Below are 72,089 nucleotides of genomic sequence, written 5' to 3'. Positions count from 1 at the left end.
CATATATCATCTGTATATAAAAATCTTGAATGGTGAGTACAGTTCATGGATGTTATATAGAAAGTGGAAGGATGAGGATATGGATGTGATGGCTTATATAATCTCTTCAGTCTTACATTATACTTAGTTTTGTACATCTGGACAATTTTATTCTGCAGTAGGGAGGTGTATGGCACTGGACAAGTAAAATATAGATGTCGTTAATTCCTTTGGTATGAAATAACTTTTCCTAGGCTAATAATCTGGAAATGGCAATAATTAAAAGAAAAATTGCATCATTGAACTGAAAGTGTTTACATGTTCATTCCAAGGCTGTTCTTGATGTCCAAAACTCCTGCATTTTTTTTTTTTTTTTTTTCCCCCAGGCTGTATCGCTTGTACTGTACGTGGCTTAACCTATTAAATTGTAGGTTTTCGATATGAAAGTGTTTCTTGAAATGTATTTCAAAGATTTATTTAGCTTGCAATACTTCACCTCAATATGTGACCCCACGTACCATCGATAAAAAAAAAGAAAAAAGCATCGGCACCCTGTCAGTGTGAGACATTATCAAACACGGACTATGATTTACGGGAAATGACACGGTTATCTCGTTTTGTATTTCTCATCTGTGTTGTTATTATATATTTTATAGATACGCCCTGTATAGCTGGATTAGTCGGAGAAACATTGTACTATATGGTAACTCAGCCATTTTTGTGAATTTAGCAGGCATGCCAACACTACCGACTGAATCAGAGACGAAGTATTTCACATCTTATCCGACCCCAGGGTGCCGATACTTGTTTGATTGAGGGTACAATCAACAACAAAAGTCCTGCACAGCTCACAAATGCAGTTAAACCTTTAAGCATCTGTGGTTCGAGCACTAGTACAACTGCTACCATCACCTACTTCATTCCTCGAACCTCAGATGCCTCAGGGTTTAACTATGATTGTGAGCTGCGTTGGACTTTTGTTGTTGGGTACATGGCCTTTACTTAATATTTAAATATTGCAACCGCCAGGTTATTAGGTTCAGCTTGGGAGACACTCAAACTGAAGGGGGTTACAGTTAACGCAGCCTTCAGTTACCCTTTCAGTGCACGAGGTAATTTCTAAGCTGAAGAAAATTGTTATGAAACAGGAAGATAAAAGTAAAGGAGCCACTGTGGGAAGGCGAGTAAATAATATATTGTGTGGCCTGTTGCACTGTTCACTGTACATGGTAACTGAGTATGTGAGAAAGCATGGTATGGACGATGATGAGACTAGAGAACTGATAATGTATTGAGCTGGTTGGAAGAATTTTATACAGAAGAGTATATGACATTTCACTCCCCAGTGAGGTGATAGTCATTTGATTGACTCCGATAGGTGGCACGAAGGATGCAAATGTGAATATTTGTGCCTAAGGGATGAAGCAAGTATACCTGGCACTTGAATGATGAGTGAATGAGAATGTGGCCTGTTTAACTTGCCCCACTCTTGGTTAGTTTCTCGTTTTATTTATTTGTTCATTTTTATTATTATTTTTTATTCATTTTTCTCCTAGACCCTACCTTACCCCATCCTGAGATGGGAAAAGAGGTTTAGTTGATGATGATATACATTAAAATATATACTGCTGGTGGCTGTTGCAAAATAGTTGTCGGAGAGCCGTCGGCAGCGCACCCACGGCTTCTCAACCTTCTTTTATGAGAGCCTCACCACCAAGCCTAACAAGCAGAGACTCAACGCACCCAAAGATGATCCAATATTGGCTGATGCTGAGAAGAGACATGCCAGAGTTATAGCTTGGACCCAAAAGGTAGACATATTCTCAATGGACTTCATTATTATTCCCATCAGCCAACAGTGAGTTGACTTTTGGGTTTGTTAATTTGATGATACTGCTTTTCTTCTCCATTTCCCCCTGACTTCAGTGTGTCGTAGCATCAACCACTTGACTATGATCGTCAGACAATAATTCAGAATGGAGAGACAGAATTCAGTGTGTTGTAAATAGCCTTCCTTGCTCTACAAATGTTTCCCCTAAGTTATTCAAAGCCTTATGGAAGTAGCAAGAATAAAGATTTGGGCTGAATTATTTTAAACTTCCTGCTTGAGACATCAGCCATGTCTTGCGTTCCGTTCACTCCAGAAGACCATATGTGTTTCTGCCATTGAAATTTTTTTTTTTTTCGTAGCCCCTATTTTTGGACACATTATGTAGATTTATGCAAAAGGATTCTGGGGGCTTGAGTTGTGAGTGAATGAGAGTGTGGTCCTTTTAATTGGGCAGACTTGTTTAGTTTCTCCTATAAACTTTCTTCTTGTCTGGATCCTGTCACCCCCATCCTTGGGGGTGAAAAAAGATGTTGATGATGATATGCTAAGGGACCCATTCTTGTATAGGCCTAATTATTATTTTTTTTTTTTTTTGAATAAAGTATTCTGGGCCTTGAATTATATGTACAGTAAATAATAATGTTGTCTACTTTCACTGTGCATTCTGTAAACAATTCTCCCACTTCAAAAATTTGTCTACGCTTGTTTCTTGATCGTACCTAATCCCATCCTTTGGTGAGACATAGGGAGAGGATGGTGATGATAATTGAGTACTTTTTTTTTTTTGGCAAAATTAGATATGCATGTCGTGGAGTGGTTGATTTATGATTATTAAAACGCAGTATAGTCCCCCCAAGAACACCCAGACACCACCACAAGGAGCCCACAGAGGAGCAGCAACAGTGCCCTGGGACTCGGTGCGACAACGGCCTAAGTCAGCCTGGGCTGCGCGCCCCTATAACCCTAAGCTCACCCGCCGTCACCATAGCAGGAATACTGCACTACCTTCCGGGCGAGCCTTCACCAACCAGCTAAGGGGTGGAGCTGCCTATCCAGCTCCTGCCAGCACCCCAAAGGAGACAGCCAGTAGCCGCTCCCGCCTTCGTCAGGAGGCGGCCGGTAGCATCTCTGAAGGCTTCTTCCTCTTTGAGACGGCTGGTAGCTGCTCACTCCTCGCTAAGGAGATAGCCTGTAGCCGCTCTAAGGGTAATCAGGGGTCGGCCAGTAGCCACTCCCGCCTTTGTCAGGAGACGACCTTTAGTCGCTCTGAAGGTGTTCTTCCCGAGATGGCCAGTAGCCGTTCCAAACCCCTCCTGAAGGAGATGGCCTGTAGCCACTCCCACCTTCGCCAGACGGCCTGTAGCCACTCCAAAGGTGTTCCCCCTGAGACGGCCGGTAGCCGCTCCACACCCCTCCTTAAGGAGACGGCCTGTAGCCGCTCCCGCCTTCGTCAGACGGCAAGTAGCCTCTCCGAAAGTGTTCCCCCTGAGACAGCCGGTAGCCGCTCATCCCACCCGAAGGAGATTGCCTGTAGCCGCTCTGAGGGTAACGAGGAGACGGCCTGTAGCCGCTCCCGCCTTCGTCAGATGGCCAGTAGCACTCCGAAGGTGTCCCCCCTGAGTTGGCCTGTAGCCGCTCAACACCCCTCCTGCAGGAGACAGCCTGTTGCCGCTCCCGTCTTCGTCAGACAGCCTGTAGCTGCTACGAAGGTGCCCCTGGGTTTGCTGGCAGCCACCCACTCTCTCAGGCCATGGCCAGTAGCTGGGCCTTGGTGGCGGCTTGTAGCCTCGCCCCCCAGAAGCCATGGCCAGTAGCCGGGCCCTACAGCAGGAAGTGGCTGATAGCCGCCCCGCCGCCTAAACTTGACGCCTGTTCCTCGACCCCTGACACAGAGAGCGTAGAGGAGTATTGGAGAGGCCCTGTAGTCTCACCCGGCCTCTGCTCCCTATGACTGGCTCTGGAGGAGACCCACCTGATGGACCCTGATGCAGACCGGTGCTGCAGCCCCTTCCTGTTGGCGCTGCCCAACCCTGGGGACCGCAACCCTCAGGAACCCCAGACCATCCCCAGAACGCCCCAGCGGGAACTCTCCACACCTCGATGGTGGAGGTCCTCATCCTCCATCAGGAGCCTGAACAACTGGTTCAGACAATTGTTCGGCTCTAACGCTGAGGGCCACACACCTGTCCCCAGCCCTGAGAGCGCGAGACCCTTTGCCACCCACAGCCCCGGACGAGAACGGATACCCCTGCGTGTGATCCCATGCCCCCTGAGCATGAAGTATCCAGTTGGTGCTCAGCCCCGTCAGTAGCGGAGCTGCGTCGCCCCTCCGCCGCGCCCCTGGTGCCAGATTCAACCATAGTGACTGTAACTGTGCAATGATAGTGGTCGAGCAGTGACAAGGCGGAATAGTGAATTGACAGTGATAGTACCAAAGTATTGGAAAGAAGAATAGACACAGTGAACAGATACAGAACCATACAGTAATAAGATAAATGCTAAAGCATTGGAGTAAGTGATGATAATTGATCAAAAGCAACATACGAGTAGAGAATAACAAAGTGAATACGCTACCATCAGACACTACCTCGTACCACCATAATCATAATCAAACCCCAGTGCCTTACACCACCCCCTCCCCAGTGAGAAATAACTCTAGCATCTCCACTCGCATAGAGACCCTGGACTACACTGATTTAAAATATTCCACCTCAAGTGTTATATTCACTGTATCCCCAAACAGTATCCTGCGAGATACTATTAACCCTATCTAGTTATAAGACATTATAATCGCCCAGTATACTGTGTTTGTAACATCTACTGATTCCCCTGTCTAACTAAGTAATATACGTGTAAGGTTGTTGCCTGGAGTTTTTGTGTCCTGCCTCCCTCTTATTTACCTAAGCCCCGGTCTCGAAAGAGAGCCCTGCTATATGTTAGGCGTTTAAGGAACGGGAAGCCGAGCCTAAAGCACCTAGCATTACAATTATAGTCAAGCAAGGACTCTTTACCCCATTCTGAAACCTTCTACAGACAGTCCTTGTGATAAGTTAGGTAGTTGGTGTAATGCTAGGTGTTTTGGGTTCGGCTTCCCGTTCTGTAAACGCCTAGCGTATAGCAGGGCTCTCTTTCAAGACCGGGGCTTAGACAAATAAGCGAGAGGCAGGACACAAAAACTCCAGGCAACAACCTAACACATGTATTGCTTAGTTGGACAGGGGAATAAGTAGATGTACCAGGCACAAGTATACTGGGTGATTATAAACTCTTATGGCTAGATATGGTTAGTAGTATCTCGCAGGATACTGTTTTGAGTCACAATGAATAGCACTTGAGGCAGAGCGTTCTTAATCAGGGAAGTCCAGGGTCACTATGTGTGTGGAGTTGTTAAGGTTATTTCTCACTGGGGAGGGTTGTGTAAGGCACTAGGTTCTGATTATGGTTTTAGTATTACGAGATAATTTCTGATGGTAGCGTATGTACTTTGTTAACCTCAACTCGTATTTTGCTCTTAAACAATTATTATCACTTACTCCACTACTTTGATATTATTACTGAATGATTCCGTACACTGTTCACTGTATCTATTCTTTTCTCCAACACTTTGATATTGTCACTGACTTCCATTAGAGGGTCAATTTACTGTTCTGCCTAGACACTGCTTGATCACTGACATTGCACAATTATGGTCACTCCAGTGGTATCTGGCACGGCACGGACGGAGGGGCGGCACAGCTCCACTACTGCCAGGGCTGGGCACCACTAGGGGCCTCCGTACTCAGAGGGCAAGGGATAACATGCAGGGGCATCCTTTCTCGTCCAGGGCTGTGGGTGGCGAAGGGTCCCACGCTCCCAGGGCTGGGGACAGGAGTGCGGCCCTCAGAACTGGGGCCGAACAATTGCTTGAACTGGTCATTCAGGTTCCTGACGGAGGATGAGGACCTCTGCCGTCGAGGTGTGGGGGGTTTCTGCCAGGGAGTTCTGGGGTTCCCGAGGGCTGCGGTCCCCAGGGCTTGGCGGCACCGACAGAAAGGGGCTGTGGCACCAGACTACGTCAGGGTCTGTCAGGTGGGCCTCCTCCAGAGCCAGTTGTAGTGAGCAGAGGCCGGGTGAGACTACAGGGCCTCTCCAATACTCCTCTATGACTGGGACTCCCTCTGTGTCAGGGGTCGGGGAACAGGCATCAGTTCCAGGCGGCGGGGTGGCTACAGGCTGTCTCCTGCCGAAGGGCCCGGCTACTGGCCGTGGCCTCCTGGGGGGTGCGGCTACTGGCCCTCCTTCAGGAGAGGTGAGCAGCTACAGGCCATCTCAGGGGGATCACCTTCAGTCAGCTACAGGCCGTCTGATGAAGGCGGGAGTGGCTACAGGCCGTCTTCTTCAGGAGGAGGTTTGAGCGGCTACAGGCCTTCTCAGGAAGAACACCTTCAGAGCAGCTACAGGCCATCTCCTGATTACCCTCAGAGCGGCTACAGGCTGTCTCCTTAGCAAGGGGCGAGCAGCTACAGGCCGTCTCAAGGAAGATACCTTCAGAGTGGCTACAGGCCGTCTCCTGATGAAGGCGTGATTGGCTACAGGCCGTCTCCTTGGAACCCTCAGAGCGGCTAGAGGCCATCTCTGGGGTGTTGGTAGGAGCTGGATAGGTAGCTCCACCCCTTAGCTGGTTGGTGAAGTCTCGCCTGGAAGGTAGTCTGGTATTCCTGCTTTGGTGATGGCGGGTGAGCTCCGGGTCATAGGGGCATGCAGCCCGGGCTGACTTATGCCATTGTCACTCCGAATCCTGGCGCGCTGTCGTTGCTCCTCTGTGGGCTCCTTGTGGGGGTGTCTGGGTATTCTCAGGGGAACTATATTGCATTTTACCACCGTCTGCTGGGAAAAAGTCACATCCCCGTGACTGGAGGTGGTAGACTTGCGTATCATAGGCGGTGTAGACTGGCTGCAGGTGTCAAAGGAGGGCGTGCCAGGCTGTGGTGGCAGTGTTCTTGTCTTGTTCCTCATCGCAGGTGAGGAAGAGGGTGGATGTGGTGGTGGTAGAGGAGCAGAAGAGTTGGAGGAGGTGGTGTGGTCCTCGGACTCGCTGGTTGCGTCCAAGTGACGGTGCCCATGCAGCTCGCCATATTTTCATGGTGGTAGTTGTTGCCCGTGGTGTGGTGTGGTGTTGAATGTTTGAGATAGATGGTGAGTGTCGGGTTTTATGCTGGGGTGATGCGGCGTAGCGTCTCAGGGGAGTGTAGGTGGCGGGGATTTGTGCTTGGTGTATTGTGAGTGTGAGATGATTTAGGGCAGGGGTAGGGGTTTGAATTTGCTGCTAGTTGGGTGGGGTGGGAGAGTGGATGTATCAGGTGGGTGGGCGGGAGAGGCACCCGGAGCATGTGATGGTTGTTTTGAGGGTGGGTGTGGGTGGTGATGTGGGTGTGCGGGGTTGGCGTGTGTGTGAGGTGCGTTGGGCATGCAAGGGCGGCCGTGGGGTGGCAGGGGTGTGGGCGGCACAGCGTGGGGGGCGGGATGGGGGTGAGTGAGTAGTGGTGTTGTGGGGGCAGTGCAGGTGGAGGTGGGGGTGTGTGCGGGCGGTGGGCTGGGGGTGGCAGTGGCGGTGGTGGGTGACGGCTGGGGTGAGGGTGTGGTGGGTGGATGAGGTGTGGGGGTGTGGGCAGGACACGCGGCGCTCGGCGTGGGAGAGGAGGTGGCGGGTGGTGAGGTGGGGGAGCGGCGGGGACCTGGTGGCATTGGTGAGTTGTCAGATGAGGTGTGAGGCGGCGTGATGGGAGGTGAGGTGGAGGCGGCGGGGAAGGGGGAGGGAGAGAGAGGTGGCGGGGGGATGTAGCAATCATGGGAGTAAGGGTGGGCTTTGGCGGTCGTGGTTGGCGGTGGGGAAGGCGGAGTTGGGATTGAGGAGGGGGTGGTGTTCTTTGCGGGCGGGGGTGGAAGGGGGCCAGAGCGAGTGAGGGCAGGATTTGGGGTGGGAGTGAGTGGTGAGGTGAGTGCGCGGCCCTTTGGTGCTGTGGCTGCGTGTGGTGTAGCGGTGGAAGTGATGCGCCAGGGTGGGGTAGTTTCAGGTGGTGCTCCAGTGGTGGGCGTGGGCGAGGCAGTGGGGCTTGAGGTGGGTGGTGTGAGGCATTGGAGATCGGTAGCGGTGGTGAGATGGCAGGTGAGGTGGCTTGAGGTGTGGATGGTGAGGAGGGAGTGTGGGCAGTTGTAGGGTTGTGTGCTCACCGTGTGGGGTGGGCAATGGGTGCGAAGCCAGGGGATGGTGCTGGTGTGGGGGTGGTGGTGGGCGGTGCACAGTGCTGGAACCGTGGTGGGTTGTTTGGAGTTGGTTGTATTGGCGGCAGTGGTGGGGTGGCAGGGGCTGAGGAGTGGGGTGTGGCGGGTGGTGTGCATCGTCAGAGATGAGGACAGGCAGGGTGAGGTGTGGGTGGTGAAGGTGAAGGAGCCGGAGATGGTGGGGAGGTGTGGCCTTGTGGTGTTGTCTGGATGTTTGGTGATGGGGCAGTGTAGGTGGTAGATGGAGTGGTGGCTGGTGATGTGTGGGGTGTGGTGGGCGGCGATGCATCTGAAGAGGTTATTGGGGACTAGCTGGGGGTCCGTGGGGATGCTGAGGTTGGGAGTGGGGTAGGGGGGGTGAACGTAAAAGATGAGGTGGGTGAGGGTGGATCAGAGGAAGAGGAGGGTAAAAGAGAAGAGATAGAAGGAGGAGAGTAAAAGGAAAAGTGCCGTTTCCCCCTGTCATAGACTGGGGGGGGATGTGAGGTGGCCCCTGCTAGGATAGGGGGGTGTGGGGGTGGTGGTGGGTGCCTTCTGTGCTTTTTAGTCCGTTTTTTTCCGTTTCCCCTAAGCTCGGGGCAATCGGTGTGTGGTGGGGCGGCTTGTCGGCGTCCTCTGGTGGTTCTGCTGCACCAGGCAGCTTTGAGCTGCTTGCAGATGTCGTGAATGGGGCATTAATGGCTGAAAACAGAAAATTCCCATGGGTCAATTGTGATGATGCCCATGGGAAACTGATCGATTGCGCTGATGTGTTGAGGGGTGGAGTGGATGGCTAGAAGGCCAGGTCGCTCGTAGGGTCATGTATGATAAAATGTTCTTTGATGAAACTGAGGAGGATCCTGGTAATTGTGTGAAATATGAGTTGTTCTTGGATTTCATCATTTGCCTCCGGGTAGGGAGCAGTGATCAGGCATCTCGCCTGGATTAAAGTATCGTCTAAGTTTCCATCGAAAGTTAGACTATCCAGTTGGGATAGTGCCACCACTTTCCCTAGTGATGGGATGATGGCTTGGATCACGAGTCTCATGAAATTCTGCCAGGGGAGCCCTGGGACGATTTTGGGTGCTAAATTAGCTGCTGCTTTGGCCAGCAGTGGAAGCGTAACTGCAATTTTTTGTTGGTCACTTTCAAAACTGATATCTACCAAAGGTTTAATAATCGCCAGATATGTGTGAACATCGTACTCTTCGGGGTCGAACTTAGACAATTGCACACGTGGTTTGGTTGCCATTTTTCCGGTATGTCCTGATTACCTCTCTTGTATGCCCCGGTCAAGAACCACCGCCGTCCACCAGTGTAATACTAGGTGTTTTGGGTTCGGCTTCCCATTCCGTAAACGCCTAGCATATAGCGGGGCTCTCTTTCGAGACCGGGGCTTAGACAAATAAGTGAGAGGCAGGACACAAAAACTCCAGGCAACAACATTACACGTGTATTGTTTAGTTGGACAGGGGAATAAGTAGATGTACCAGGCACAAGTGTACTGGGCGGTTATAAACTCTTATGTCTAGATATGGTTAGTAGTATCTCGCAGGATACTGTTTTGAGTCACAGTGAATAGCACTTGAGGCAGAGCGTTCTTAATCAGGGAAGTCCAGGGTCACTATGCGTGTGGAGTTAAGGTTATTTCTCACTGGGGAGGGTTGTGTAAGGCACTGGGTTCTGATTATGGTTTTAGTATTACGAGATAATTTCTGATGGTAGCATATGTACTTTGTTAACCTCAACTCGTATTTTGCTCTTAAATAATTATTATCACTTACTCCACTACTTTGATATTATTACTGAATGATTCCGTACACTGTTCACTGTATCTATTCTTTTCTCCAACACTTTGGTATTATCAATGACTTCCACTAGACAATGCACAATTATGTAACTCCGGTGGTATCTGGCGCCAGGGGCGCAGGCGGAGGGGTGGCACAGCTCCGCTACTGACGGGGCTGGGCACCACCAGGGGCCTCCGTACTCAGAGGGCACAGGATCACACGCTGGGGCGTCCGTTCTCGTCCAGGGCTGTGGGTGGCGAAGGGTCCCACGCTCCCAGGGCTGGAGACAGGAGTGTGGCCCTCAGGACTGGGGCCGAACAATTGCCTGAACCGGTCATTCAGGCTTCTGATGGAGGATGAAGACCTCTGCCGTCAAGGTGTGGGGAGTTCCCGCCCGGGAGTTCTGGGGGCGGTCTGGGGTTCCCGAGGGCCGCGGTCCCCAGAGCTGAGCGGCGCTGACAGGAAGGGGCTGCCGCACCGGTCTGCGTCAGGGTCCTTCAGGTGGGTCTCCTCCAGACCCAGTTGTAGAGAGCAGAGGCCGGGTGAGACTACAGGGCTTCTCCAATACTCCTCTATGCCCAGGACTCCCTCTGTGTCAGGGGTCGGGGAACAGGCGTCAGTTCCAGGTGGCGGGGTGGCTACAGGCTGTCTCCTGCCATAGGGCCTGGCTACTGGTCGTGGCTTCCTGGGGGTGCGGCTACAAGCCGTCACCAAGGCCTGGCTACTGGCCATTGCCTGAGAGAGTGGGTGACTGCCAGCAAACCCAGGGGCACCTTTGGAGCGGCTACAGGCCGTCTGACGAAGGCGGGAGCAGCTACAGACTGTCTCCTTCAGGAGGGGTGTTGAGCGGCTACAGACCGTCTCCTTCAGGAGGGGTGTTGAGCGGCTACAGGCCGTCTCAGGGGGAACACCTTCAGAGCGGCTACAGGCCGTCTCCTGACAAAGGCGGGAGTGGCTACAGGCCGTCTCCTTCAGAAGGGGTCAACGACTACAGGCCGTCTCAGGGGGAACACCTTCGGAGTGGCTTCCGGCCATCTGACTAAGGCGGGAGCAGCTACAGGCTGTCTCCTTCAGGAGGGGGTTTGAGTGGCTACAGGCCGTCTCAGGAAGAACACCTTCAGAGCGGCTACAGGCCGTCTCAGGAAGAACACCTTCAGAGCGGCTACAGGCCGTCTCCTGACGAAGGTGGGAGCGGCTACCCGCTGTCTCTTGATTACCCTTAGAGCAGCTACAGGCCGTCTCCTTAGCGAGGGGCAAGCAGCTACAGGCCGTCTCAAGGAAGACACCTTCAGAGTGGCTACAGGCCGTCTCCTGATGAAGGCGGGATTGGCTACAGGCCGTCTCCTTGGAACCCTCAGAGCGGCTACAAGCTGTCTCCTTGAAGAGAGGTGAGCGGCTACAGGCCGTCTCTGGGGTGCTGGCAGGAGCTGGATAGGCAGCTCCACCCCTTAGCTGGTTGGTGAAGACTCGCCCGGAAGGTAGTCTTGTATTCCTGCTATGGTGACAGTGGGCAAGCTCTGGGTCATAGGGGCACGCAGCCCGGGCTGACTAATGCCGTTGTCGCTCCAAGTCCTGGGGCACTGTCGTTGCTCCTCTGTGGGCTCTTTGTGGGGGTGTCTGGGTATAGTTGGTCTAAGGTACCACATCCATTTCCATACAACTGGATGTAATGCGGCCCTAAGATGACTCTACACTTAGTGACAACCCATTTGATTGTCTAGTGAGTGAACATGCTCCAACCTGATGGGGCCCATAAGGGTTTAAGTCCAAGGAATGGTTGGGATTAGTTGAATACATAGTCCACTCAAAAACTGTTCCTGACGTGGCAAAAAAAAAATAAAAGTTGGATGATGGATGGATGGACTTTGAGCAAAAAATCAATCAATCAATCAATCAATCAAATAGGAAAAGGCAGCTAATAACAAGGACACACTGTATATACTGGCATTGTTAGCACAGTAAGAACTTTACCAGCACAAAAATAAATATCTATACTCCAGCGCCAATTGGTTCCTTGCTATTTTATGCTTCCCTGGGCCGGATGGACCAGTGCCGTTATCAGATGGCAAGCCAGTCCCACGACTCACTCGTGATAAAACCAAGAGACGCAGATCTTTCAGGCCCTCAAACAGACCCAAAGTGAGGAACTTCAGCTTATCTGTTATGGTGGCAGGTTTAGGAATTCACTCTTGCCGCCCCAGACAGTTTAATACATTCGGAGTAGGAAGGCTTTTGCATGGAAGGGCCAGTGTTCTTAATAAAATGTGCGCTCCCGCAGCCAGACCCCCCACCCCGTCACGGAGCCGCATCCCCACCCCCAACCCAGGAGGACACCACGGTGGGCCGGATGACAGTTGCCCGGCCCGAGAGCGAAACGGGCCCAGGTACACCCCGGCCATATGTCCGTCTTCCCCTCAAGCTGCTCAAATCCAACATCACAGGAAACAAGACTACTCCCCTGCCAGAGCAGCCCTTGCCAGGATCGGGATGGGACTGCTCCAGATACAGTACCAAGCAGCACTGCGGCAATGGCCACTGTACGTCCCTCAATTGTTTCCCCCTGTAGCCCCGCGATGACGGCCACTGTATGCATTGGGGAAGGAACAGCCACTGTACGTCCTTCTGCTGCAGCCACATCTGGAGACCACCTCGGTGTGCTAGCTATTGAGCACACACCGACAGGCAAAGGCAAGAGGAGTGGAACTGTGATGACAGCCACTGTACACGTCAGGGAGGGAACGGCCACAGTACGTCCCTCATCCACTTCCTTCTCCTCCTATGGTAGTAGCCCCGCGGTAATGGCCACTGTACGTACCGGGGAGGGAACGGCCACTGTACGTCCCTCACCTACTTTCCATTGGGCAGTCAGACCTGCGGCAACGGCCACTGTACGTACCAGGGAGGGAACGGCCACTGTACGTCCCTCATCTGCCTCTTCCTCCTTTGGGAGCAGCGTCACAGTAACGGCCACTGTACGTACCAGGGAAGGAACGGCCACTGTACATCCTTCTGCTGCTACCCCAAGGGGCTGTGGAACTACAAAGATGGCCACTGTACGTGTTGGGGAAGGGACGGCCACTGTACACCCTTCATCCACAGTCTCGAGCATTCTCCCAGAGGAGAAGGTCCCTCGTGCGGCTGGCTCACTACCCCTAGGCTGCATGGGACGCCCTTCTCTCTCTCCCTCCAGGTGTGGTTCTCCGGAGGTGCTGCCATTCCATGAGTGGTGGCGAGGTACTGTTGCTGAAGGATTGGTTCATGCCCTACAGTCTGCCCCTGGACGATGCTGGATCCTGACGGATGCCCCACGAGAAAGGTGTCGCAGTCACCCCCTGATGGCACCCCAACCTAGAGGCGACTGCAGCTCCAGGCCTCCCAGGGCCAGCCCACGGACCCCAAGGTGGGACCGCTCCAGCCCCACTCTCTGTCAGCCCTCCACCAGGAGTAAGAAGCGGCAGGCCCGACTCCTGACACTGTTTGGCCTCAGTCCCGAGGGCCCCTTACCAGGTCGAGGCCCACACGGGAAAGGGCCTCCTCGCACTCCAGATACACGTGCCCAGACCGTGACGCCCCCAAGAGCTGTCCCATGCCTTCTACAGGAGGGCTCCCCAGAAAGGCCCTCCTCCCACTCCCGGATGCCACCTCAGTTAAACCCAGGCCTCAGTAGCCCAGTGACGCCACCTCCAACTCCTAGAGTCGTGCTAAAGACTTAAACAGTGAAAGTGACTATAAGTGATATGAGCAGTGAGACAGAAACAATACACAAAGGTCTCTACTCTAGTTTATTCAAGGTACTGTGTTTATGCCTAAGCTCTCCAGAACCAGGGTAATGTACTAGTGTGCGACCAAGAGACTAACCTACCAAGTGCAGTCCAAAAGACAGAGTGTGTGAACAGTGTCGCCACGGCTATGTGATATTCTCTCGTGCATTGACTCAGGCATAAATAAATGCCCATGTGATATGTTATGCTAGTATTAATTAACTTGTCACTTTACCCTATTCGTGTTCAGTATATCTTGATATGTGTTTTGAAAGGAAATTGTGCACTGACTCAGGCATCAATACCGTGCCCACATGACATGTTATATAAAACGCAGTATAGTGCCTCCGAGAATGCTCAGACACCCCCACAAGGAGCCCACAGAGGAGCAATGACAGCATGCAGGGAGTCAGAGTGACAACGGCACAAGTCAGCCCGGGCTGCACACCCCTACGACCCAGAGCTCGCCCGCCACCACAATAGCAGAAATACCAGACTACCTTCCGGGCGAGCCTTCACCAACCAGTTAAGGGGTGGAGCTGCCTATCCAGCTCCTGCCAGCACCCCAGAGACGGTCCTTAGCCGCTCACATCTCGCTAAGGAGACGGCCTGTAGCCGCTCTGAGGGTTTCAAAGAGATGGCCTGTAGCCACTCTGAAGGTGTCTTCCTCAAGACAGCCTGTAGCCGCTCGCCCCTCGCTAAGGAGACAGCCTGTAGCCACTCTGAGGGTAATTAGGAGACGGCCTGTAACCGCTCGCCCCTTGCTAAGGAGATGGCCTGTAGCCACTCCCGCCTTCGTCAGGAGACGGCCTGTAGCTGCTCCGAAAGTGTTCTTCCTGAGACGGCCTGTAGCCACTCAAACCCCCTCCTGAAGGAGACGGCCTGTAGCCGCTCACGCCTTCATCAGGAGACGGCCTGTAGCCGCTCCGAAGGTGTTCCCCTTGAGACGACCTGTAGCTGCTCACCCCTCCTGAAGGAGACGGCCTGTAGCCACTCTGAGGGTAACGAGGAGACGGCCTGTAGCCGCTCCTGCCTTCATCAGGAGACGGCCTGTAGCCACTCTGAGGGTAACGAGGAGACGGCCTGTAGCCGCTCCCGCCTTCATCAGGAGACGGCCTGTAGCCACTCTGAAGATGTTCCCCCTGAGACGGCCTGTAGCCACTCAAACCCCCTCTTGAAGGAGACGACCTGTAGCTGCTCCCTCCTTCATCAGGAGATGGCCTGTAGCCGCTCCCACCTTCATCAGGAGACGGCCTGTAGCCGCTCCGAAGGTGTTCCCCCTTAGAAGACCTGTAGCTGCTCACCCCTCCTGAAGGAGACGGCCTGTAGCCGCTCTGAGGGTAACGAGGAGACAGCCTGTAGCCGCTCCCGCCTTCATCAGGAGACGGCCTGTAGCCACTCTGAAGATGTTCCTCCTGAGACGGCCTGTAGCCACTCAAACCCCCTCTTGAAGGAGACGGCCTGTAGCTGCACCCTCCTTCATCAGGAGATGGCCTGTAGCCGCTCCCACCTTCATCAGGAGACGGCCTGTAGCCGCTCCGAAGGTGTTCCCCCTGAGAAGACCTGTAGCTGCTCACCCCTCCTGAAGGAGACGGCCTGTAGCCGCTCTGAGGGTAACGAGGAGACGGCCTGTAGCTGCTCCCGCATTCATCAGGAGATGGCCTGTAGCCACTCTGAAGGTGTTCCCCTGAGATGGCCTGTAGCCACTCAACACCCCTCCTGAAGGAGATGGCCTGTAGCCGCTCCCGCCTTCATCAGGAGATGGCCAGTAGCCGGTCACCCCTCCTGAAGGAGACGGACTATAGCCACTCGACCCTCCTGAAGGAGATGGACTGTAGCCGCTCTCGCCTTCGTCAGGAGACGGTCTGTAGCAACTCCGTAGGTGCCTTTGGGTCTCCTGGCAGCCACCCACTCTCCCAAGCCACGACCAGTAGCCGGGCCTTGATGACGGCCTGTAGCCGCTCCCCCAGGAAGCCACGACCAGCAGCCGGGCCTTATGGCAGGAGACAGCCTGTAGCCGCTCCTCTGCCTGGAACTGACGCCTGTTCCCCGACCCCCGACACAGAGGAAGTCTTGGGCCTAGAGGAGTATTGGAGAGGCCCTGTAGTCTCCCCCGGCCTCTGCTTCCTATAACTGGCTCTGGAGGAGACCCACCTGACAGGCCCCAGTGCAGACCAGTGCCGCAGCCCCTTCCTCTCAGCGCCGCCAAGCCCCTGGGACCGCAGCCCTCAGGAACCCCAGATCACCCCCAGAACTCCCGGGGAGAACTCCCCACACCTCAATGGCGGAGGTCCTCATCCTCTGGCAGGAGCTGAACAACCGATTCAGGCAATGGTTTGGCCTCAGCCCTGAGGGCCGCACTCCTGTCCCCAGCCCTGAGAACACAGGACCCTTCGCCACCCACAGCCCTGGACGAGAACGGGCGCCCCTGCATGTGATCCCATGGCCTCTAGGTACAGAGGCCCCTGGTTGGGCCCAGTCCCGTCAATAGCGGAGCTGTGCCGCCCCTTCGCCCGTGCACCTGACCGCCACGGTGCCAGATTCAACCTGAGTGGCAATAATTGTGCAGTGTCAGTGATCAAATGATCCAAAGGCAGAATAGTGAACTAACCCTCTAATGGAAGTCGGTAATAATACCAAAGTGGTGGAGTGAACAAAAACTACAGTGAACAGTGTATGTGACCAAGGGGTATAAGAGACGGAGCAGTGAGCTACCCCTCCGATAAGAGTCAATGATAATACCAAAGTGGTGGAGCGAGTGACAGTAACAGTTTAAACCCAAATACGGTCACCCAGTACGAGTCGAGTCTAACGAGGTAAATACGCTACCATCAGAAAATATCTCATAATACTAAGACCATAATCAGACCCCAGTGCTATAAGTAACACTTCCCAGTGAGGAATAACCCTAATAACTTCACAAGCATAGAAAAGCTGGACTTCCCCTAATTAAGGACACTCTGCCTCAAGTGCTATTCACTGTGACCCAAAACAGTATCCTACGTGATACTGCTAATCATATTAAGACATAAGAGTTTGTAATTGCCCAGTGTACCTGTGCCTGTAACGTCTACTCGTTCCCCTGTCCAACTAAGTAATACACGTGTAAGGTTGTCGCTTGGAGTTTTTGTGTCCTGCCTCTCTCTTATTTGTCTAAGCTCCGGTCTCGAAAGAGAGCCCCACTATATGCTAGACGTTTACAGGACGGGAAGCCGAACTTAAAACACCTAGCATTACAATATGTGTATTGAAAGAAAATTGTACACTGACTCAGACATCAATACTGTGCCCATGTGATATGTTATGCTAGCATTAGTCACCCTGTCACTTTACCTCATCCATATTCAGTGTATCTTTGTATGTATTTTGAAAGGGAATTGAACTGAGACAATAGATGTGTTAAGGTATCATGCCGAGTTTTTATGCCCTGCTCCTTTGTAAATGTTCTACTTCCGGTCTAGAAAGAGGACCCCGCTCAGTCGTTGGTGTCTTTAGAGCGAGAAGATGGTCTAAAAACATCCAGCATAACACTGGTGGCAAGCGGTAATTCTGGATCCGATTAGAACACGGAGGAACAAATAGGGAAATCTTGCACAATGGCAGCCAAACCTCATATTCAGTTGCCAAAGTTCAACCCCAAACAATACGATATCGATGTGTACTTGGATATGGTAAAACCCTTATTAGACATAGAGTTTGAAAACGACAGGCAGAAAATTGCCATCACACTGCCACACCTGGGCAAAGTAGTGACAAGCATAGCTCTGAAAATCGTCCCGGGACTAAAATGGGACCAATTCACACAAATTGTGAAACAGGCAGTTACGCCATTCCTGGGCACAGTTGTAGCCTTATCGCACTCAACGCCTTCACATATGACGGAAGCCTCGATGACACATTCATCCAGGCTAGGCAGCTCATCACTGCCACGTACCCGGAAACAGATGCAAAATCCCGGGAACAGCTTATATTCCACAAACTCCTCAGGATCCTCCCCGGTTTCATTAACCCGTCACGTCCCGAGGTTTTCCGCACCTCCGACATCCCCCAATCCCAAGGTATTTTCGAAAAAATTTTTTTTGGCTAAAACCTTCGCTTTTGGTGAGAAACATCAAAAATTCATAGAGAAATAGTTCACCTGAAGTTTAAAATACTCAATCCAGGTAGGAGTTCCTCCTTACCTGACTGGGTTTTCTAACATGCTGGGACCAAAGAAAACGAGTTCTATGGGAAGGTAACTATTTTATCCACTCATAAACGGTACTTATTTATTTACTTGGTACGAATTTATATGTAGTATGAGAGTATATTGGTTTTCAAGCAGTAATAAAGGCATTATAAGCATTGTTTCACTCACTAACCAATCACCATACCTGACCTTTTTTTGCCACATTACATGATCATTATTTCTGACTGTTTCTTCTTCTAATGCTATGTAAACATTGTCCTCCACATTGTCATCGATTGGGGAATCACTCTGGCCCTGAATATCTTTACTGGCCAGGTCACTGGTAACAGGTGAATTGCCGAGACAATGGCATGAGGGGGGAAGGTGGGAGGTTATGCGGTGTAAGGCATTGTCCCTGCTTGGCATCTTGTAGAGGAATAGAGGAAGGTGTCCCGTGTATACATACGAAAAATCACGCACAAAAATTGAAAATTGTGCAAATTAGGAACCTTGCAATTGCACGATGTACCGGTACATCGCCGGGACTGGCAAATGCAAATCGTTGCAACGTACCCATATGTCGACGGGACGGGGCGGGTTAAAGAACATTTTATAATACATGAACCGACAGGAGACCTGGATAAAGAAATCAATTTAATGAGGCGCCTTCTAGCCATCCACGCCACCCCTTAAAGCATCGGCGAAATCAATCAATTTCCCACGAATCTCATCGCCATCAACCCGTGGGAATTTTCTCCTTGCTGCCACGGATGCCCAGTCCACGACATCCGTGAGCAGCTAAATGCTGCTCGGCACAGCAAAACAACACAAGGGCGCCTTGAAGCCTCCCCACCATACGCCGATTGCCCCGAGCCTCAGGGAAAGAAAAGATGGCAGAAATGGCACAGAAGACGCCCCCCACCACCCCACACCCCACCGTAATGATGGGGGCCACCCCACATACCCCCCCAGTTTCCAACAGGGGGAAACATCATGTTTCCTTTCACTCTCCTCCTACTATCTCTTCTCTTTTACCTTCCCCTATTCCTACCCCTATTCCTAACCTTCCCACCTGACACACCACTTTTTCCAGTATTATCACCTCTCCCCTTCCTATCCCCCCTCAACACAAAGCCTGCCTCCCCCTTCACTGGCCTCCTAGAACCCTTACCTCGTCGTCCCCTAACCTACTTCCTAAAACCACCTCCTCCCCTCCTCCTGTCTACTGCCTTCCACATACCACCCCGCACCACCCACCACCATCACTTCACCACCACTCGCCTTCCCCGCCAACATGGGCAACTCATTCACCTTCCCTATCACACCCTCCTCCTCCTCACCCTCACCCACCTCTCTTTCCTCGCTCACCTCTCCCACCCCACCCTCAACCTCACCATCCCCAAGGACCCCCTCCCCCACTTCACCCTCACCTGACCCCCCGCCAGCCTCCTCCGATACGGGTACATCACCATCCTCTCCACCCGACACACCCCACACTGCAGCCTCACCTTCTCCCCCTCCTCCACCCCATAACTCTTCGCTACCAGCCCCGCACCTAGCACCACCACTGGAGATGAGGGTCCAATGTATTGTATAGCATCCCCCACATGGACCGGGACAAAGAGTACAGGGGACACACCAGCTCCTCTGCAGCCTCCGCCACACTCCACACACTTCCACACTCCACATCACCCCAAACCCCCGCAAGGAACCAAACCACATAACCCAACACTGGACTGCCCTCCTCCAACACATCACACCTGCACACCAGACCTTCACTACAAGTACATACCACCTCCAGTCACGGGGCAGTGACTTCTTTACCACGGACAGTGGTAAAATGCACGCTCCTGCAGCAACCCTGTCACGGAGCTGCATCCCCACCCCCACCCCAGGAGGACACCACGGTGGGCCGAATGACAGTTGTCCGGCCCGAGAGCAAAACAGGCCCAGGTACACCCCAGCCATATGTCCGTCTTCCCCTCAACCTGCTCAACTACAACATCGCAGGGAAACAAGACTACTCCCCTGCCGGAGCAGCCCTCACCAGGATTGGGGTGGGACTGCTCCAGATACAGCCCCAGGCAGCACTGCAGTAACGGCCACTGTACGTACTGGGGAGGGAACAGCCACTATACATCCCTCAGCTGTTTCCCCTATGCAGCCCCGCGACGACAGCCACTGTACGTCTTTCTGCTGCAGCCACATCTGGAGACCACCTCGGTGTGCCAGCTACTGAGCACACACTGACAGGCAAAGGCAGGAGGAGTGGAACCGCGACAATGGCCACTGTATGCGTCGGGGAGGGAATGGCCACTGTACGTCCCTCATCCACTTCCTCCTCCTCCTACGGGAGTAGCCCCGCGGTAACAGCCACTGTACGTACTGGGGAGGGAACAGCCACTGTACGTCCCTCAGCTAGTTCCTGTTGGGCAGGCAGACCCGTGGCAACAGCCACTGTATGTGCCAGGGAGGGAACGACCACTGTACGTCCATTATCTGCCTCTTCCTCCTTCGGAAGCAGCGCCGCAGTAATGGCCACTGTACGTACTGGGGAAGGAACGGCCACTGTACGTCTGTCTGCTGCTACCCCAATGGGCTGTGGAACCGCGACGACGGCCACTGTATGCGTCAGAGAAGGGACGACCACTGTACGCCCTTCATCCACAGTCTCAAGGGTTCTTCCAGAGGGGAAGGTCCCTTGCGTGGCTGGCTCACTACCCCTCGGCTGCGTGGGACGTCCTTCTCTCTCTCCCTCCAGGTGTGGTTCCCCAGAGGTGCTGCCATTCCAGGAGTGGTGGCGAGGTCCTGTCACTGAAGGCCGGGTTCACGTCCTACAGTCTACCCCTGGATGACACTGGATCTTGACGGACGCCCTGCGGGAGAGGTGCTGCAGTCAACCCCTGACGGCGCCCCAATCCAGAGGCGACCGCAGCTCCAGGCCTCCCAGGGCCAGCCTGCGGACCCCAAGGCACGACCGCTCCGGCCCCATTCTCCATCATTCCTCTGCCAGGAGTATGAAGTGGCAGACCCGGCTCCTGACACTGTTTGGCCTCAGTCCCGAGGGCCCCTTACCAAGTCGAGGCCTGCACAGGAAAGGGCCTCCCTGCACCCCAGACCAGACATACGCCCGGGCAGCGACGCCCCCAAGAGCCGTCCCGTGCCTTCTACAGGAGGGCTCCCGAGAAGGATCCCCTCCCACTCCCAGGTGCCACCTCGGTTAAGCCCAGGCCTCAGTAGCCCAGTGACGCCACCTTCAACTCCCAGAGTCGTGCTAAAGACTTAATCAGTGAAAGTGACTATAAGTGATACAAGCAGTGAGACAGAAACAATACACAAAGGTCTCTACTCTAGTTTATTTAAAGTACTGTGTTTATGCCTAAACTCTCCGGAACCAGGGTAATGTACTAGTGTGCAGCCAAGAGACTAACCTACCAAGTGCAGTCCAAAAGACAGAGTGTGTGAACAGTGTCGCCACAGCTATGTGATATTTAAAATACGTGCCTCCACCACCGGGCCCCTCACCTCGCCACCCCCCACCCCACTGCGGAGCTGCAGCCCTACCCCCAGCCCAGGAGGACACCACGGCGGGCCAGGTCAGCGTGAGACTGGCCCAGACCAGGAAGGGCGCCGGGGCACCCCTAACTTGAGTCCCTCTTCTCCTCAACCTACCCAACTGTGACAACACAGGAATGAAAGACAACTTCATGGACGGAGCAGCCCTCACCAGGATCGGGGTGGGACTGCTCCAGATACAGTCCCAAGCAACACTGCGGTAATGGCCACCGTACGTACCGGGAAGGGAGTGGCCACAGTACGCCCCTCAGTTGCTTCCCCCTGTAGCTGTGCAGTAATGGACACCATACTACCGGGGAGGGAGCGGCCACCGTACACCCCTCAGCTACAGCCACATCTGGAGACCGCCTCGGTGTGCTAGCTATTGAGCACACACCGACTGGCAAAGGCAGGAGGAGTGGAACCGCGACAACGGCCACCATACGTCCCTCATCCACCTCCTCCTACGGGAGTAGCTCTGCGGTAACAGCCACCATACGTACCGGGGAGGGAGCGGCCACCGTACGCCCCTCAGCTACTTCCTGTTGAGCAGGCAGAGCCGCGACAATGGCCACCGTATGTGTCGAGGAGGGAACGGCCACCGTACGTCCTTCATCTGCCTCTTCCTCCTTCGGAAGCAGCACCGCAGTAACGGCCACTGTACGTCCCTCATCTGTCTCTTCCTCCTTTGGGAGCAGCACCGCATTAATGGCCACCGTATGTAAAGGGGAAGGAACGGCCACCGTACGTCCTTCTGCTGCTGCCCTTAGAGACTGTGGAACCACAACAACAGCCACCGTACGTGCTGGGGAAGGAGCGGCCACTGAACGCCCTTTGTCTGCAGTCTCAAGGGTTCTCCCGGAGGGGAAGGTCCCTTGCACGGCCAGCTCACTACCTCTCGGCTGCCTGGGACGCCCTTTGTTCTCTCCCTCCAGGTGTGGTTCCCCGGAGGTGCTGCCATTCCATGAGTGGTGGTGAGGTCCTGTTCCTGCCTTGCAGCCACCCCCTAGACGACGCCAGCCCCTGACAGACGCCCCACAGAAGAGGTGCCGCAGTCTGTTCCTGACGGCGCCCCGCTCGGTAGGCGACTGCAGCATCAGGCCTCCCAGGGCCAGCCAGCGGACCCCAAGGCGGAACCGCTCTGGTCCCACTCCCCGTCGGCCCTCCACCTGGAGTAAGAGGTGGCAGGCCCGACTCCTGAAGCTGTTTGGCCCCAGTCCCGAGGGCCATATCAGGTCGAGGCCCCCAGACGGATGGGCCTCCCTGCATCCCAGCTACGAAACACGCCCGGGCAGTGATGCCCCCGAGAGCTGTGCATTGTCTCCTGCAGGAGAGCTCTCCCGAGGGGCCACCTCCGCTAACCCCAGGAATAAGTGGCATAGTGATGACGTCTCCCACCTTTCAAGTCATGTCAGAAACTAAGTGAATGTGACAGTAGTGAATATGACAGCAAGCCAGTAACAAGATACTAGAAAGTGACGATCAGTACATATAAAAACAAGGGCAGTAACCTATGGTCAGTGAACACGATCAGCAAGGCGAATGTGACATACCAAAGTACTGTGCCTGTACCCAAGCCCTACGGAACCAGGGAGATGTATCAGTGGTGCCCCGAGATTAACTAGAACCAGCCAGTAAAGACAGAACCAGTGAACAGTGTGCCATGGCTAAGTGACATTCTCGTCTGCCGCGACTCAGGTATAGACAGAGCGCCCATGTAATGTGTAGAGTAATACTGACCAACCTGGCACTTCACTCCACCCACGTATAGTATATCCTGTCGAGCATATTAAATGACAATTGTGCCTTAGCTCCAACACCTACATTGTGCCCTAGTGACTTGTAATATCTATGTATGTTGATGTGATTGTATTTTGCCTCCGACATCATTACTGTGCTCGTGGGCACATTATGCCTGTAATAACAGCTCTGTCACCCTGTCCATTCTATATCCAGTGTATCTTTGTTCTTGTATTGTAAGGAGTTCGAATTAAGGCAATAGATGTGCTATGGTATACTGCCGAGTTTTTATGCCGTGTTCCTTTGTGAGTGCTTTACTTCCGGTCTAGAAAGAGGACCCCGCTCAGTCGCGGGCGTTTTTAGGACGAGAGGTAGGGCTAAAAACACCCAGCATACCAATGTTCTCTCGTGCATTGACTCAGGCGTAAATACCTTGCCCATGTGATATGTTATGCTAGTATTAATTAACTTGTCACTACGCTATTCGTGTTCAGTTTATCTTGATATGTGTATTGAAAGGAAATTGTGCATTGACTCAGGCATCAATACCGTGCCCACGCGACATGTTATATATGTGTATTGAAAGGAAATTGTACACTGACTCAGGCATCAATACTGTGCCCATGTGATACGTTATGCTAGCATTAGTCATCCTGTCACTTTACCCCATCCATATTCAGTGTATCTTTGTATGTATATTCAAAGGGAATTGAACTGAGACAATAGATGTATTAAGGCATACTGCCTAGTTTTTATGCCCTGTTCCTTTGTAAGTGTTCTACTTCCGGTCTACAAAGAGGACCCCGCTCAGTCGCTGGTGTCTTTAGAGCGAGAAGTCGGTCTAAAAACATCCACCATAACACTTAAACCAACATGACCTCAGTATATCACCTTTTTCTTTTTACTGTGGAGTAAGGAGGTTTGTGGGAAAGTTGAAGAGAATGTTCATAGACTGTATGGTCACAAGGAGGGAATGGATATAAACAGGGATATGAAAAATGGTTGATGTGTTAATTTAAAGGTTGAAGTAGATGCTGTAAGACAAAAAGAAGGTGGATATATATATGGAAAATGAGTGTGTGAGAAAGCGAGGTAAGATCGTTGAAGAGACTGGGAAACTGACAAGGGGTCAAGCTGGATGGATGTTTTTTGTATGAAAGAGTGTATGGCAGGTTTAACACCCCCTTTTTAACTTGACAGCCATCGGTTTAACTCTGATAGATAATGAAAAATGCAAATGTGTGGATGGTTATTCCTGTGATTTGGAGTGCTTTTGGGGGACTGGAATATTGAGTTAATTGCTGTGTGGACGATGTCATTGAACATGTTGATAAATGTTCCCTCTCATGTTTTTCTTGTTTATTGCTCTTTAAACCATACTTCATCCCATCTTGGTGTGGGAAAAATAGATGAGGATAACGAGGGACTTCAGAGAGCTGAGCCATTCCGAACTCGGTCCTACGCCAGTCTTTTGCTGGTTACCATGCTTGTAATAGCCGTGGAATATTTTTGCTCCAATGTCGAACTGTGAGACGCAGCAATGGCATATGCCACTGAAATTACCAAAATATTTGTTATGCTGGGTGTTTGTAGTCCTACCTCTCGTCCTAAAAACACCAGCGACTGAGAGGAGTCCTCTTTCCGGACCGGAAGTAAAGCACCCACAAAGGAACAGGACATAAAAACCAAGCAGTACACCTTAACACATCTATTGTCTTAATTCCTACACCGTTACAATATAGAACAGAGAGGCACTGGATATGCTTTTGACAGGGACACAGAGTTAGCCTTTAATACAAATGTTCACAGTTACACTCAGGACATAGTATTCCTCACTCACATATGGATAATGAATTATAATATCGTGATACCCGTATTCTGTTTATTGGCAGAACTAATCTTTTATATATCAAGTCTGATGCACTAGGGGTAGACAGGGCCAAGAGTTAAGGGAGTGAATATTACTATAAATGTACAGGGTGCGGGTCGCAACACTCGATGAAGTCACTTAGTCGCGGTAGCACTTATTCACAGGCTTTTGATTCTCCCGCGCACCACTGGTCTTGGCCCACGATTTCTATAAGTTCCCTTGTCTATAGTTCTTGATATTTTCTGTTCTGCCGGGTATCGGGCCTTAGTGTGTTAGTGGTAACTTAGTCACTTATATTATTCTGGCCTTCACTTTGTCACTTGTCACGATATATTCCCATCTCGACTGTTCACGACACAAGAGGCGTTAATGTCACTGTATACCCGTGTTTCCTGGGTATAATCTGCTGCAGTGCCCGGGCGTGAGGGGGAGGCTCTACGGGGAGCCTTCCTGCAGGGGGCAATGCACTGCCCCCAGGGGCGTCACGGCCTGGGTCTTAGCTATCGGCGGTGTGCAGGGAGGCCCTCCGGTCTGGGGGCCTCGACCTGGGAGGAGACCCTCGTACTGGAGCCTCGTCGGTGGGGTGCAGGGAGGCCCTCCAGTCTGGGGGCCTCGACCTGAGTGGTGGCCCTCGGGACTAGAGCCGAACAGCTGCAGGAGGCGGGCCTGTTGCCTCTGGCTCCGGGGGAAGAGAGAGCCTGGGTTGCCCGGATCTGGGGGCTGCTGGACAGGCCTGGGGATCTGGGGGCTGCGGCTGCCTGCAGGGGGAAGCGCCGTCAGAGGTGAACTGCAGCACTGTCTCCGTGGGGCGTCCGGCAGGGGTAGGGACCTCCCAGGGGTAGGTGGTAGGGCCTGGATCGGGCCACGCCACCACTCTGGCAGCACCTCCTGAGAACCATTCCTGTAGGGAGACAAAGGGCGTCCCACGCAGCCGAGAGGAAACGGGTCGGCCGTGCAAGGGACCTCCTGCTCCAGGAGGACCTTCAGAGTCACGAACGAAGGGCGTACAGTGGCCGCCTCTTCCCCGTCACATACAGTGGCTGTGAGCGCTGTTTCGTGATTCCTAGGGCCGGCAGCTGAAGGGCGCACAGTGGCCACTCCTTCCCCCGCACGTACAGTGGCCGTGCTGGCGGTGCTGCTCCCAAAGGAGGAAAAGGCAGGAGAGGGGTGCACGGAGGCTGCGCCCTCTCCAGTACGTGCAGAGGCCGCAGCTGTGGGTCTGTCTATCCTGGCACATACAGTAGCCATAGCCGTGGGCCTCCTTGCCCTTTGGGAAGTAACTGAGGGGCATACAGTGGCCGCCTCCTCCCTGTCACGTACAGTTGCTGTGAGCGCGGTGTTACTCCCAGAGGAGGAAAATGCAGGAGAGGGGTGCACTGAGGCCGTGCCCTCTCCGGTACTTACAGAGGCCATAGCCATGGGTCTGTCTACCCTAGTACGTACAGTGGCCGCACCCGTGGGCCTGCCTGCCCTTCGGGAAGTAACTGAGGGGCGTACAGTGGCTGCCTCCTCCCCTTCACATACAGTGGCCATGAGCGCGGTGTTACTCCCGTAGGAGAAAAAGACAGGAGAGGGGTGCACTAAGGCCACGCCCTCTCCGGTACGTACAGAGGCCACAGCCGTGGGTCTGTCTACCCTGGTACGTACAGTGGCCGTAGCCGTGGGCCTGCCTGCCCTGTGGGAAGTAACTGAAGGGCGTACAGTGGCCACCTCTTCCCCGTCACGTACAGTGGCCGTGAGCGCGGTGTTACTCCCGTAGTAGGAGGAGGTAGTGGACGAGGGACGTACAGTGGCTGCCTCCTCCTCGTCACATACAGTGGCCATGAGCGCGGCTCCATTACTCCTGCCTCTGCCAGTCGGGGCGCGTTCATTAACTAATGCCCCGAGGCCATCCCCAGAGGTGGCTGTGACCGAAGGGCGTACAGTGGCCGCCTCTTCCCCCTCACGTACAGTGGCCGTGATGGCAGAGTCACAGGGGGCTAACAACTGAAGGGCGTACAGTGGCCACCTCTTCCCTGGCACATACAGTGGCCGTACCGCGGTGTTGCCTGGGACTGACTCTGGATCAGTCCCACCCCGAACCTGGTGAAGGCTGCCCTGCTCGCAGGGTCGTTGTCTCTTCCCGCTTACTTGGTGTTGGGACAGTTGCGGGGAAGAGGGACTTAGGACAGGAGTGTCCCGTTGACCCTCTTGTTCCGGCTCAATAGCCCCGCCATGGTGTCCTCCTGGGGTGGTGGTGTGGTAGTGGCTTGGTGGGGGGGTGGGGGTGGCGGGAGGGGGGTCCGGCGGCGGCGAGTATTTTAATATTTGTAAGAAAAATCATAACTAATAGAAATTATTTTTATTTTCATTATTTTAGAATTTATGATCGTAGACATGTTTGGAAACTCCCTGTACTGTTGTTTGCAGATGATACTGTGTTGTTGAGTGAAGACGAAGGGGAGCTGCAAGGCTTGGTGGATGAGTTTGAGAGAGTGTGTAAGAAACGGAACCTAAAGGTGAATGTAGGGAAGAGTAAAGTGATGGTCTTTGAGAGAGGTGAAGTTAGTGAATGTACAGCGAGGTTAGATGGTGAGGAATTGGAAAATGCCAGTACGTTTAAGTATTTGGGTAGTGTGATGAGTAAGGATGGAGGTTTGGAGGGGGAAGTGCTTGAAAGGGTACAGCAGGGAAGAAAGGTTGCTGGTTCCTTGAAAGCAGTGATAAGAAACAGGGAAGTGAGCATGGAAGTGAAAAAGTTACTACATGACAGTATTGTGATACCAACTCTAACGTACGGAAGTGAAGCTTGGACATTGTTGGAAGGACACAAGTCAAGAGTGAGAGCAGTGGAAATGAGTTATTTAAGAGGAGCCTGTGGAGTCACGTGGAGAGACAGGCTGACGAATGAGGATATAAAGGAGCGTTGTGGTGTGGATGTGGATGTGATAGGAAGCGTTATGAGGAACACACTGAGGTGGTTTGGCCATGTGGAGAGGATGGAGGGTGAAAGACTGACGAAGAGAGTGTATGTGAGTGAGGTGGAGGGGGGAAGAGGGAGGGGGAGGCCGAGGATGAGATGGAGGGATGGGGTGGAGAGGTATATGAGAGAGGGGGGTGTGAGTTGGGAGCAGGGCAGTGAAATGGCGGGGGACAGGGCGACTTGGAGGCGATTTGTTTGTGGCCACCCCAAACGGGATTGAGGCGTCTGGCAATAGATAGATAGATAGACAGATAGACATGATACCGAAGTGGCAGGCCTTCACAACTACTTGCATAAATTCTATTTGGTTTATTGGATTTTGTGACCGATCTCTTACAGGGAATTGAATTGAACTGAAATATTTATTGTTGTAAAAGGTACAGAGCGCTAATACAACAAAAGAAGGTGGTGGGTTTCGCCAAACACCTTCTTCAGCCAATACAGTTACATACTGTACAGTCAGTAATTGGACATTCGTCAGTGTGGCCACACCGTGGATTTGGGGCGTGGCCACATGCCCTTTGAAAAAATAAGTTACACGCTATGTTATAAAATACAGAGGTATTCGTATCATGCATTACATACAGGAGTAAGGGTAGTACTAGAGTAGTACGGGAATACAGTGAACATAACAGTACCAGCCCTGGCCGAAGGCGATGACATAGCATCCCCTTATCAGCAGGTCAATGAGTGATGGCTACAACACCCTCCACCATCATCACACCTACTGTACTACACTCTCCAGCCACTACACTCTTCGTTTCAGATCCTCACTTCATTTAGTTGTACATATATTTTATACATATTCATCATTGGTACACAGTAGGCCTACTGTAACGTTTTTCTTATACTGGCAGTACATTTTGTTTTGCTAGGTGTTTTAGGCTCGGCTTCCCGTTCCTTAAACGCCTAACGTGTAGCGGGACTCTCTTTCGAGACCGGGGCTTAGACAAATAGGAGAGAGGCAGGACACAAAAACTCCAGGCAATAACTGAAATACAGCATAGTGTCCCTTGGAACGTCCAACCACCTCCACCAGGAATTCAGCATAGTGCCCCCGTGAACTCCCAGACACCCCGCAAGGACCCCAAGGAGGAGCAGCAGCAGCGCACAGAGACTCGGTGCGACAACGGCCCAAGTCAACCCGGGCCGTCCACCCCTATGACTCGGAACCCGCCCGCCGGCGCCATAGCAGGAATCCTTCACTACCTTCCGGGCGAACTTCCACCAACCAACCTCGGGGTGGAGCTCTCTGTCCAGCTCCTGCCTGCGCCCCTAAGGAGTCGACCTGTAGCCACTCCCGCCTTCTTGAGGAGACAGCCAGTAGCCACTTTGAAGGTGTCTTCCCTCTTGGGACAGCCGGCAGCCGCCCGGCCCTCGCTAAGAAATCGGCCAGTAGCCGACCTGAGGGTAACCAGGAGATGGCCGGTAGCCACTCCTGCCTTTGTCAGAAGGTGTCCTTTTGGAGACGGCCGGTAGTCACTCCACACCCTCTCCTGAAGGAGTCGGCCTGTAGCCTCTCCCACCTTCGTCAGACGGCCGGAAGTCACTCCAAAGGCATTGCCCCTGAGGCGCCTGTAACCACTCCACACCCCTCCTGCAGGAGTTGGCCTGTAGCCGCTCCCACCTTCGTCAGACGGCCGGTAGCCGCTCCGATGGCGTTGCCCGAGTCGGCTTGTAGCCGCTCCTCATTCCTGCTGAAGGAGTCGGCTTGTAGCCGCTCCTCATTCCTGCTGAAGGAGTCGGCCTGCAGCCACTCCCGCCTTCATCAGACAGCCGGTAGCTGCTCCGAAGGTGTTGTTCCCGAGATGGCCTGTAGCTGCTCTCCACCCCTCCCACAGGAGTTGGCCTGTAGCCGCTCCTGCCTTCGTCAGACGGCCGGTAGCCGCTCCAAAGGTGTCCCTGGGTTTGCTGGCAGTTATTCACCCTCTCAGGCCATGGCCAGTAGCTGGGCCTTGGCACCTTGTGGTCGCGCCCCCGGGAAGCCACGGCCATTAGCCAGGCCTCACGGCCAGAAGTGGCAGAGAGCAGCCATGTCACCCCAGCGTGAGACGAGTTCCCTGACCCCCGATGCAGAGGAAGTAGAGGAGTACTGGAGAGGCCCTATAGCTTCCCCCGGCCTCTGCTCCCTATGACTGGCCCTGGAGAAAACCCACCTGACGGACCCCGATGCAGACCGGTGCTGCAGCCCCTCCCTGATGGCCCTGCCTAGCTCTGGGGGCCGCAGCCCTCAGGAACCCCAGGCCCTCCCCAGAATGCCTGGGCGGGACCTCCCTATGCCTCGACTGCAGAGGGCCTCTACCTCCGGCAGGAACCTGGGCAAGAGATTCAGCCAATTGTTCGGCCCCAGTCTTGAGGGCCACACTCCTGTCCCCAGCCCGGAAAGTATGGGCCCCTTCGCCAACTGCAGCCCCAGACGAGAGAAGATGCCCCTGCGTGTGATCCCGTGCCCTCTCGGCACGGCCTTCCCTGGCGGTGCCCCTGCTCCGGCAGAAGTAGAGCCAGCTTGTCTTCCTGCCGCCCCCGCCACCCAGTGACCCTGGAGACAGTGACTGCCCCCCTATACCTCATACCAATTAATCTGGAAAGGCATGTATGGCAACACTGTTCCTGCCGAGATTCTGATTGGCTGCAGATGTTTGTTCGATTTCGTTGTTGCTGAAACTGATACTCTTTTTATTATCAGATATGATACTGAGTTTATCGAAAATACAATCGTCAAAAGCAATAAGAAATCCGTCATATACTTAACAATAATGAAATTTTCGTAGGAAGATAGAAATGTGAGTCAACAAAGTATTATAACAGTCCAAGTCAAGGTCAGCATTCGAACAATTCTTTTAAATCTCCGACACTCGATAATATAACAGAAAATTAAGGAAACCTGTTTAATATATGCGTTGGTGTAACACACATTTAAATTTTAAGATCAGTCCGTACTGTGATAATAGAGGAGATATAATGAAATAGTTTTCCTTTAGCCTACTTTGATTTTCGCAATTTTTTCAAACCTCCCTTCCCGCACAACTCGTCTTTTCATTAGAATTTTTAATTATTCAGAGTTGTGGCACGATTTAAGGGTACGGACTGATCTTAAAATTTAAATGTGTGTAACACCAACGCTTAGATTAACCCTATTCGGTGCAACCCTTGGCGATTTCCCACACTTACGACCCTAGTATCGAGAAAAGAATCTTGAGTAATATTATTGGTTTGACGAAGTGAAAGGAACGCATTCGGACACGTCGGCGCCGTTGCAAGGCAAGCGCCGCCAAACATATCGTACCGCACCCGCGCGCACTGAAACACACACACACACACACACACACACACATACACACGTTTAACTATTATCAAATTTAAAATTAATGTAAATATCAAATGATAAAATATTTTACCATTCACCAACGCTTATCATGTTTGCCATATATCAAAGCCGTAGGCTATATTTTCAGTCTGAGGGCTGCAGTATCAATAAACCGTTTACTGTTGTCTCACACACACCGTCCATAACATGGAAGTTGATAGCTTACACATCTTCCTCATCATCATCACCACCCTTCCTCCCTCACACTCACCACCTTCCATCTTCCTCACCACCACCTTCCCTCCCTCCATCACCCTCACACTCACCACTATATTCCCTTCTACCATACTCTCCGTCTCACTACCACCGCTTTTTTCTCACCACCATCTCTCTCACTCACTCGCCACCGCTAATACTCTCTCTTTCTTCCTCACCTTCATAACTCCTAAACCCACTTTCAGTGGATTTACTACTAGGTAGACTAGTTGATGGAGAGGTAGCTATTAGTCAAGGAAATTTAATAATGTAAGCATGTAAATAATACCTGGTTATACATGCGAGTATTTTTTTTTTATGCAAGAAAGAAGGACCCAAAGGGCAGGACCTGCAAATTGCTCCCTCCAAGAAAAAAACGACAGCAGAGCCAAATTCAAGATCAGTTCATTTCGAGATGCCTGGACACACTGTGTATGAAAGACTGTAGACCGTAGGCAGTAAAAAAAAAAACAGATGGAGACAATTCCAGAGTTGACCTGTTGCATACATGAATGACTGGAGCAACGGTTAACTCTTGCATTAAAGAGTTGGACAGAAAAGGGCTGAGTTTGTTGCTAAGACGGGTGCTGCGTGCCTGCTGTGGTGGTGGAGGGATGCAATCAGACAGTTCAGAGGAGCAGTGACCATTGAAGTGGCGATAGAAAAGAGACTGATGCAACAGTGCCGCGAAGAGACAGAGGTTGAAGGGAGCCAGTAAGAGGAAAGTTAATGAGACGAAAAGTCTCCGACTCCATCCTGTTGAGAAGATCTGTGTGGGGAGCCTCCCCACACATGACAGCTCTGCTCTAAACAGGGGCGAATAAAACCCGTGTATAAAGTCAACAACTGTGCAGGGCCGTGGGTTAGGTCTTCCTGACTAAAACCTAAGTGAAGAGTCCAGTCCTGCTGTGGACTAAAAATGGAAAGTACATAATGATGATGATGAGAATACTACTATATATTTCTTTCTAATGACTGAATATAATATTTAGCTACGCGAGTTTCAGCCACACTCAAAAAGTGTGTAACCTGGATGGGACGAGGACCCAACTCGCCATGTATCCCACCAACCACTTTCCCCAACCTCCTCCCTTTAGAAAGTAGTTATTTATTTTTCAAATGTCATTACAACTATATAATAATGAATTTATAGAAGTAAAAGATTATTCTTATTAATTTTACACGTGTGGGGTGAGGACTGAGTTGGTGCGTGAGGACTGTGTTGGTGTGTGAGGACTGTGTTGGTGTGTGAGGACTGTGGTGGTGTGTGAGGATTGTGTTGATGAGTGAGGACAGTGGTGGTGTGAGGACTGGTGGTGTGTGAGGACTGTGTTGGTGTGTGACGATTGCGTTGGTGTGTGAGGACTGGGTTGGTGAGTGAGGACTGTGGTGGTGTGTGAGGACTGTAGTGGTGTGTGAGGACTGTGCTCGTGTGTGAGGTCTGTGGTGGTTTGTGAGGATTGTGTTGGTGTGTGAAATATAATCTATTCGTGAGAACAAAACAGACTCGACCTTCTCATGGACCCACTTCACGTATAACTAAGGAGTGAGAAACAGGTAGACCTTTATCATACAAATGGATGGCGAGTGAGAAAGGGCCAGGGAGTACAGGAGGTAGATAAGGCAGAAGGCGGTAGATGTACGGGAGATAAATGCTTGAAAAGGCATACATATTGCATAATAAATGCAAAATTCCACATCAACAGCCTTGTGCCTTACCTACCTCCTATTCTGCCTGCCCCTCTGTTGTATGATAAAGGTCTACCTGCTTCTCACTCCTTACAGCTGAAGGAGGTCCTTGAGAAGGCTGAATCTGTTGTCACTAATATATTATATAGGTATTTCTAAATCTGAGTACTGCAAATTAAAATTGAAGGGCACAGAGAAATATTTAGTTATAACCAATTATTCAAAGGGCACGGTAGCTCTATCTGCTCATGCTACGCCCCAAGGAGTATTCAGAGCAATGCAATAACAAATATTCAATTATGAATAGTTATACCCAAAACATCATCAGTATACAGTATAAATCAATGGTTAATCAGTGGGGCAGTCAATCCCAAAATACCGACAAATTAGTCAGTAGACTGTCCTTCTGATGTCAGTTTATTAGTGATTTCCCACTGGTCAATCACTAGCCTATCACTGAGACCTTTGTCGATCAGCCAGTCACTCTCTCCAGAAGTCAGTCCCTTGATCCTCTGTTAGTAGTCACCACGAGAAAATGCAGCTGCCAGCCAAAGCTCCGTACATGCGGGATCACCATTAAATTCTTACGAGTAGACTGTTAACCAGGAAACGTGCCAGTCTTTGGATTACTGAATCGCTTAGAGCAGCCTGTAGCTTCCTGGTTAAACCCTATATCTCTTGTAACTGGAGAACAAGCTGTTCCCTGGGTAATGCACAGGCACAGTGTGGATATGAGGGGTTAGGTCCAGAGCCTTGCCTGGCGCTTTCAAGGGAGACAGCAGTCAATCAGGCCCCAGCTCCTTCTCTACACTGCGAGACCATGCTTCATTTCAGCTGATCCACCCCCTGTTGCATCGACCCCTGGTAAGTTAAAAAGATCACGGGTGCCAATTAACTAACAGGGCCCTCAGTGACCCACAGCCCGTCACAGGTCGAAAGAGTAGTAACCGTTAACTTGGGGCTATCCATGCCTATGCTCCTATGTATTTTCCGGCGGTATTTGATCCTACGCACTCGAACATCCTTTTTACTCTACACTTACAACTAATATAAGTAAGCTGGAGGATTCTTATGCCGCAAGATCCTCACCTTCCGTATCTCTATTTACATCTATCATATAAGGAAATTTTTAAACAAAAATATAATCCGTATATAACGTAAACTCAGTCATAATCTATATTCACAGACATGCATATTCATTCTTAATTTCCAAAACAAGACTTTCACTGATTGGGCATGTTACTATAGCATTTCATACATACTTTATTTCAATTCTGATCACAGGTGTGCTAGTGACGTACTTGACATTGTTTCGTGGACGATTTTGCTTTGGGGCGATTCTGAGTGTATCCTGGACCATAAAGAGACTCCAGGCATGAATGACACTTGTGCTGCTTGCCTGACCTATTCTCATGTGTTACTTCTGGGACGGCCTCCTCTACATCTCCCTGTCCGAGCAACAAATTCATCTTAGCTATTGTATTCCTGGTCAGACCACAAGCCTGAACTTTTCTTCTTTCAATTTGCAGATTACACAATGCCTTCATTATCTGCCAGCCATAGGAGATTGAAGCAATTTTTCTTGGGTCCTGATTATTATATAACGAATAAATTGTCTGTGAATTTACTCTGGCAGTGTCGACAATGTAGCCAAGGGCATTCACTGTCCATCTTCTAGATTTAGTGTGTACTGTATGAAAACTTATTCTCTGATCCATAATGTCAGTGCCTCCTTTAGTGAAATCATACAATTTAAATATATATATATATATATATATATATATATATATATATATATATATATATATATATATATTTCAAATCATCATCCTTGGTAATGCCTAATATAGGGGAAACTGTGCTCAGAAGTAACACATCTTTCTTACCTTTGCTTTTGGTGGGTGTTACATAGGATTCAGTGTCATTTCCTCCCCGTGTTTCTTCCAGTAAACTTGGTATGACCTATCTTCCCTTTCTGTGACTATCTCTGGTGGTATGCCTTTCCTAGTAGAATCTATAGTACCTAAGGCTGAGATACCTTGTGTTTGAAGCCACTCCAGCAACTCTATACTGGTGTACAATCTATCCAGGCTAATAATCCTACCTCTAAGGTCGACTGAGGCTTGTAACTGACTTACCAGAGCTTCCACTGTTGGGACTGTACCGCGTATGTAGTGTGGTCCTGGCTCTCCAGGTTTACCTGAATATACAGCTGTTCTAAAGGTAAATGGATATCTAACAGCATTAATAGATTTATATTGGAGGCCGTAGAGTACGGGTTTGCTCTTATTGTAGTCTGAACCCTATTTGTGTTCTGCACCCATACAACGTTTCATCAGTGGTCAAGAAGTCACCTGGCTCTAACACTGAGCAACAACAATTACTGAACTGTTCAAAAAGCTCCCTGATTGCTGCAAACCGATCGTGTACCCATCTCTGGTGTCTGGTAGCAATGTTGATCGTGTACCCATCTCTGGTGTCTGGTAGCAATGTTGATCGTGTACCCATCTCTGGTGTCTGGTATCAATGTTGTTAAAAGTTATGTCGGCATGTAAGAAACCAAATCGTTTTACTGACATGACGGCTTCAAATATTGGGTGACCAAACCCTTCCATGAAAAGACGATTATAGCAATATTTATTTTGTCCCAACAAACCTCTTGGATAGAGTAGGCCAAAAAAGCTTTTCAATTCTATGGCATCAGTCATCTTGACGTGTGTTGGTACTTCGTATTTCAGCACTGTCAGTATTAGAAATTTCGGTAATTATGCCTTGTGTTACCATGGGTTACAATACCATCAATCATATTAGATGTTATAAACAACTCCCATGCCATTATTTCTGTATTAGCTGACCTTGCCTCTCCTAACAAAACATCCTTCACTAGGCAATACCTTCTCAACAGGCCTACCTTCTGTATGATTGGTCCATATTATTGACTTACCGATATCTAATTTTCTCTGGGGTTTCTCTAAAATGCAGGTATATTCCCTGAGCTCGTGTGGCAGGACAAATTCGTCATAATTATGTTTGTTCAAGCACTGGTCCAAAGAACTGATTAATCTATTTTTCACCAGTGGCTTTCTGTTTCTGAGTGGTACCCACTCTTCTTCATTTTGTCAACATTCTGATCATCATCTACATCGTCGCCCTCAGCTACTCTATCCAAGGCAAGGTCATCATCATCATCATCGCCAACTACCTCTTCCAAGTAATCTTCGACTGGGTCGTCAACATAGTCGAAAATAAAAGCAATGACTACGTCCGTCGGCACATCCACCCCGTCCCCTAATTAATGCCTAACTAACCGTCGTCCAGCACGCCTACACGAGAGCCGCGAGGTTTGTGTGTGTGTGTGTGTGTGTGTGTGCACATTACAATGCACGTGTGTGTATCTGTGTGCACAATACAATGCACATGTGTGTATCTGTGTGTATGTGTACGAACAACCATTTCATTGGGTATGAGGAGCCATAGAGAAAAAACAATGAATAATACATAGATAATAAAATTAGTGAATGAAATAACTATTTCACTAGGTATGAGGAGTCATAAAGTATGAACAATGAATAATACATAGAAAATAAAGTAGTTTGAATGAAAATAGGAAACGTATCGTACGTCTGGAAGCTGTGTTGATGCCCGTTAGGCTTGCGTAGGCTAAGGTCCCAGATATTTCACTCATCTTCCAGCGTTTTCTTTTTGTTTAGCGCTCTCCACGGGGAAAAATCGTTAATTTTAGAGAAAACGCTCGTTTCAACCCAGTTTTTTCGCTCAGAATCACTATTTTGTTGTGTTTCCAGTAATTTAACAAGAAAACAATCGTGAGACCATGCATTGCTTACAAACTAGAGTTTATTGGCAAAAATTAGTTAGGGCGTATCAAAAATGATACGGGGTGCACCGAATAGGGTTAAGCAGGTTTCCTTAAGTTTCTGTTATATTATCGAGTGTCGGAGATTTAAAGGAATTGTTCGAATGCTGACCTTCACTTGGACTGTTATAATACTTTGTTGACTCATATTTCTATCTTCCTACAAAAATTTCATTATTGTTAAGTATATGACGGATTTCTTATTGCTTTTGACAATTGTATTTTCGATAAACTCAGTATCATATCTGATAATAAAAAGAGTATCAGTTTCAGCAACAACGAAATCGAACAAACATCTCCAGCCAATCAGAATCTCGGCAGGAACAGTGTTGCCATACATGCCTGGCCAGATTAATTGGTATGAGGTTGTGTAGTATAACAGTGGCGAGGCGATAAAGTGCATTCATAGTACCAGACCAAGTGTTTTAAGTGAAATTGGAATGATGATGGTCTAACAGTGACAAGGCGGAACAGTGAATAGTCCACATAGAATCAAAGTGATAGTGAATAAGACCAATGCTCAATACCTATCATATCACAGTAAGAGAATCACCCAAGCCGTGGAATTTATATTAATAATTAACCAAAAGTCCCTTGCTCCCAGAAAATAGTAAAGTGAACACGTTACCAGTGAACTCCACCTCATACCACCATAATCACAATTAGACACCAGTGTCTTACACCCTCCCCCTAGTGAGCCTCATCTCTAACTCCTCCACACGCTCAGAGATCTTGGACTGTACTAACTCTGCATACTCCGCCTTGAGTGTTATTTTAGTGTATTCTCCCATAGTGTCCTGCGAGATACTAATTATCTAGGTATAAGTGTTTATGATTAACCAAAATACTGTGTTTGTAACATCTGCTGTTGTCCCTTGTCTGACTGAGTAATACACATGTAAGGTTATTGCCTGGAGTTTTTGTGTCCTGCCTCTCTCTTATTTGTCCTAAGCCCCAGTCTCGAATGAGAACCCCGCTACACGTTAGGTGTTTTAGGAACGGGAAGTCGAGCCTTAACACCTAGCACTACAATAACCTTACACGTGTATTACTCAGTCAGACAGGGGAATCAGTAGATGTTACAGACACGATATACTGGGCGATTATAAACTCTTATAACTAGATAGGGTTAATAGTATCTCGCAAGATACTGTTTGGGAATACAGTGAAAACAACACTTGAGGCGAAATATTCTAAATTGGTATAGTCCAGGGTCTCTAAGCGAGTGGAGATGCCAGGGCTATTTCTCACTAGGGGGGGCGTAAGGCACTGGGGTCTAATTTTGTTTATGGTAGTATGGGGAGGGTCTAATGGAAGCGTGTTCACTTTGTTATTTTCTACTCGTAGGTTGATTTTGATCAATTACCATTACTCACTCCACTGCCTTGGTGTTTATCTTATTACTGTATGATATTTCACTGTGTCTATTCACTTGCTAACACTGCAGTCTATCACTGTTAATTCACTATTCCGCCTCGTCACTGCTAGATCACTATTATGGCACAGTGACAGTTACTATGGTTCATCTGGCGCCAAGGGTGTGGCTTAGGGGCAGCACAGCTCTGCTACTGACGGGGCTGGGCACCACCCGGAGTCTCCGTGCTCAGGGGGCACGGGATCACCCACAGGGGCGTCTTCTCTCGTCCGGGGCTGTGGGTGGCGAAGGGGCCCGTACTCTCAAGGCTGGGGATAGGAGTGTGGCCCTCAGGACTGGGGCCGAACAATTGCCTGAACCGGTCGTTGAGGCTCCTGATGGAGAGGGAGGTCCTCCACCCTCGAGGTGTAGGGAGTTCCTGCCCGGGCGTTCTGGGGAGGGTCTGGGGTTCCCGAGGACTGCGGTCTCCAGGGTTGGGCGGCGCTGACAGGAGGGGGCTGCGGCACTGGTCTCTGTCAGGGTCCGTCAGGTGGGTCTCCTCCAGAGCCAGTTGTAGAGAGCAGAGGCCGGGGGAGACTACAGGGCCTCTCCAACACTCCTCTACACCCTCTGTGCTGGGGGTCGGGGAACAGGCGTCAAGCTCAGGCAGCGGGGCGGCTCTCGGCCACTTCCTGCCATAGGGCCCGGCTAATGGCCATGGTTTCCTAGGGGCGCGGCTACCGGCCGTGGCTTCCTAGGGGCGCGGCTACTGGCCGCCAAGGCCCGGCTACCAGCCGTGACCTGAGAAGGTGAGTGACGGCCAGCAAACGCAGGGACACCTTCGGAGCGGCTACAGGCCGTCAGACGAAGGTGGCAGCGGCTACATGCCAACTCCTGCAGGAGGGGTGTAGAGTGGCTACAGGCCGACTCAGGGGGAATACCTTCGGAGCGGCTACAGGCCATCTGACAAAGGCGGGAGCAGCTACAGGTCGACTCCTTCAGGAGGGGTTTGGAGCGGCTACCAGCCGTCTCAAGGGGAACACCTTCGGAGCGGCTACAGGCCATCTGACGAAGGTGGGAGCAACTACCGGCCATCTCCTCGTTACCCTCAGAGTGGCTACCGGCTGTCTCCTTAGTGAGGGGCGAGTGGCTACCGGCCGTCTCAGGGGAACGCCTTCAGAGCGGCTACAGGCCGTCTGATGAAGGTGAGAGTGGCTACAGGCCGACTCCTTCAGGAGGGATTTGGAGCAGCTACCGGCCATCTCCGGAAGGACACCTTCAGAGCAATCACAGGTCGGCTCTTGGCGAAGGCTGGAGCGGCTACCCGCCGTCTCCTGATTACCTTCAGGACGGCTACTGGCCGTTTCCTTAGTGAGGGACGAGCAGCTACTGACCGTCTCAAGGAGGAAGATACCTTCAGAGCAGAAACTGGCTGTCTCCTTTAGGGTGCTAACAGGAGCTGGATAGGCAGCTCCACCCCTTAGCTGGTTGGTGAAGGCTCGCCCGGAAGGTAGTGCAGTATTCCTGCTATGGTGATGGCGGGCGGGCTCCGGGTCATAGGGGCATGTGGCCCGGGCTGACTTAGGCCGTTGTTGCACCGAGTCCCAGTGTGCTGCTGCTGCTCCTCCGTGGGCTCCTTGTGGGGGTGTCCGGGAGTTTATGGGGGCACTATGCTGTATTCCTTGTGGGGGTGGCTGTGTGTTCCAAGGGGCACTATGCTGTATTCCTTGTGGGGGTGGCTGTGTGTTCCAAGGGGCACTATGCTGTATTCCTTGTGGGGGTGGCTGTGTGTTCCAAGGGGCACTATGCTGCATTTTACCACCGTCTGCTGGGAAAAAGTAACGTCCCCGTGACTGGAGGTGGTAGACTTGCGTATCGTGGGTGGCGTAGACTGGCTGTAGATGTCGGAGAAGGGCATGCCAGGCTGTGATGGCAGTGTTCTCCTCCTGTTCTGTGTCACAGGTGAGGAAGAGAGTGGACGTGGTGGTGGAGGAGCAGAGGAGTTGGAGGAGGTGGTGTGGTCCTCGGACTCATTGGTTGCGTCTGAGTGACGGTGCCCATACAGTTCGCCGTATCTTCATGATGGTAGTTGTTTTGGTGTGGTGTGATGCTGAATGCTTGAGACAGATGGTAGGTGTCGGGCTTTATGCCAGGGTAATGCGGCGTAGTGTCTCTGGGGAGTAGAGGTGGCTGGGCTTTGGGCCTGATGTAGCATGAGTGTGAGATGGTCTAGGGCAGGGGTGGGAGTGTGATATTGCAGCGAGGCGGGTGGGGTGGGGGAGTGGGTGTATCTGACGGGTGGGCAGGAGAGGCGGCTGGAGCGAGTGGTGGTTGTTTTGAGTGTCAGTGTGAGTGGTGACATGGGTGTGCGGGGTTGGTGTGGGCGTGAGGAGCGTGGGGTGCGTGCGGTTGGGTGGGGGGTGGTTGAGGTGGGGTGTGGGGAGTTAGGAGTGGGGGTGTGAGGGTACGGTGGGCTGGAGGGGGTGGGGGCAGCGGTGGGCTGGAGGGGGTGGGGGCAGCGGTGGGTGAGGGTGGAGGTGGAGGTGTGGGGATGAGGGCAGGACATGCAGTGCTGGGCATGGTAGAGGGGGCGGCGGGTGGTGAGGAGGTGGGGGAGTGGCAGAGAGCTGGTGGCGTTGGTGAGTTGTCAGGTGAGGTGTGGGGCGGCGTGACGGGAGTTGGTGTGGAGGCGGCGGGGTAGGGGGAGGGAGAAAGAGGTGGCGGGGGGAGATGTAGCAATCATAGGAGTCAGGGGGAGGGTTGGCGGTGAGGAAGGCAGAGTTGGGAGTGGGAAGGGGGTGGTGTGTCGTGCGGGCGGGGGTGGAAGGGGGCCAGAGCAGGTGAGAGCATGTTTTAGGGTGGGAGTGAGTGGTGAGGTGTGTGTGCGGCCCTTTGGTGCTGTGGCTGTGTGTGGCATGGCAGTGGAAGTGGTGTGCCAGGGAGGGGCAGTTTGGGGCAGCACTCCAATGGTGGACGTGGGCGAGGCGGTGGGGCTCGAGATGGGTGGTGTGTGGGGGTGTGGGGGTGATCTGGCACTGGAGGTTGGTAGCGGTGGTGAGGTGACAGGTGAGATGGCTTGGGGTGTAGGTGGTGAGGAGGGAGTGCGGTCTTGTGGCGCCATCCCGGTGTTTGGTGGTGGGGTGGTTTGGGTGGTACCAGGGTTCTGTGCTCGCAGTGTGCCGTGGGCAGTGGGTGTGAAGCCAGGAGATGGTGCAGGTGTGGGGGTGGTGGTGGGCGGTGTGTGGTGCTGGAACCATGGTGGCTTGGTTGGAGTTGGTTGTATTGGCGGCAGTGGTGGGGTGGCAGGGGCTGAGGAGTGGGGTGTGGCAGGTGGTGTGGGTCGTCGGAGGTGAGGAAAGGTGGGGTGAGGTGTGGAGGGAGAAGGAGCCGGTGGTGGTGGGGAGGTGCGGCCTCGCGGTGTTGTCTGGATGTTCAGTGATGGGGCGGTGCAGGTGGTAGCAGATGGCTGAGCTCGTGCTAGAGTGGTGGGTGGTGAGGTGCGGGGTGTGGTGGGCGGTGAGGCATCTGGTGAGGTTATTGGGGACGAGCTGGGGGTCCATGGGGATGGTGAGGTTGAGGGTGGGGTAGCGAGGGTGAACGAAAAAGATGAGGTGGGTGAGGGTGGATCAGAGAAAGAGTGGGGTAAAAGAGAAGAGATAGAGGGAAGAGAATAAAAGGAAACGTGCCATTTCCCTCTGTCATAGACTGGGAGGGGGGATGTGAGGTGGCCCCCCACTAGGATAGGGGGGTGCAGGGGCGGTGGTGGGCGCCTTCTCTGCTTTTTGTTCCGTTTTTGGGGGGGATGTGAGGTGGCCCCCCCCTAGGATAGGGGGGTGCAGGGGCGGTGGTGGGCTCCTCCTGTGCTTTTTGTTCCGTTTTTTCCTGTTTCCCCTAAGCTCGGGGCAATTGGCGTGTGGTGGGGCGGCTTGTAGGCGCCCTCTGGTGGTTCTGCTGCACCAGGCAGCTTTGAGCTGCTTGCGGATGTCGTAAATGGGGCATCCGTGACTGCAAACAGAAAATTCCCACAGGTCAATCGCGATGATGCCCGTGGGAAACTGATCGATTGCGCTGATGTGTTGAGGGGTGGAGTGGATGGCTAGAAGGCACCTTGTTATTTGGATGTTTCTCCAGGTCTCCCATAGGGTCATGTATGATAAAATGTTCGAATTGTTCCCGGATTTCATCATCTGCCTCCAGGTAGGCAGCAGACCAGTCGTCTTGCCCAGATCAAGGTACCATCTAGATTCCCATTGAAAGCCAAACTATCCACTTGGGATAGTGCCACCACTTTCCGTAGTGATGGGGTGATGGCTTGGATCACGAGTCTTGTGAAATTCTGCCAGGTGAGCTCCGGAATGATTTTTGGTGCTATACTAGCCGCCGCTTTGCCCAACAGTGGAAGTGTAACTGAAATCTTTTGTTGATCATTTTCAAAACTGATATCTAGTAAAGGTTTGATGATCACCAGATATGCATGAACATTGTACTGTTCGGGGTCAAACTTAGGCAATTGCATGTGTGGTTTGTGAAATACCTGCTGCCACCGGACCGGCCACCCCACCACTCCCCACCCAACCACCAAGCCGCTGCCTCACCACCACCCCAGGAGGACACCACAGAGGGTCGGGTCACCGAGAGGTCAACCCTGGGCAAGAAGGGCATCGGTGCCCCCCTCTCCTGAGTCCCTCTACCCCTCAACCGCCCCTACGGATACTACGCCGGTGGAAGACACGACCCTGCGGGGGGGACAGCACTCACCAGGTTCAGGGTGGGACTGATCCAGAGTCATTCCCAAGCAACACTGCGGTACGGCCTCAGTACGTACCGGGGAGGGTTCGGCCACTGTACGCCCCTCAGTTGGTTTCCCCCTGTAGCGCCGCCATATCGGCCACTGTACGTGTGGGGGAAGGTTTGGCCACTGTATGCCCTTCAGCTACAGCCACCTCTGGAGAAGGCCTCGAAGTGTCAGCTATTGAGCACACTCCGAGTGACAAAGGCCTCGGAGTGTCAGCAATTGAGCTCACTCCGACTGGCAAAGGCCACGGAGTGACAGCTATTGAGTGCACTCCACCTGGCAGAGAGAGGAGGAGTGGAACCACAATATCGGCCACTGTACGTGTCGGGGAGGGTTCGGCCACTGTACGCCCTTCATGCACTACCTCCTCCTTTTATGGGAGTACTACCCCCGGAGTGTCAGCTATTGAGCGCACTCCAGTGGGAAAAGGAAGCAGGAGTGGAACCGCGATATCGGCCACTGTACGTGTCGGCGAGGGTTCGGCCACTGTACACCCCTCATCCACTACCTCTTCCTACTACGGGAGTAACACCGCCATATCGGCCACTGTACGTGTGGGGGAAGGGTCGGCCACTGTACGTCCTTCTGTTACTTTCCGTGGGGCAGGCAGAGCCGTGGTATTGGCCACTGTACGTGCCGGGGAGGGTGTGGCCATTGTGCGCCCCTCATCTGCCTCTTCCTCCTTCGGGAGCAGCACCGCCACATCGGCCACTGTACGTCCTTCAGCTGTAGGCCCTAGGGATCAAGGAACCGCCATATCGGCCACTGTATGTGTGGGGGAAGGGTCGGCCACTGTATGTCCTTCGTCCATGATCTCTTAGGTCCTCCCGGAGAAGGAGGTCCCTTGCGTGGCCAGCCTTTCACCTCTCAGCTGCGTGGGATGCCCCTCTCCTACTCCCTCCAGGTGTGGTTCCACCGAGGTACTGCCGGAGTGGTGGCGCGGCCCTATGTTGGCCCTGCTGCCTACATCTAGTCAGTCCTGGTCTCTGACGGATGCCGGAAAGAAGAGGTGCCGCAGTCTGCCCCTCATGGCGCCCTTCACTAAAGGCGACTGCAGCACGCAGGCTCCCAGACTGGGCCAGCAGGCCCCAGAGTTGGGCCACTTGGGCTCTACTCCCCCACAACTCTGCCTGGAAGAAGAGGTGACAGACCTGCCTCCTGCAGCTGATCGGCCCCAGTCCCGAGGGCCGCCCTTCAGGTCGAGGCCCCCAGTCCCGAGGGCCTCCCTGCACCCCACCGACGAGGCTCCAACATGAGGGCCTCTCAGGTCAAGGCCCCCAAACAGGAGAGCCTCCCTGCATCCCCCCCCCAATGAAGGAACCCCGGGCAGCGACTCCCCTACGGGTAGTCCACTGTCTCCTGCAAGAGGGCTCCCCAGGAGAGCCCCCTCCCACGCCTGGGCTCCTCTTGTGCTAAGCCCAGGAAACAAGGGCCAGTAGTGACTTAAGTGTATCTCCTGTGTCAGAGAAAACCGCAGAGATGGGACTGAACGTGACAGTGAAAGAGTGGGGCCGGAATAATATTAGTAACACATTGTGAATTAAATACCCAGGCAGAACAGAAAAAACTAATGAACCCGGACATAGACCCTGAGCGTGAAGAAAAGCCAAAAGGCAGTGAACAGTGTTCCTGCGACTAAGTAACTTCCTCAAGTGTCGCGACTCGCGCTCTAATCAATTATAGTAATACTCGTCCTCTCGACCCCTGGCCCACTTCACCAATAGTGCATCTGGTCGAGACTATAAAATATTCATTTGCCTAAAGAACACAATCTGGGTATCTAGAACTTATAACCCACCACTGAGATACAATTACAGAACTCTACCATCTGCCTGTACTGTGTGTGCTATATATTATTGTGAAGGTAACTCTGTAAACCTGTCCCCATCATATCTTGTAACTCTTTGTTTGTATTGTCACAGTGTATTGAAATAAGCAATAGATGTGTTAAGGTGTACTGCCGAGTTTTTATGCCCTGTTCCTTTGTGAGTGATTTATTTCCTGTCCGGAAAGAGGACCCCGCTCAGTTGCGAGCGTTTTTAGCGCGAGAAGTCGAGCTAAAAACACCTCGCATAACACTGGTGGCCAACGGTGGTTCTGGATCCGAATAAAGCATGGAGGAACACAAAAGGGAAACCTGCACAATGGCAGCCAAACCTCACATCCAATTGCCGAAGTTCAATCCTGAACAATATGACATAGATGTTTACTTAGATATGGTAAAACCCCTCCTAGGCATTGGGTTTGACACAGACAGAGAAAAAATAGCTGTCACACTACCCAACCTGGGCAAAATAATTGCTACTGTAGCCACGAAAATCGTCCCCGACTTGACATAGGTCCAATTTTCACACATTGTAAAACAGGCTGTCACGCCTTCACTGGGCAGAGTTGTTGCCCTCTTACAACTCGACGCCCTTACATACAACGGCAGCCCGGACGACACATTCATCCAGGCTAGGCGGCTCGTCACCGCAGCGTACCCGGACACAGACGCAAAAACCCAGGAACAACTCATATTCCACAACCTCCTCAGGATCCTCCCCGGTTTCATTAAAGAACATTTTATTATACATGAACCGATGGGAGGCCTGGATAAAGAAATCAATTTAATGAGGCACCTTCTAGCTGTCCATTCCACCCCTCAACGCATCGGCGATATCAATCAATTCCCCGCGAATCTCATTGCCGTCGACCCGTGGGAATTTTCTCCTTGCTGCCACAAATGCCCAATCCATGACATCCGTGAGCAGCTAATAGCTGCCCAGCACAGCAAAACCACACAAAGGCGCCTACAAGCCTCCCCACTATATGTCGATTGCCCCAAACCTCAGGGAAGGAAAATACGAAGAAAGCACAGAAGGCGCCCCCCCCACTGCACGCATATCCCACCGTAATGACGGGGACCACCTCACATCTCCCCCAGTCTACGACAGGGGGAAGCGTCATGTTTCCTTATCCTTCCCTCTCACTATCTCTTCTATTTTGCCTTCCCGTATTCCTAACCTTCCCACCTCACACACCATTTTCTCCACTGCTACCACCTCCCCCCTTCCTATTCCTCCCCAACACATAGCCTGCCTCCCCCTTCACAGGCCTCCTAGAACCCTTACCTCATCTTCCCCTAACCTACTTCCCAAAACCACCTCCTCCTGTCTACTGCCTCCCATCTACCACCCCACACCACCCACCACCATCACTTCCCCGCCACTCATCTTCCCCGCCGACACGGCCAACTCATTCGCCTTCCCTATCACACCCTCCTCCTCCTCACTCTCACCCACCTCTCTTTCCTCACTCACCTCCCCCACCCCACCCTCAACCTCACCATACCCACAAACCCCCTCCCCCACTTCACCTTCACCTGGCCCACCACCACCTTCCTCCGATTATGATCTTTCACCAACCTCACCTCCGCCTGCATCTCCTACGGCTACCCCACCTCCTCCAACCCACCACTCTCAATCACCGCCCGCTACGCCCACCACCAACACCGCACCACACCACCCATCACCAACTCCCACCTTCACTGCCGTGGAAACAACCACCACCACCGTACCACCACAACTCCCAACACACCCCACCCACACCCTACCACGCACTGCCCCACACAACACATCACCCACCAACTCCCCACGTGCACCAACCCCACCTGCCACCAACTCATCCACTCCTGGCCACCCATTACCCACCGACCATGCCCACTACACAAGACACCCCACACCACCACCATCAACCATGACAGGAAGCCCATGCTGCCACTTGCCCAACCACTATCACCACCTACGCCCACCCTCACCACCACGACCACCAGATCAGGATGCCTCTAACGCCCACCATCTAGATACACCCCCACACCTCCATCTCCTCCCCATCCTGCTCCCCATTCCCCAACACATGCCACCCACACCCCAAACACCACCCCCATCACCCTCCCCCTCCATCAAGCAACGTGGAAACTTCCCAATTCACCACCAGAGATGAAGATTGAGAGGGTACTATGGTGCCCTCCCGACCGCCCCAGCAGCAGGATACGGGCGACGCACCAGCTCCTACGGCTCCTACAGCACACCACCCGACCATCATCCCTACACCTCACCCTCAGCCCCCATCAGGAGCCGAACCTCACCACCCACCATTCGACCAGCCTCCTCAACCATCTCACACTGGCCCACCAGACCTCTACTACCACAACATACCACCTCCAGTCACGGGGCCGTGACTTCTCCATTGCGGAATGTGCTGAAATACCTACCGCCACTGGACCAGCTACCCCACAACCCTCCACCCTACCACCAAGCCGCCGCCTCACCACCACCCCAGGAGGACACCACGGAGGGCCAGGTCACCGAGAGGTCAACTGGGGGCAAGAAGGACATCGGTGCCCCCGTCCTGAGTCCCTCTACCCCTCAACCGCCCTGACAGATACTACGCCGGCAGAAGACACGACCCTGTGGGTGGGACAGCACTCACCAGGTTCGGGGTGGGACTGATCCAGAGTAAGTCCCAAGTAACACCGTGGTACGGCCTCAGTACTTACCGGGGAGGGTTCAGCCACTGTACGCCCCTCAGTTGCTTTCCCCCTGTAGTGCCACCATATCGGTCACTGTACATGTGGGGGAAGGTTCAGCCACTGTACGCCCTTCAGCTACAGCCACCTCTGGAGAAGGTCTCGGAGTGTCAGCTATTGAGCGCACTCCGACTGGCAAAGACCTCGGAGTGTCAGCTATTGAGCGCACTCTGAATGACAAAGGCCTTGGAGTGTCAGCTATTGAGCGCACTCTGAGTGACAAAGACCTCGGAGTGTCAGCTATTGAGCGCACTCTGAGTGACAAAGGCCTCGGAGTGTCAGCTATTGAACGCACTCCGACTGGCAAAGGCCACGGAGTGACAGCTATTGAGCGCACTCCGCCTGGCAGAGAGAGGAGTGGAACCGCGATATCGGCCACTGTACATGTCGGGGAGGGTTCAGCCACTGTATGCCCCTCATCCACTACCTCCTCCTCCTATGGGAGTACTACCCCCGGAGTGTCAGCTATTGAGCGCACTCCAGTGGGAAAAGGAAGCAGGAATGGAACCGCGATATCGGCCACTGTACGTGTCGGGGAAGGTTCGGCCACTGTACGCCCCTCATCCACTACCTCTTCCTACTACGGGAGTAACACCGCCATATCGGCCACTGTACATGTAGGGGAAGGGTCGGCCACTGTATGTCCTTCTGTTACTTTCCGTGGGACAGGCAGAGTCGCGGTATTGGTCACTGTACGTGCCAGGAAGGGTGTGGCCATTGTGCGCCCCTCATCTGCCTCTTAATCCTTCGAGAGCAGCACCGCCACATCGGTCACTGTGCATGTGGGGGAAGGGTCGGCCACTGTACGTCCTTCAATTGTAGGCCATAGGGATCACAGAACCCCCATATCGGCCACTGTATGTGTGGGGGAGGGGTTGGCCACTGTATGTCCTTCGTCTGTGATCTCTAAGGTCCTTCCAGAGAAGGAGGTCCCTTGCACGGCCAGCCTTTCACCTCTCGGCTGCGTGGGACGCCCCTCTCTTACTCTCTTCAGGTGTGGTTCCCCCGAGGTACTGCCAGAGTGGTGGCGCGGCCCTGTGTGGGCCCTGCCGCCTTCACCTGGTCGGTCCTGGTCTCTGACGAATGCTGGAAAGAAGAGGTGCCGCAGTCTGCCCCTGACGGCGCCCTTCACTAAAGGCAACCGCAGCACCCAGGCTCCCAGACCGGGCCGGCAGGCCCAAGAGTCAGGCCACTTGGGCTCTACTCCCCCACAACTCTCTGCCCGGAAGAAGAGGCAACAGCCCCGCCTCCTGCAGCTGTTCAGCCCCAGTCCCGAGGGCCGCCCTTCAGGTTGAGGCCCCCAGTCCTGAGGGCCTCCCTGCACCCCACCGATGAGGCTCCAACATGAGGGCCTCTCAGGTCGAGGCCCCCAAACGGGAGAACCTCCCTGCACCCCCCCCCCCGACAAAGGAACCCCGGGCAGCGACTCCCCTACGGGTAGTCCACTGTCTCCTGCAAGAGGATTTCCCAGGAGAGCCCCCTCCCAAGCCCGGGCGCCTCTTGTGCTAAGCCCAGGAAACAAGGGCCAGTAGTGACTTAAGTGCATCTCCTGTGTCAGGGAAAACCGCAGAAATGGGAGTGAACAGTGACAGTGAAAGAGTGGGGCCGGAATAATATTAGTAACACATTGTGAATTAAATACTCAGGCAGAACAGAAAAGATTAATGAACCCGGACATAGAACCTGAGCGCGAGGAAAAGCCAAAAGGCAGTGAACAGTGTCCCCGCGACTAAGTAACTTCCTCGAGTGTCGCGACACTCGCTCTAATCAATTATAGTAATACTTGCCCTCTCGACCCCTGGCCCACTCCACCTATAGTGCATCTGGTTGAGACTATAAAATATTCATTTGCCTAAAAAACACAATCCGGGTATCTAGAACTTATAACCCACCATTGAGATACATTTACAGAACTCTACCCTCTGCCTGTACTGTGTGTGCTATATATTACTGTGAAGGTAACTCTGTAAACCTGTCCCCATCATATCTTGTAACTCTTTGTTTGTATTGTCACAGTGTATTGAAATAAGCAATAGATGTGTTTAGGTGTACTGCCTAGTTTTTATGCCCTGTTCCTTGTGAGTGTTTTTTTTCCAGTCCGGAAAGAGGACCCCGCTCAGTTGCGAGCGTTTTTGGCGTGAGAAGTCGAGCTAAAAACACCTCGCATAACAGTTTGGTTGCCATTTTTCCGGTATTTCCTGACTACCTCTCTCGTATGCCCGGGTCAAGAACCACTGCTGTCCACCAGTGTAACGCTATGTGTTTTAGGCTCGGCTCCCCGTTCCTTAAATGCCTAACATGTAGCGGGGCTCTCTTTCGAGACCGGAGCTTAGACAAATAGGAGAGAGGCAGGACACAAAACTCCAGGCAATAACCTTACACGTGTATTAGTCAGACAGGGGAATCAGTAGATGTTACAGACACGATATACTGGGCGATTATAAACTCTTATAACTAGATAGGGTTAATAGTATCTCGCAGGATACTGTTTGGGAATACAGTGAAAACAACACTTGAGGCGGAATATTCTAAATTGGTATAGTCCAGGGTCTCTAAGCGAGTAGAGATGCTAGGGCTATTTCTCACTAGGGGAGGGCGTAAGGCACTGGGGTCTAATTTTGTTTATGGTAGTATGAGGGAGGGTCTAATGGTAGCGTGTTCACTTTGTTTTCTACTCGTAGGTTGATTTTCATCAATTACCGTTATTCACTCCACTGCCTTGGTGTTTATCTTATTACTGTATGATAGTTCACTGTGTCTATTCTTCTTGCTAACACTTTAGTCTATCACTGTTAATTCACTATTCCGCCTCATCACTGCTAGATCACTATTATGACACAGTCACAGTTACTATGGTTCATCTGGCACCAAGGGTGCGGCTAAGGGGCAGCACAGCTCCGCTACTGACGGGGCTGGGCACCACGAGGAGTCTCTGTGCCCAGGGGGCACGGGATCACACACAGGGGCATCTGCTCTTGTCCGGGGCTATGGGTGGCGAAGGAGCCCATACTCTCAGAGCTGGGGACAGGAGTGTGGCCCTCAGGACTGGGGCCGAACAATTGCCTGAACCAGTCGTTCAGACTCCTGATGAAGGGGGAGGTCCTCCGTCGTCGAGGTGTAGGGAGCTCCCGCCTGGGCGTTCTGGGGAGGGTCTGGGGTTCCCGAGGACTGCGGTTCCCAGGGCTGGGTGGCGCCGACAGGAGGGGGCTGCGGCACCAGTCTGCATCAGGGTCCGTCAGGTGGGTCTCCTCCAGAGCCAGTCATAGGAAGCAGAGGCCGGGGGGGACTACAGGGCCTCTCCAACACTCCTCTACGCCCTCTGCGTTGGGGGTCAGGGAACAGGCTTCAAGCTTAGGTGGTGTGGCGGCTCTTGGCCACTTCCTGCCGTAGGGCCTGGCTACTGGCTGTGGCTTCCTAGGGGTGCAGCTACTGGCCACCAAGGCCCGGCTACTGGACCTGGCCTGAGAGGGTGAGTGACTGCCAGCAAACCCAGGAACATCTTCAAAGCGGCTACAGGCTGTCTGACAAAGGCGGGAGCGGCTACAGGCCGACTCCTGCAGGAGGGGTGTAGAATGGCTACAGGCCGACTCGGGGGGAACACCTTTGGAGCGGCTATTGGCCATCTGATGAAGGCGGGAGTGGCTACCGGCCGTCTCCTTCAAGATGGGTGAGCGGCAACTGGCCATCACAGGGGTAACACCTTTGGAGCGGTTACAGGCCGTCTGACGAAGGCGGGAGCGGCTACAGGCCGACTCCTTCAGGAGGGGTTTGGAGCGGCTACTGGCTGTCTTAAGGGGAACACCTTCGGAGCGGCTACAGGCCATCTGACTAAGGCAGGAGCGGCTAATGGTCATCTTCTTAGCGAGGGGCGAGTGGCTACTGGCCGTCTCAGGGGGAACACCTTCAGAGTGGCTACAGGCCATCTGACGAATGTGGGAGCGGCTACAGGCTGACTCCTTCAGGAGGGGTTTGGAGCGGCTACCGGCCGTCTCTGGAAGGACACCTTCAGAGCGACCACAGGTCGTCTTTTGGCGAAGGCGGGAACGGCTACTGGTCATCTCCTGATTACCCTCAGGACGGCTACTGGCCGTTTCCTTAGGGAGGGGTGAGCGGCTACTGGCCATCTCAAGGAGGAAGACACCTTCAGAGAGGCAACTGGCCGTCTCCTGACGCAGGCGGGAGCGGCCACTGGCCGTCTCCTTTGGGGTGCTTGCAGGAGCTGGATAGGCAGCTCCACCCCTTAGCTGGTTGGTGAAGGCTCACCCAGAAGGTAGTGCAGTATTCCTGCTATGGTGACGGCAGGCGGGCTCCGGGTCATAGGGGCACACAGCCCGGGCTGACTTAGGCCATTGTTGCACCAAGCTCCGGCGCGCTGCTGCTGCTCCTCTGTGGGCTCCTTGTTGGGGTGTCCGGGAGTTCATGGGGGCACTATGCTGTATTCCTTGTCGGGGTGGCTGGGTGTTCCAAGGGGCACTATGCTGCAGTTTACATTTGTCAGCAACTATGGCTAGGTAACGTATGTTGCATTAGGCACACTGACATACAAGATTACACCTCTCTTTTTCCATTTCATCACAACTGTTTAGTTGATACAGTCTGTACATGGCCCTTATTTATAAATAAATGGATTAAGGCCTGCATATTATTTATTATTAACATCAGGAAGTGATGGAATGTGTGGTGAAATGCTGAGGCATGGGGGAGAGATAGTAGTAGAATGGATGTGGAAAATGTGCAGATTGGCCTGGGAGGAAGGTAAAGTCCCGGAGGATTGGAAATCAGGAATAATTATTCCCTTGTACAAAGGAAAAGGGGAAAAAGAAGTGTGTGGTAATAACAGAGGCATTTGTCTTCTTAGTGTAATAGGAAAAGTGTATGGTAGGATACTTATTGACAGAGTTAGGGAAATAACAGAGGAATTAGTTGGAGAAGAACAGGGAGGCTTCAGGAAGGGAAGAGGTTGTGTAGATCAGATATTCATTCATAGATCCTTAGTGGAAAAGTTTCTAGAGAAGGGAAAGAAGTTATATGCGGCCTCCATGGATTTGGAGAAAGCATATGACAGGGTGGATAGACAAGTTTTGTGGAAAGTATTAAGAATATATGGAGTGAATGGGAAGTTGTTGAATGCTGTGAAGAGTATGTATGATGGTGCTAAGGCTGCAGTGCGTGTGAATGGTGAACTGAGTGAATTTTTTTCTTTGAAGGTTGGGTTGAAACAGGGATGTGTCATGTCTTCACGGTTGTTCAATCTGTACATGGATGGGGTAATAAAAGAGATACAAAGCAGGGCAGTGGATGTTGGAGTGGCCCTAGTGAGAGAGGGTAGTGTTTGGAAGCTCCTTGTACTGTTGTTTGCAGATGATACTGTGTTGTTAAGTGAAGACAAAGAGGAGCTGCAAGGCTTGGTGAATGAGTTTGGGAGAGTGTGTAAGAAACGGAATCTAAAGGTGAATGTAGGGAAGAGTAAAGTGATGGTCTTTGAGAGAGGTGAAGTCAGTGAAAGTACAGTGAGGTTGGATGGTGAGGAAATGGAAAATGTGAGTACGTTTAAGTACTTGGGGAATGTGATGAGCATGGATGGAAATTTGGAGGGTGAAGTGCTTGAAAGGGTGCAACAAGGAAGAAAGGTTGCTGGTTCCTTGAAAGCAGTGATAAGAAACAGAGATGTGAGCATGGAAGTGAAAAAGTTGCTGCATGACAGTATTGTGATACCAACTCTGACGAATGGAAGTGAAGCTTGGACGTTGTTGGAAGGACACAAGTCAAGAGTGAGAGCAGTGGAAATATGTTATTTAAGAGGAACCTGTGGAGTCACATGGAGAGACAGGCTGACAAATGAGGATATAAAGGAGCGTTGTGGTGTGGATGTGGATGTGATGGGAAGCGTTAGGAGGAACACACTGAGATGGTTTGGCCATGTGGGGAGGATGGAGGGTGAGAGACTGACGAGGAGAGTGTGAGTGACGTGGAAGGGGGGAGAGGGAAGGGGAGGCCGAGGGTGTGATGGAGGGACGGAGAGGAGAGGTATATGAGAGAGGGGGGTGAGTTGGGTGCAGGGCAGTGAAATGGCTGGGGACAGGGCGACATGGAGGCGATTTGTTTATGGCCATCCCGTACGGGATTAAGGCGTCTGGCAATAGATAGATAGATAGACCAACTTTTGTATTGACAGTCCGTGTATTAACTGTAATATAATATTTTATAAATTTAAGCATTTAACATATCCCCCAGAGACCCGCGCATGAGCAGTAAAGGAACCGTCCTGAATAGAACAGCCCATGCTCGTTTACCAAAGAGCAGTGCTTGTTTCGTTCGTCCTGTGTTAATGTTTGAGAGTGAACTCGACTGAATTAGAGAGATTAAAGGGGATAACTTAATTCAGAGGCTGCCGCATTAATTCAAGAACTGCTTATTAACCTTCTTTATTAGCATTGTCCTATCCTAGTAACGTCAACAGATTTGTAAAAAATCGCTATTATATATATATATCTATATATATATAGATATATATATATATATATATATATACATATATATATATATATCTATATATATATAGATATATATATATATATATAAAGTTTTATCTTTTCTCTATATATGAAGTTTTATCTTTTTTTCTATCAGTTGATGAAGAAAGGGAATTAATGGCTTGCACTGGTGCGCCAGAAAGAAAATGAAATGCCTTTCACCTTTGTATGCCAACTTCTGCCTTTCCTTCTAGCTGGAAATTTGCTCTCATTCAGCCTGTCAAAATGAATACATCCTGTATTTGTAAAGTTTTTAAATCTATTCTTAACAAAAAGAATTTTTGAAGCACCTTTCATATCACAACTTTCTTTCCGAACGTCAGTTTGGATTCCGCCAGGGACATTCCATTGACGATCTCTTCACTTTCTTTTCAGACTCCTGGTTATCCTCCTCTTGGGACTGTGGTGAAAGTTTTGCCAATGCACTTGACATCTCAAAGGCTTTTTCCTGTGTCTGCCATAAATCATAATTTCCAACCTACCCTCTTACAGTTTCTCTTCTTCTATCTGTGCCTTCATTTCTAGCCTCCTTTCTGGTCGTTCTACAGCTGCTGTTACAGACGGCCACCATTCTTCTCCTGGATGTATCAATAGTGGTGTTCCTCAGGGCTCTGTCCTAGCACCAATTCTCCACCTCCTATTCATCATTGACCTTCTAAGCTGTCAGTCTAACCTGATCCACTTACCCGCTGATGACTCCACCCTTCACCATTTCATTCGCTTCTCGTAGCATCCATCTCAGCAGTTACTTCAACAAACAATTAAGGGATGAGGCTATGGCACACCCAATGTCTGACTTGGCGCATATTACTGATTGGGGTAAAAGTAATCTGGTCGTTTTTAATGCATCAAAAACTTGGATCTTAACTCTCTCAACCCACCAAAATCTTCCCCAAGAGTACCCTCTAATTTTTAATAATATCCAACGCAATCCTGCATCATCTTTGAACATCCTTGGGGCTTCATTCTCTCAAGATTTATGTATGGAAGGTCATAAAACCTGCTTCCAAAAGATTAGATGTGCTACGCCGACTTCGTGCCTTCTTTACTCCTTGACAGTTGTTGACTTTATACAGTGTAGAGGTTTTATTCGTCCCTATGTAGAGTACAATTCTCAATCAGCCCTTCTCAACAAGGAGAGTCAAAAGCTTTTCGTCTCAGTAATTCTCCTCTTACTGGTTCCTTTCAACCTCTGTCTCTTCACCACACTGTTGCATCATTATCTCATTTCTATCACTACTTCAATGGTCACTGCTCCTCTGAATCTCTGTACTGTCTGCTTGTATCCCATCACCACTATGGTTGGCACATAGTGCCCATCTAGCGACAAACTCAGTCCAACTCTCTAATGCAAGGGTTAACCGTTACTCTCAGCCCTTAATGTATCCAACATGAAATTATCTTCCTCTCCCTGTATTTCCAACTACCTATGACCTTCAGTCTTTCATACACAATGTGTCCAAGCACTTGAAATGAACATATCTTGAATTCGGCTCTCTGCTATCTTTTTATTTTTTCTTGCAGGCTTCTAGCCTTTGGTTACTTCTTTCTTAATTTAAATCATCCTGAATTAAGAAAAAAAAAAAAAAAGTCACCCGTAAGCACAATTACTGTAGGCTACACGGAGTGAGTGGATGATGGACAGGTCCACCTGTAATTTATACCATTTACTGAGGTGAAAGTAAATTTTTAAGGAACTGTGAAGTTATTGTTTTGGATGGGTTGCACAACACTGTATGGATTAACAATGCTTAGATTTGTACTAAACGGCTGACAAAAGGATTTATACTGCAATACTGAATTATTCTAAAAGAAACTAACCTGTGAAGACATGAGCACTGATCCTGAAAGGCCCTACAATTCAAATAATTTCTATAATTCAAATAATAAAAAAAAAAAAAATAATAAAAAATAGCAATGTATTTTGCTACTTACCTACAATAATGACTGTAGTTCATTCTGACTGCTACTGAATGATTTATTCTCCTAAGGATATCTCAGTAATTCTGGTAAACATTATTCACAAAAATATGTACATGCAGTATATTTTTTGTGTTGTAATTTATTCAGTTTACTGTATTCTCTTCTCAGAATCTTTTCTCTGAAGTATCACAGGTATTAAATGTTCTGAACCTGTAACCCACTTAGGCTTAACAGAAGTATTTTGCTATATTCAGTGATCTGGGTGGGACAAAACCGAAATTATTTTACTAAACACAGTACATCATACTCAAATTTTTACACGAAAAGGCTGAAAGGAAAAGGAAAATACACCAACAATAGACATCACATTATTTACATCATATACTGTACAAACCTTGTGACATACTGCAGTACAACACTATGTAAATTTCTAATCATTATAATATCAGATTTCATAACAATATTCTCTCCATTCACTGTCAGTTGCCCTCCATTTAATAACTATGGCTTAGAAAAGTTTAAAACATAAAAGATAAGAAAATACAGTACGGTTCCTAATGTGCAAATATACAAGAGATTAGAGCTGTCAAATAATGATCAGTCAGAAATGCTCAATACAATAAACAAAATCTGTAACACTTTCAGGAATATTTCTGAGAATATGATATTTCAAGAAATCAGACATAAAAGCATGACAATGAACACAGTACACAACATACAGAACTGAGATGACATGTCTGGTTATCTTGTGATGCAACATGACAAATATACAGTACATGTAGTTTTAAAATCTTGCAAGAAAGACACAGAATCACTGCAGTCAAATATGACACATCAAATATAGAATACACAAACTTTAATCTCTTAAGAAAAAAACTAACTCAAGACCCAACTTAACTCTTGATAATAATGACATAAAAAAATGCAGCCATCACAATGATATATATATATATATATATATATATATGTTTAAAAAAAGGTGGAAGGATTTGAGATGTCTATTAATTCTTTGTTTTCTAAACTACACTCTTTTTCATTTCAGGTTTTGGGGATGAGATTATGCAATTAAGCATCAGTGAAGTTTCCAGAAAAAATGGTTTTCACAACAGAGCAAGTCAAAACTGTCCAATTCTGGTATGAGTACCTCATCAGTTCTACTGCAAGTTCATGATCCACAAACGAGATGCACCTAAGGACCTTATCATGCTGAGGATTGTCAACCACCTTGTGGGCAAGGGTACTGTCCATAGCACAAACAAAGGCAACAATGGACATCCACCATCAGTCATGAAGACACATCTCATGTATGGACTTTGAACTCAGCAGAACCAATGACAGACTGTGACATATGAGTATGATTTGGTTTCATACCAGAATTGGGTCATTTTGACTTTCTGCTTTGTTGTGAAAACCATTTTTGCTGGAAACTTCTACTTCACTTATGCAGAACAGCATAATTGCATCACCAAAACTTGAAAAGGAAAAGGGTGAAGGTTAGAAAACAAATAAATAATGGACTTTTCCAATCCTTCCCCTTTATTTAAACACCTTGTATATATAATATAATGAGTACGTAAACTGATGGTAGTTCTAAAGATTGTCAGGGTTGGAAGCTTAGAGAGCAACATACTTCACATTTCATATTGATACATTAAACATTAAACATTTTGGAGTCGACAAGTGTGTGTGATATTTCCTTGAAAAGGAGCATTACTAAACTACGGCATGAGGCCATGGTGAAATCTTAGCTCAGATTTCAGAATTTATGCTCTGAATATTCAAAATTAACTAAACACTCATCATCATCATCAATCATCATCATCATCATCATCATCAGACAACAGGATTAATGTCCCTATTCAGGTAAACACTATTACAGATAATGTATTTTGTATAGGGGTCAACAAAGCATAAATACATGTGTGATATCTATGCTGAGTTAGGTCACAAATTCCTGTATGCTGTAGTTAGTTAAGTGCTAACTAATATCCAGACAAGCATGCAGTCTGAAAAATGTGAAATTTTTCCAAACATCCATGATGCCACACCTTGGGATTTGTACAAAGTGAGGTTTCAATAGTGATCCAAGTGACATCCACGGGGTTCAGCAGTATGTATACATATATTACAGTGCAACTTGATTTATTCAGATTGCTTTGTGTCAAGAGGCTGTCAGTAATTCTTAAGACAAAAACAATACAACAACAGCTTAAATAAGACCTCTTTAAGTCAGACTAACTGTGGTTGAAGCCTGTCCGATTTAACTTTAAATCCGACTATATGTGACCACTCCATCCCTTGGTGGAATCAGAACATTCTGGCCATTAAAAAATGTTAAAAAAAAAGAAAAAAAAAAGAAAAGCACACTTAAACCCCTCTTAGGTAGCTACAGTCCAGTCTCAGCATGCAACAGGGTTGCATTATGTAAAGACCTCTCACACAGCGAGGTCAGTATAACATGGGTTCAATGGGGTTAGGGAGGGTGACTTTCACTGGAGAAAAAAAAAAAAAAAAGCTCTGCCACCCACCTGAGCTTTGTCCTAGGCAGTAAGAGTCAACATCAAGGGTGCCCTCCCCCCTCCCCCAAGGCTGGAGAACAGCTGGAGGGCCTCCAGATCTTCAGGAGGAGGTGGAGAGAGATGAGGAGAGCAATGTGGTGATGCCAAGGGCAATTGATGATGTGGTGAGGCCAAGGGAGGGTGATGCAGTGAGGCCGAGGGAGAGTGATGCAGTGAGGCCGAGGGAGAGTGATGCAGTGAGGCCGAGAGAAAGCGGGGCGGTGCGGGTGAGAAAGAGCGTAGCATTGTGGCGGAGTGACATCCGGGTGTGTCAGGTGGCAATGAAGATAAGGCAGACATTATGGGGGTAGGTGATGCAGGATGTTGCATTTGCACACCATTCATTGATGCTCCTGGCAGGGGAGAAGGTGGTGATGATGGTTTGGCATGCCGCCTTTTTCTTAGCTGCCAGCAGCTCCCTGTACACCCACAGGTGTTGTTCAATGCCATACACTGATGAGTCATTTCTCAATGGGTTCGGTTCCTTGTCCCTGATAGTTGCAATGCCCTTGTCCTTTATTACAACAATTCCCTCAAAGTTTTTATGTCCAGAACAGGAAGGTGCCCATCCTCGCCACCTTCCTGTGCGTCTGTCACTCGTTCCCTGAGCAAAATGAGCTCCGCTGTGGACAGCTGCTCAGTGTGACTGTTCAGGATGTCTTGCATATCTTCTCATCCACCCCCTCAAAACCAGCCCTGTGCGAGAGGTCAATGATGCCTCGATGAATGTTTTCAATTACCTAGAAACCCTGTGAAGGAATACACACACTCCAGCTAAACCTCGTGTCACACGAAATTCAGTATGCTCAGCTGCACCTAATTCCACACTGCTTTGATACTGACTTTGCTGTGCTTGATGTTAAATTTCTTCCAAAAGCACTGGACCATGTCACTTGCTCCAGAGTCACTCACTCTCACCATCTGCTCCATGGTGCAGCGGAGGTAATAACGTCCTTGAAGGTTGCAATGATGTACTGATCCATAGGTTGCAGCAGTGATGTCATGCTGGAAGGCAGATGCACCACTTTATTGTCATCAAACCAGTCTTCCATGCACTCAGTGTGGCTTTGAGAACTGTGCGCTAACAGGTGGAAAAGATTAGCAAGGTTGTTTCTGGTGGCACAGTCATGCAGGCAGGGGGATAGGTCCCCTGCCATGTATGACCTGCAGAGTGCGGATGTCTGCCAGGTTCTAGGGCTGCTTATTCAAATAACCCCAGGGTTCTCCCTTACAGACCCTGCCAATGGTCGGGGGTTCTCACAGAGATATACAAGAAGTTGTTTGAGCATCAGTTTCCCTCTGCATTGGCACCAAGGAGGAGGGTGAGATGATCTTTTGCAGCCTTGAATCCAAGTGCAGGTCTTTCTTCCTGGCTAATATACATCTTCCTTGAGATCCACTTCCAAAACAGGCCGTCTCATCAAAATTCAACATCTGCTTTGGAAAATGTCCCCCCTCCATTATAATGGCCTTCAGCTGTGCAAGGAAGGCCTCAGCCACCATGTGGTTTGCGCTTGCAGCCTCGCTATGCATGGTCATGTGTTTAAGGCCTGCACAGGCCTTGAAATGCTCAAACTAGCCTGTGCTGGCCTTGAATTCCTCCTTGGCCTCCATACTTTTTTTTTTTTCCTTAAGGTCCTTCCACATATCAAGAGTTTTGGTGCAAGCAAAGGAACAGTGAAGAGGCTGCTTTGCTCTGTTTATGTCACTAACTCACTGATCAAGGAGCCACTCCATTTCCTCCAGTATTGGCTCTCTTGCCCTAGTTCGACATTTTGCAGTGAGGGAAGGCAAATTCTGAGATGCTGTAATTATAGCCTCAGATTTCTTTATGGTCATCGCAACCATGGACTGGGAGAGCTTTAGGGGGTCTGCAGTCTGGCTTGGTCCCTGCCCCTCCATATGATGTTTAATAATGACTAACTTCATGTCATGGGAAAGGCTATGCCTTGCCCTCAGCAGCATCAGTAGTACCACACTTTCCACTGGGGGTAGCACTAGACATGATTTCCAAGTACAGAGTTTCACTTCTTTCACACACTAGAAGCTCTCTCCACCTACTATCACACACAGCACTATTTGTAGTGTATCTGCTCTGTCAATTGGTGTTAACAATAGGGTTCCCAGGGTCTTATGAAAGGGAGAAGATTAGGTAACTCGGAGAACACGAGGGAAACGGTAACTGGGACAGGATGCATGAGAGAGTGGGCAAATGGGAAAAAAAGGGTTGGTGTGAAGGTTGCTGCCTGCACAGACAGAAGTGGGGGATCTGCACACATAAACATTAGGCGGCCATTGTAGCTCTGAAGCTGACTCTCAGCTTCCATGCATCACTGCATTTGCGCAAGATTCTCGGAGGAAGCTGTCAAAAACATTGTTCTAACGAAATCACAACCAGTTTTTTAATGTTAGTCCAGAAAAGGATCATATCGTATTGCAATACAGTATTTATAAAGGCCCCATCATGCTTGGATGCATTGACCTTGGTCATCTAATGGCAGCTCTCCACACTGCTAAACATCTGGCAGCCTCCCTATTCAGTCCCTTATCCCTGAGGTCACACTATATGACCTTGCCCTTTTTCCAGTTATTCCAAAAGAGGGTACTGCATCACTTTTTAATTATCGTTCTAGTGATTTATCACATAATAAATAGCCACATAATGAGACTAGACTGTAATTTGGGAAGATTTCTTTTTTTTCTTACAGAATTGTGACACCCAGTGGCCTCACATCCAACACATGTTTCTTTAGTACAGCACTGATCACCTTTAATATGGAAGACACTTAATATATTAATTAAAAAAAGAATCTAGTTTTGAATGGAACACTTACATTAATACGGTTTTATTCCACATATGTGCATGAAATCCGAGGAGTTTTGGGAAGGGTACGTTATTCTGGAAAGTCCCGAGAGGGTTCTGGGAGATGTGCCGCAGCCAATGAGAGCATGCATTGGCAGGGAGAAGTATAGTGGCCAATTAGAGTGTCATTTGCATGTGACATCACCATGCATCAATTTTCCTGTGCCTACTGGCATACTAACACCACAACACTGTGTTGGACAGTATTACTGTCTTTTTTTAAATGCTACCTGCCCTTATTCATCATGCCACACAAATTAATAGTCTACCCACCAAAGAGGTGACACCTCACACACGAAGAGATGAAAATTATTGACTCCGGACATTGTATTGTGGTAGGTGGTGGTGACCATCATCCACTCACTTGATGTAGTGCTACCTACTTCTTCCTTCACCTTTGTCATTCTGTGTCTGCCCTCCTCTCTTCCTATTTCTCCTACTTTCCTGTCACTTTTTATTACTATTCTTTCCTTTTCAGGTGGCTTTACACTGAATGACAAGCCTAATGGTGTCCTGTAAGTAAGGAAACCATTTACAACACTAGTTGGTAACCATATAACCAACCCACACGTGTTCCTTATGTGTCAACAAGTGGGTTGGCTGAGGGTTAGTGCCCCTCCCTGTAAAATAACTAACTCAAGGACAAATTATCTTCCCATATGGGATTATGGTGTCTGGCTATTGATAAATAGATAGATAGACAGATAGGACATTGTTAACAATATTGTAGGGATGTTTGTAGCTTAAGTTAGAATCTTCTCTAATCTGTATAATTTTCCCCATACGGTTTATTATGTGTTCAGTATGGTATTAGTCCAGTACAGCAGTGTTATCTGATCTACCATACTGGATGTGAAGTCACTGGACAATCCCCCCCCCCAAAAAAAAAAAAAAATTATTAAACCTACAAGGTCTGTTCAGAAAGCATCCGAACTTAGGCTTTAAAAAAATAACTAGCTGACTTATTGAGCTAGGAAACTAATCCCCCTCAAAGTAGGCCCATTCTAGCTTGACACACATAGCCCAGCATTCTTTCCACTGCCTGAGACATTTTTCAAAGTCAGTTTTCAGTATTTCCTGCAGGTGCTTCATCACATTTGTCGTGATCTCTTCTCTCGGATGAACATTGCTCAAGACATGCTGGTGTGAGCAAATCATGATCCACGGTTTCTGAACACTGTTATCACTGGAGATGAGATTTGGGTGTACGGGTACAACCCAGAAACCAAAGCACAGTCGGTTCAGCAGAAGCATGCTGGGTTGCCTCAGCCAAAAAAAGCACGACAGGTCTGCAGCAAGGTGAAATGCACTAGCATTTTGACATTTTTTTTTTTTCAGACTACTGTGGTGTTGTGCATCACAAAGATGCACCAGAAGATCACTGTTAACAAACATTACTACCTCAACATTATCTGTCGTCTTTGTGACCTAGTTCGACAGAAGAGACTAAACCTTCGACAGAAGGTGGCAAGTTGGATGCTGCACCAAGACAACCCCTTTGCCCATTCTTCTCAAATGAATCAGAAATTTTTGGCCACACACAACATCCCGCAAGTCCGGCAGGCTCCCTACTCACCAGACATGGCTCCATGTGACTTTAGGTTACTGTATTCCCCAAGCTCAAAACTGCTGAAAGGTTCCCAATTTGAGACAAGAGAAGAGATTTTCTTTTTCTTTTTTTTTTAACCTAAGGTTGGACACTTTCTGAACAGATCTCATATACAGTAATGTCACTTATTTTTATGCTTACACTACACTTATGTCTGGTAGTTTACTACATTTCATGACAGAACTCAGTGTGAGAACATTCATCAGTAGCAAGGCTGCAAGTGAATGTGGGTGACAGGTAACAACTGATCCCCCCCCCCACACACACACACAAGTCACAAGCAAGCCAAATCTGCACCTGGCTTAAAGGAGTTTTCAACTTACTGGTACAAAAGTATGACTTAAGGAGGTCTCATTATATCTAAAAAGGTATACTGTATATAGTTTTATCTTCTTTTATACTGGAAAATAAACTAATAACACTTCTATAAACATAACTGCAATAACACTGTATTGAGTTCCTTTTATAATCCACAAAATAATTAGGATCTTAAAATTTACGTGAAAATTTATTCATATGTTCTTTTTCAGACTGGCTTTACATCAAGATAACCATAAATCCAGAAACCCAAACAGCTAATTTCATGTTTGTGTGCCAAAACAACACAATTCATGCAACAATGAGAATTATGTCTCTTCTCAATGTACATATCAATGACCATTCCTGAATTAATCTGGTGCCTAGCGGAATGAGGCACAATACGACAGACCCTCATTTTACAATGACCCAGTATGCAAAAAATTGCTTATATGATGACTTAACTGTGAATTTTTTTTTCAATATATGATTGCATTTTTCTTGTACAATCTTTATGAACCAGTACGAAGCCTCACTGGTCAATCTATTAGTGCTAATTTTGCTTATACAATTGTCGACACACAACCTAACAATGACTTGTTCCAAGATGGCCTTTGAGATCTGAGTAATGGATGTCTTAATGTCAGTGACAGAGCAATGGAGTGGTGCTGGAGTTCAAGCAGCAAGTAAAGTAAGGTGAACTGAAGTAATTGTCAGTTTTTGTGAGCTGGAAACTTCTTTTTAGACTCCGTTGGGTGTGTGATCCTTGGCAAACAAAACTATATCCCCACTGAACTGATTTAATAACTGACAATATAAGATGAACTGTTTTGTGATGGATTTTTTTCAATTGCATCCTCATCATTAAATGAGGGTGTGCTGTACCGATGATGGGAAAAAAAAATAATAATGACAAAAACTACAGAATGATACTTTGAAACATGTACATTATATAGAGTTACAACAGAACAAAATACAACCAAAATACAACGTAAACTGACAAAACAAAATCAACATAGTATAGTACATTCACGCTGCTGTCTTTATGATATAACAACCTCATTTAAATTAACATTTGATTGGAACTTTACATGTCATAATTAAAGATTACTGTGACTAATACACTGTATTATGGCCACAACCACAAACCTTCCCATACTCCTCCTCTTTGATCTACTGGTCCTTACGTGACATGGTAGTTCTACTATATTTTACCGTGACTTGAGAGAAATAGCTGCTTATACACTCAAGCTAGAATGATAAGGACAGAACCAATCTATCATTCTATTCATGACAGATGGCTTGTTCATATATCAGTATCCAGTTCAGTATTACTTATGTCATACTAATACATAATTACATTACAACAAATTTGTAAGTAGAGCATTTTATACAGAATTAAGAATGTCACTAACTTCCACGAAGGCAAGGCTCTTGATATTTTTTTTTTTTTTTTACTGAGATCAGACAGGAACCCAAGTTAACCTGACATCTACAGATGAAATAATATGACTGTCTCTTATGGATCATCATCGTCTTAACCTGGTGCATAATGAACTGAGCTCATCTAAGGACATGTCCACACCAAATGCTTGCTGGCAAAGGCAAGCATTCTACATCACTGTAAGACACCGACGATCTCTCCTGCATTTGCCCATGTCCAATGGGACCACTTGTATGGATTACAGTAATGCAAAACTCCTATCTGCAACAGCAAACGTTTGGTGTGGATGCAGCTTAATGCTTGCAATATTATACTGCATACACTGTTATTCAAGCAATGAAACTGACTTTCAAAATATGAATGTTAATAATAGTCGATAATAAATTAAAAACACTACTTAGGTACGTACAAAATCTTTCATTAACTCCTACGTCTGATTAGAACTTTCCAACCTTCTTGTTTATCACTGCCAGGCAACAATATTTGAGTCTGGGGAGACTCTCAAAATGAAGGGCTTAATGCAGACTATACTTAGCCCCTTCAGCTTGAAGCATCACCTTCAAAAGTAAATATCTCGAAGGGAAAAAAAAAAAAAAAAAAAAAAAAAAAGACCATCATGGTGAAGAGGTATCTGGAATGTATATGGATCAACCAATTTTCTTTAACCCCTAAAAGACAGGCACTGGAACGTTTTGACATATGCTCAGGATGGACATAATCAGTGGGTGCGATACGGTGGGGGGTTCTGGGGTGGTGGTGGGGGGCTGGGTGGTTGAGGAAGGTAGGGGTGGGTGTGGGGGGTAGAGTGGGGATGGGGGAGTGATGGTTGGGGGTGGCAGTGGAGATTGGAGGGATGGGGTGGTTTGGGGGGTGTGGGGGGTTTTAGTAGTGTGGGTGTGGGGGGTTTTAGTAGTGTGGGTGTGGGGGTGGGGGAGGTTAGGGGGTTAGGGGTGGTGGGGGTAGGGGGTGGGGTGTGGTGGGGGGATGGTGGGGGAGTGGTTGGGGGAATTTTGGGGGGCATGGAGGGTGGGCAGTGGGGGGTTGGGGATGGGGAGGGTGGGGGTTAGGGGTGGTAGGGGGCAGTAAGGAGGGTTGGAGGGGTGGTGGGGGGAGTTGGGGGGCAGTGGAGATTTGGGTGGGTGGGTTTGGTGGTAGGGGGGTGGGGTTGGTGGGATGGGTTTGGGGGTGTGTGACCGCATATACAGACACCCGTCTTTTAGGGGTTCATGGAACTACAGATTACAGAGGCTTTGTAATACTGCATAAATATAGAATGAAATGAATTCAACAGCCATATACTGTACATCGAATGAACAACTCACAAACACTGGTGGATATGGCTCTAGCAAGGTGATGTGGATACAACTACACATACCATTAACTTTTCTTCTACTTTGTCACTGTAGTTCTAGACTGTATAACATCACAAATACTAAACAAATCCAATATCTTTGTAAACCAAAATAATAATACTATAACCAAATACTTCAAGGAAATGGAATCTGAAGAGCCATATGTAATTATAAAATCAAAATTATCATCAATACAGGACTCACTTCTTTCTACATAAACACAATTGCCTTGTAGCTTGGCATATGAGAAGTTACATTTTCAGTAACATTTGGCTTAATTTTGAGGATCAAACTATACTTTAAATTTTGAATAATAATATATAACTAGAACAAAATAATAAAAAGTCAAACAAAGCAAGAAAAAAGTAACTTTCTGGGAATTCTTTGCTGACTACATACTTCAATGAACTGTAACAGCAGATTAAACAAAATAAGGAAACACATTAAAAAGGAAGCACTGAGGAAATTAAAGGTGCTAACTTTGACAGTGCTACTGTGATCTGTAAGACTTTGAGTCAGAAAGAAGTACAGGCACATACAGTACTTAATAAACTATAACACTATGAAAGTTGTTGTTATTGTTGTTGTGAATCTTAAACTCCTCTGACTGTGAGCCAAATGGACTGCAGGCTGAAGTTGCCCTTCTAATTCAGTCTACCATCCTTCTTCAGGGACACAGATAGGAAGGTGAGGGATGTTAGTATGACTGGTCAGTGAAGCTACCTGGTTATATTGGTGCCACCATGTGAAGGCCTCCCTCTCCAGTACCACTATGAAAGTAGATAGGTAATAGTGTACAACTATGAGAATGGTGTACAGCTATAAGAATGGTATATTTAGTTTTTTGTGCATAAACAGTAAATTTAGTAACATATGAAAATTATGTCTACACAGGGGAATATGACCTTGATAATTCAACAGATGCTCCAAATTTAATTCATTCATACAACTAAACCACTTTAACTCTTTCAACATTAGCATTTTCATCCAACAGTTTTAGATCAGAAAGCAAGGTGATCATGTATCATGGAATCAACAAAGTTTTAATTTCACTTTCCTTCAGCTTGCACTCATTACAGAATTAGTTCAAGATATCCAGAACCATCACACACATTATACACTTTTTACTAAGTTCAAATGAAGATATTTCACTTTCCTTCAGCTTGCACTCATTACAAAAATAGTTCAAGACATCCAGAACCATCACACACATTATACACTTTTTACTAAGTTCAAATGAAAACTTCACTTCTACACAATTTGCACTCCAGGTTATAAATGCAGTATCTCTCTCCTATCCAACTACCTGCTTCAACACAGGACTGGCCCTTAAAGCAATATTACATACCTAGTAAATGAATCACTGATTCATTGACAGTATTCAGTTACCTAGCTATGGCAGCACCATGAATTAAATATTATTTCACTGGTGCCCAACCTTTTTAGAGCTTACATTTCCATTCACCTCTCTCCCATAAAATAATGCTGATACCACCTAAAAGTAGGCAATATTGAGCTCTGAACAGCCTGGGATATAAATCTGATCAACAGTGCATAAAACTATGCACCCTTATGGCTGGAAAATAACGAGAGATCTACTTTTTTTCTGTAATTACTGTACGTAAATAAGCACTGGAACATAAGAACAATAAACTGTAGCATTGCACTGCTGGATGATCAATACCACAATACTCTCCTACAGTAATCTACTTTTACTTCATTGTTAAGCAAGAGCAACCAACCCACATTTGTGCAAAAACACCTTAATCCCTAAAGACCAATGTCTGCCAAACAACAGTTTTGGAAAATGTTGCATAAAGTCATATGTCTCTTGATGATACAGAGCCTACCAAAAACTGGCAGTAGGTAGCATCTCCTCTTTTATGACGTATATAGGATCAAGCCAATGGGAACTACAGTATCTGGTGGGGTATGGCCAGACTGGGCCTCTAGAGACGAGAAGGGGTGACACGCCCCTGCCATCTCTCCGCCTACCTCAACCCCACTGGGCCCTCTCCTGATCATGGCCTCCCAACCACCCATATCCCCATATACCCCCTGGATACCACAGCTGGTGTGTGTAGCAAGCATACTTCCTCCCTCCCTCCACTCCTCTTCACTCACAACATCTCCTTCCCCCTCTCCATCCACCACCACACTCCCTCCACCTTCATCCTTTCCCTTTGTTTCCAGGTACGTGGGATTTTCCCTTGCTAAGCACCACTATAAACTTTATTTTCCTTTCATGATCATTATTTCACCTTGTTTTATGCCTAGGAATATTTATTATAATGTTTACCTTTATGCTTGTATGGTTATTAGCCATTCTCTGGCAGATTCAAGGGTACACTTTTTTTTTTTTTTTTTTTTTTTTGATGGTCACTACTACGGTAACCATTGAACATATGAGCATGAGATCCACATTTTCAGGTGTGTATATTCAAACTCTTGAAATCTATAAGAAAAAAATTACAATCCGAGAAGTAGAAAAATCGGACCCTAACTGCAGTTCTGGGGATAGGTGCATTGAGAAATTTGTGGTCTTTGGGGGTTAACAGTTAAGGTGCTCTGTCAGCAAACATCAACGGCACAAGCGCATTGACTTCTCATTACGAAATAACAGGAAGTTGATGGAGTCAAGGTAAAGCCATGGTCTACAGACACTGTTAACTGGAGAAAAACGTATATAACACGGTGTAGGTTCTCAAAGCATTATTAAAATAATGTAAAAACATTGCATGAGAACTATTTTATTACAACCGATTTTCTGATAATTTATTGTTGAACCTGTCAATATTCAATCTGACATTCTTGAGTAGTTTATACAGTCAATACATAAAAATTTTGTGTGTACAAATGGCAACTTATAGACAGAGGAGGGCAGGTAGCTTAAACTGCAGTTGTGTCAGGCTTTTGTACTGGTAAATGCACATAAACCCATAATTGCACAAAGAGCAAGGGTGAGGCAGCACGGTAATTATAATAACTCCATTGCAATGAAAGCTTGCATAATTTCAGTGACACTATGGTGGATTAATTTATCTGTACATTATCTCAAGAAAAGTTAAAAGTTATATGACTTTCTTCCCATACAAAATGACACCTTCAAGAAATGGAACTGTACTGAAAAACCTGTGACAACATGAATAGTGTTTTTCACCTTTTTTCTGTTCTTATTATTGTTGATCAACCCCAGTCTGTCTGCCTGAGCATACTCATCAACTGAAGTCAAGTAACTATCCTTGTAGGGCTGTCCAGCGTAGAGAACCAATGCACTCTCGTGGCAAGGCGCAGGGAAAAATGTCAAGGTTTGGTTCCTGGATGGATGCCACATTTGCATCTCTTCACCCAGTTAACACAGACACCATAGCAGACTCCACTTCATCCTGAAATCTGGTTAGATGGTTACCAACAAGCGTTGTAAATGGTTTCCTGGATTATAGGAAATCATATAGCACGATATATATATATATACACACACACACACATACACAGATAAATTATGGTTATTTCTAGGTTGGTCCGGGGCTTTTATATAAAGTGAATAAACAATAATAATAATTTAAAAAAAAAACATGAAATATGTACTATCCTAATGACATCCACTTAACTATAACTGACACATACTACATTCATCCTGTCAATATGACCCTGAAAATAATGAAAGCTTCAATCACAAAAATTCAGACTTTGTCATCATCTAAATTAATGATCGCATAACTCCTAAAATGTAGTAATGAATACTGATGTAAGAATAACATTTTTGTTTGACAACTGAGTCTTTTAATGCAAACACTTCTGGTACTGTATACAGTACATGACTATACATGCATACATATATTTATTTATTTTAAAGGAAGACATTTACAATACATGTTTTAATGAAGTCTACAGCAGTTACAGCATTATTCAATTAAACATGTTTTTTTAAATGCTTCTAATGAGGATACAATGGCCATTGCTAAGAGTACTGATTAAGTTTCCAAATTCCAATTTGATTTCTCAAGAAGTCTTTTGGCTATCAGTGGGTTATTTTCAGGAGATAGTGCTTGGTAGAATCCACGAATTGGAATGAAAGTTCATGGCAGGTGAGCCAGTATTTATGCCTCCTGCTGGATCAGGTGATGAGAGATGGCAGGTACTCAACCAATCAGTGTACACAGCACACCTAAGGCTGCCCAATCAAATAGTGCCCTATGGTTTTCTCTGTGATGGGAGATAAAATTCGGGCAGTTGTCGTTTGTTTATGGAAGGTTTACTGGTGTTCATGTAGGCAACTTGTCATATTTAGCCCCTTCCTCTCCAGTTATTTATGTAGGAAAATAGTTTGGTCTTCAAGCTGTTTTCTGGATAAGGCGAGACCATGACTTGTGCTGTTGTGGCAGAAATCATGGTCTTGTCTTACCCAGAAAACAACTTGAAGACCACACTATTATTCTGCATAAATAACCACACAGGAGGAGGCTAAAAATGACAGAAGTTGCTTATATCAACACCAATAAACCTACCATAAACAAACTACAACTGCCAAAATCTTCACTCCCATCAAGCAGAAAACCACAGGGTGCTATGGTATCTGACTGGTGTGCTCAATACTCTGATTGGATGAGTACCCAGTCTAGCAATGAGGCATAAACACTGGCTCACCTGCCACCAAACTTTATTCCAGCTGGACATTCCACCAAGCAGTACTGTATTTCCCGAATATCGTCTACCAGTGACATATCAAGAAACCAATATGGAATTTGGAAACTTAAATACTCTGAGCAACAACCTTTGTATCCTCATCAGAAGCACTAAGAAAACCATATAAATATCAAACAGTACTGTCACTGCTCTAGACATCACTCAAACATACATTCAAAATGAGCTCCTCATACCAGCACACACATATATAATATATATACAGTATATATATATATATATATATATATATATATATATATATATATATATATATATATATATAATATAATATAATATATATATATATATATACATATATGTCCATCATCCAATCCTACATTGCCCCATGAGGAGTGTAGGAGCCCGGGGCGAGGCAGTTGGTCCCGACATTTGAGATATATATGTATAGATATATATATATATATATATCCATCATCCAATCCTACATTGCCCCATGAGGAGCGTAGGAGACCGAGTCGAGGCAGTTGGTCCCGACATTTAAGATGAGATATATATATATATATATATATATATATATATAGTATGACCCTCCTCCATTCCACCAGACATCTTCCTGGAGGTGGTGTGTTCAACAAGGATCATGCTTGACAACATGTGTCCTACTGGGAAATAGAGGTTACGTTCTCAAACCTTGTAGAAAGGAGGGTTCATGTTTTACAAAGTAAAATTTTGAAGGCTAAATATGAAACTAATGGCATATACATATAGCTGTCATGGTACACATAAGTACTCTTGAAAATTGGACTTGTTTTCATTGTAAACAGTAATAACTTCTACATCAACGAATAAGTTATGGTAGGTTGAGATATCCAGCATCCATTCATTCAGTGTAGTGCAGCCTTATGGTCTCTACACTGGATGACAAGCCAAATGGTTTTTGCAACGTAGGAGACCATTTAATACACTGGGTGGTAACCATATAACAAAAATATGGCGCCTGGTGGTTTAGTGGGAAATTAAGGTGCTCCAGTCGGACTGAGCCTGTGCAGGTTTATATCCAAGGGATGGTTGGGGTTTATTGCTCATGTAATGCCATTCAGGGATGAGTGAGACTGGTCATTCT

This window comes from Coenobita brevimanus, chromosome 98, assembly GCF_032717465.1.
Source record: "Coenobita brevimanus isolate Jiangsu-jjx chromosome 98, ASM3271746v2, whole genome shotgun sequence".
In the NCBI taxonomy this organism is placed as follows: domain Eukaryota; kingdom Metazoa; phylum Arthropoda; class Malacostraca; order Decapoda; family Coenobitidae; genus Coenobita; species Coenobita brevimanus.
This window is presented reverse-complemented; position numbering follows the sequence as displayed.